A 71,530-nucleotide genomic window follows, 5' to 3' on the forward strand; every position below is an offset into this window, starting at 1 on the left:
CCTCGCGAAACACTCCCGCGTGCACGGCACGAGACACGCTGCTGCCGCCGTCGCTGCTGCCGGGCGACGAAACCGACTCGGTCGTCAGCGGGGATGCGCTCGAGTAGCCCGGCGTCGTGGCAGCTTCTCGGAGCAGCGCCGGGGGAGCCCTGTTCTCCTGCTGCTCCTGGTGCGTCGACGAGCGGCGCCTGGTGAGCTCGAGTAGCTCCTGCAGCTCGCGGATGTACTCGACGGCCGAGCGCAGGGTCTCGACCTTGCTGAGCTTCTTCTGGCCCGTCTGCGGCACGTGCTGGCGGAGCGCGTTGAAGCCGTGGTTCACGAGGCGCACGCGGTTCCGCTCGCGTTCGTTCCTCCGGGCCACGGCGGCCGTGTACGCCGGGGGAGCCGCTGATACGCACGATCCCGCCGCCACCGGTGATGCGGGTGAGCACTGGTGAGCGTGGTGCTGGTGGTGGTGAAGAGCGTGGTGGAAGAGCGCGATTCGATCGGGCTTCATGTCACCTTTCCGTGGTGGGAGTCGCGCGCGTTCTGCCGGCAGCGCGGACCAAAACTCGCTCCAGGAGGGAGCCCGGGAGAGAAGGGGGCGACGGCTGGCCTACCTCCTCCACCTCGTCTTAAATCGTAGCGCTTTTCTTTTCTTTTGCGTCTTGTTTTTCTGTTGCTATTTAAACCTCTCGCTTGTAGTGGCGCGCGTTTTCGCACGCGACTTCCTTCGCTCTAGGTTACCTGCGGCGTACAATGCCTTCCCTCCTCCCCCAGGGTTCTCCTCTGTGTCCTCTCCTTTTCTCGGGCATACGTGAAGAAATGGGCCGCCGGGTTCGGCCAATGGCGGCAGACTTGTGAGGGGCGCTCGTGACCCGGTACAATGGGCTCGCGCACAGCTCGGTACGGCCCACCGCCTCCCTCCTCCGACTACGGCACGCCGCTACGCCGCGGGGCTCGTGGGAACGTGCCAGCGATCTCGTCCGCTTGTCCCGAGGTGGCGGCACGTCCGCGTACATGACTTCTCTCGCGCCGTAAAAGCGTAGCGACATGCCGGATCTAAGGCATCTAAGGCACATCGAGGCTGCCCTGCGTGTTGGCGCTCTCGAGTGCTGGAGGCACTGTCTTGCAAGCGTGGACACGGGCCTCCTCTTGACATTCTGATATTTTTTGAAGCAGATATATGGGAAAAAAAAACGCGTCCGTGGAAGAGGTTGCATTGATGGTGAAATATAATTTGTATTGTATTCAGCGTTCAAAAAAATCTGAGTTACCGTGCCTCAAACCACAATGATGTAATGATGCCTCTTGTACTCAAACCATTGCTGGACGGCTTGGCTCGAGCCGTAGTAGTGTAAAAAGACGTTTTTTGTTTGTTTGTTTCCGCGCAAAAACATAGCGCCGTTTCAACAACCACGGATTAACAAACGAATTCGACAATCGAGAAGTGTGGCGGAGTTACGTCCGAATTATATCGAGGAGGTTGTAAATGTACGACGACGATAAATGTAAGAACGGACACATATGGATAAGTGCACCTGCGACCGTCAATACATTCCGGGGCCGCAAACGCGCGTGCATATATGTGCTCTCCGAACTCTGCCATGTAGACAATTAGCGCACAATTGGTTGGCGTGTCTACTCCTGACGACAGCAGGTCAATTTCGAAAACCCTTACTGTCAATAGGCTGTCGAAATGGGACTCATTGAAGAATAATGCCACCACCGATGTGGCACAGTGTTAGAACAGACGGAAGTTGCAGTAGTAAGCTAGTTAGGACAGTCACTAAGCCCTGTAACAAGTGGAACCCGTGCGAGGGGTAGGGCGAACAAGCAAGTCCGCGAAATAAACCCCTTCTAGACAGTGACAGAAAGAGAGAGAGAGAGAGAGAGAGAGAGAGAGAGAGAGAGAGAGAGAGAGAGAGAGAGAGAGAGAGAGAGAGAGAGAGAGAGAGAGAGAGAGAGAGAGAACGCGGTAGTGCAGCGAGGTGCTCTCTCTGAAGGTCCCGGTTTGAGTAACGCAGCGCTGCTTCCCACCGGTCGAGGGAGTGACGAGAGGGAATATTTGGAGGGCCACTGCGGTTGTTGGTTGATGAGGAGGTTAAACTTTCCCGGCGGAAAGGAAGCGTAGCGGGTAACGACGGACAGAGACAAAGTGTATTAACGAGACAAATAAGGAAATACACCACCGAAACCCATAAAATCCGCACAAGTAGATTATCTATGAAAAAGTCCACCCTATGAAAGTTCGGGCTCACGTGCGAAAGTCTATAACAATGTGTTCTGTTGGGCGAGTTGGTAGTTAATTTAAAAAATCGCTACACCACGAACAGAAAACAAGGACGCAGAAATACGACGGGACAAGCGCTGACTTCCAAATGAATTTGTTATTAGAAAACTTGCAACTTTTACTCTTCCTTTTAACAAGAGTAAAAAATAAAAGATGAAAAATAAAATCAACAGAAAAAAAAAACAGACTTAGAACCCCTGATAGCGCACCGCCACATCAACACGCGTTCACGCACTTGGAAGAATCTACATAAATACGAATTCATGTCATACCCGATGTACAGCATATGTTGGAAAGAAAATCTATCTCTTTTTGGGACAACGGGATCGACGACCTGCTCGCACATTTACAACCTAGCCTTTTAATTTTGTTTGCATCATTATATCTCGCGTAGTTTGGCTAGGTTTGGTTGTTTGGCGTGAGCAGGGCGTCGATTACGTTGTCCCCAAAAAGCGATAGATTTTCTTTTCAACATATGCTGTACATCGGGTATGACATGAATTCGTATTTGTGTAGATTCTTCCAAGTGCGTGAATGCGTGTTGATGTGGCGGTGCGCTATCAGGGGTTCTAAGTATGTTTTCTTTTTCTGTTGTGTTTTTTTTTCATCTTATTTTTTTATGGTTCTTAACAGGAAGAGTGCGTATAAAAGGGAAAAGTTTTCTCATAACAAATTCAATTGAAAATCAGCGCTTGTGCCTTCGCCTTTCTCAATCCTTGTTTCTGTTCATGCTGTAGCTATTATTTTTTAAGTGCGGAAGTCGCTGGCTTCGGTCATCTGAAGCCGATGCGCTAGCCGTACGCGCTGTCGTGGCGTGGCCGTTAATGCTGTCGGCGCTGTTTCCCGAACGCTCGCCGGTCAAAGAAGAGGGCTGCGTTGCGGACGCTGCGAGGACTTGCCAGAATCGAAGGTTTGGAGGAAGATGCTGCTTGGCGTTGAGTCCACTGCGAACCGCCCACCTCCCGCCTCCGACTTGCCACCCCTGTTCCACTTCCTTGCTTCCTCTTCCTCGCTTCGTTTTCCCACGTGCTCTTGAACTAACCTCGGCAGGCGAAATTTGTCTTTATCACTTCTCTTGCACCCCCAAAAATGCCTCCTCATATCCACATATTGTGACGTTCGCATATAACACTGCAGTCCAAGAAACAACGAGTTTCACTCCTTCCGAGTTAATACACGGCCGAAGCTAGACCATGCTGCACGCAATGCTGAAGCCAGATGGAACTCAAGCGTGTACAGAGTTATATCAAAGCGGAGAACCGGTCCCGTATTTCCAAACGCTTCGCTGCACAGAGCACCCACGTGACATGTGTGATGTCACTGCACGCTTTTGAGCGCCTGCTAACACGAGCCTTCCGTTCGGGCTCTGTGGCATCAGTGGAAAATACTGAGTGCTTGAGCTGCCGCCTTGGGTTCGAACCCATTTTTCTTTTTATTGCTTAGCTTTCTTTCTATTTTTTTTTCTAAACACAAATTTGTTGCTTTTGTTAATAACAGTAATTTGGTATGTTTGGGCGCGGCCAATGACGTCATTTAACTACCGTTTCTCATTCCGCGAACAGACATGTCACGTGGTGCTCTCTGCAGCTAAGCGTTTGAAAATACGCATCCCCGGCATCCCCGGTACGGTGCTGGCAGGCGACCGGCGCCACTGCGCGTGCGCGGAGACGCCAAAACTGGTTATACGCATGCGTAGTACCGGGTCCCGTACCCGGATAACCTACCTACCAGGAGATCAAGTTTTGGTATGGAGCAGCTGTACGACTCCGAGGACGTGCAGAAAAACTGCTGCGAAGTTATGTCGTTACGTCAACTACCAAGCCATTCCCGAAGGAACTCTTCGCTCACCTCAGGTGGTTCTCGTGGCCGGAATGAAACCGTACCCCTCGCTTTGACAGGAATTCTAGACCAACGTCTTCTATGAACAGCACTTTGTGACAGCGCTCTCCCTTTCCTTTCTGAGCTGTTAGCAGTGAAGCGGTTGTGCAAGACGTAAGTTCGTCGTTGCAGGAAAAAAAAAACCTAAGAAAAAGCGGAGCACTCCTGAGCGTCTGCGTCGCGGCGACCACCGAGCGTTCCCGGCACGAGCAGTGACTTTAGCAAAAAAAAAAAAAAAAAAAGAACTACGGCGCTGTCGTCAACCGCTACCGCGCGTGTAATGCTTGGCATGAGGAACATGACGATATCGATGTATATAACGATGACTACTACTAGCACAGTGAAAAGCAACGACGGCAATGTATAAATAAACAATTACAAACTTGTATAAATGCGTGGTGATGCTCACGTATAAAGGCATCTGTGCTTCAGTGCTCACGTCTAACGAATCCTGCAGCTTCGCTATGGTTCAGGCCTTGCGCGACTGAATGCAAGCTTCGCCAATTGAGCTGGCGTAAGTCTACAATGCAGAGGATGGCTTTGATTCCACCACTCGCCGCGAAGAATATGACGACCTCTTGGATGCATATGACGAGGATTACTAGCACCGCATAAGTGCGTTTACATTAATGCGACAGTAGCGTAGCGCGCTGGTTCGTCGAATCGGGCAAATGCGGCACTTTTGCGATTACATGCATGCGCATTGGAGACTAGCGCCGCCCTGTGTCATATCTGACACTTGTGGGGTTGCATTTCCGGCGTTACCAGTTTCCGATAGCCGGCAAGTTGCATGTGTGCGTTTCGGCGTCTATCGCACCTGCGGCTCGTTTACCGATCCACCCAATCAACTACGACGACCGCTGGGCTAAATTTGTAAATTTCGCGCGTCGTTGGCAAGAAATGAATAAAGCAGGAACTCGTGAAGCGTTTTCTACCCTCGAAATGGTCCGCGCACACTCCGGCCGCGCCTCCCCCGCTCGGTCCACGAAGCGACTCGAACCGGCGCAGACCACGGTAGCAACAGCTTGCCGCCACTCTCCCAAATCAATCTGATCGCGGAAAAGAAATTCCACATGCGAGAAAGTAAATTTTAGTATGGTAAAAATTGTGTTGGGGATTGTTATGAGCGCTGATTTTAAAAGCGGTGATCAGATCTCTGCAGCGATTACGCTGACCGGCCGCGGAGGTTCGATGCATAGAGTTAATACTACTGATGGTTCGATGGCCCGAACCGGCACCGCGACGTGCGGTGCGACGAGCTGCCGAAGGATGGCGCTACCTGCACGGAAGAATCAAAACGGGCCACAGTAGATTTCTTGGTCACCGATCGCTCAAGTGGCAGTTGTCGAGCAAATAAAGTTCAGCATGCTAGAAAGAGAATGACAGTGGGATGAAAAGTTGTGCAGGGATTGTCATTCGCAATTGTACATATAGCGCCGATCAAATATCCGCCACCATGCTGAGCCTAGAGTTCCCAACACCCGAACAGACCAGAGCTACGCAAGCCAAGTTTGCGGGCTGTTGGAGACGCCCCTCTTCTAAAACTCACCGAGCGCGAGCGCGTTGCGTTTTGGTTCCCCTAACTTCTTGGGGGCCCCCAACGCCAGGTTCCCGTAACTGGGAGGTGGATGCCATTTTTTCTCGTCGTAAGTTGGGATTCCGAAGGAGAAAAAGCCCGAGAAGCACTTGCGGGCGGCGCTGCGGGTGCCTTCCCACAATTCATCACTTCCGCAAATGCGACGCGACTGCCGCTACATGCGCTCGGGAAGTCGTATTTGCGTTCTCGATCTACCCTGGTTTAGTGCATCGGATGCGACGCGTCCTCCAAGCGAATTTGCGATGCGATGCGGTATGGTAATGCGACAAATCAAATGCGATACGCTGCTGTCGCGTCCGTGTAAACGCGCTTTATGCAAATAAACAACGACACTGAAACTCAACCATGCATCCGGCAAAGCTCACCTACAACAGCTTTGTCATTCTTGTCTTGCGCGTGAGAGCAAGCATCCACGAATTTTTTGCTTTTATATTTTACCGCTTCATTTTTTTGTATTTTGAATTTTGGTTAATAACCGACGAGATGATGCTATCACAAGAAGATAGCGCAGTTCAAGACTAATACTGCCGAGACTCGGGTACCGCCGTCGCTCGATCTGACTGGCTGTGTGGGTGACAGCTGCATGGTTCTTGCTCTTCTACGCGCAGCTTCGCCTATATTAAAGAAGCTCCTTCAACAAGGAAACGCCTCTTTATTGCGATGGCCCGTTATCCGCACTGCTGTCAGAGTGCTATAGGATGTATTTCAGAGGTGAGTGTGGTGAACTATACAAGGGGCTGATTGATTAACAATATATTTCTTTAAAAGGGAAAAAAAGAGGGTGGAAAGAAGCTGGCTACGCTAATTCCAAAATTCCACTGAGCCTCCAACACCACCGAGCCACACGCATTCCTTTCACAACCTTTTCGAGCGAGCTTGCCTGCATCCGCCCACGTTCCAGGACGAAGATATTTAATCAATTTGACCACAGAGAAAGAAATACTGGATATTTTTGTTTCTCTATGATTCGACTCACAGGACGCGAGCATGAGCGGGATCCTCTCCTCGGGCGCAGTGGCAGCGTTCGAACGCGCCCGATGTATAGTTCAGCTCGGCACAGCATTATATGGATGCTCCAGGGTTGTGACGCGTGGTGGTTTCCTTGCTATTATCGCGTGAAGATATAAAGATCTGCTTTCATACGTCTTCGCTGTTTAGAAGCACTTAAGCCACCTAAATCCAGCCGCTCGGGGTGTCCAGCGGCGAAATAAAGCCGGAAATGTCGCATTTGAGGACGGAAAGCATTGCGTGGACTCAGAGCCGTCGCAATACGGAGCTGCAGCTTCAACAAGTGTTCACAACGCTTTTTGAATAGTTCCGAGAATACTCGTTGACATCCCTGCATTAGCCGCAATCGAGCGTTAAGTACTCGCTAGGTCACAAGCAGCAGAATCCACGGGCATGCTGGCGATTATCGGAACAGCTGAGCTCCTCTCTCTTTACGTCTAGAATGTTTCGCTGTGCGGTGGCCACTTTGCAGTGAGGCCGCCCCCGGACGGCCTCACTGCAAAGGCAAGTTGTGCTTTGTGCGAAGGCAAGTTGTTGCATAGTCTAGAAACAAGCCTCCGTCGCGGACGGCCTCACTGCAAAGGCAAGTTGTGCTTTGTGCGAAGGCAAGTTGTTGCATAGTCTAGAAACAAGATGCCTCCGTCGCACGGCCTCACTGCAAAGGCAAGTTGTGCTTTTTGCGAAGGCAAGTTGTTGCATAGTCTAGAAACAAGATGCCTCCGTCGCGGACGGCCTCACTGCAAAGGCAAGTTGTGCTTTGTGCGAAGGCAAGTTGTTGCATAGTCTAGAAACAAGATGCCTCCGCCGCGGTGGCTCAGTGGCTAAGGCGTTGCGCTGCTGAGCACGAGGTCGCGGGTTCGATTCCCGGCCGCGGCGGCCGCTTTCCTGATGGAGGCGAAAAGCAAGAACGCCCGTGTGTACGAGATCTCGGCGCACGTTAAAGATCTCCAGGTGGTCAAAATTAATCCGGAGCCCTCCACTACGGCGCGCCTCATCGCCTGCGTTGCGTCGGAGCGTTAAACCCTATAATCAATAAATAGAAACAAGATACTCCGATCATTCCTAGAAACCAACGCAAGCCAGCTGCCGACACTGCCCAGTTCTTTCGGCCACCAGACGACTGCCGAAGCGATGGTTATATATACACGCGAACAATAAACACCACGAGGAAACTTCATTCGCCTCCAAGCAGAATGCGCGGGTAAGTTCGAGCAAATAGCCCGCGGAGGGCTTCGCCTATCGCGTCGATAACGCCGGCACCGAGCAGCTGTATACCCTCCGGCTCTGTCCTTCGGGGACCTGTTATTTTTTATTTATTTTTATTTATGACATACTGCAGACCCCACAAGGGGTCCAAGCGTTGCGTTGGGACGGATGAGGAACTTGGAATACCAAATGAACGTCCGGGCCCGGTGCCGGGGCTGACGTCGCGCCGGACAGTAGAGTTCCCGTCGCCGTCGAGGCGAAAAGACAGACCGAGCTAATGCGGAGAAAATAAAGCAGCAACACGCAATAATTCAGCTTCACTGAGCCGAATGGAAGAAATAACTGGTTACCGCACTGAAGCACAACAAAACAATTTTTTGGAAACTTAAGCCTGCTTACGTGCTTCGAATATGAAAGCCTAGCGATCATCAAGAACTTTACTGCCACGCCGTGTGTGCGTCTCTTTCTTCGCTTTCGTTGTTTCGTCTTTTGACGGCAATCAGCCCGACAGGTATACACTGGGCGCGATCCACGCGGCACAGCGAGAGCTCTCCTCCGCGTGCACCTGCTCTACTCACGTGCCCTCACGCGCACCTTCGACGGTGCACGCTTCACGCTAATTTTTCTTGAATTCTGGAAGGGTGCCCAAAGCGAGCCCCCACAACCGCTTTACTTTCGTGATGCGTGTGTGTGTGTGTGTGTGTGTGTGCACACACACGCATCCCGTGATTCACATTTTGAGTGTACCGTCAGAAACGCTTTGGGTGCAAACAGCGATCGAGAGAAAGTCTACGCTACACTTTTTTGTAGAAAGTCCACGCAAAACCTTCTGTAGAAAGTTTACATAAATGTTTCAATTCAAACACGGTGGCCAATGGGTGACAAAAAATTCGTAGGTTGTTGCTAGGAAGAGTTACAAGTTGGGCTAGTTGGAAGACATGTGAAACCAGCGTGAACTTAAACAAATTAAGACAAAGGAAGCAGAACACATCGGCTGTCCTTGTGTTCTATTTCCTTTGTCTTTGTTTAAGTTCGCGTTCGTTTCATCTAAGAATATGTTGCTAGGAAGTCTATCGACAGAGTGCAGACAGACCACTCAACCTCGCCAGCTCTTGTATGCATTTTTCAACAAGCATTCAATTCAATGTTGGTAACAATTTTTACGGAGGTGCCTTCCGAACTTTTATGTCCGAACTCTTGACAGTTGTCTTCCTTCTTGAACTGTGAATGTTGGTAAACTGCTCAGAGTGGCCTTGTGAGTGCATAAAATTTGTATGATTACGATGCAACAAAGAGAAAAAAATCGCGAATTGCGCTTTGGTTAGCACACTTGTCTCCTGCTGCTGCCACCCGGATTCGAAGTACACACGAACCCAAATGTGCTCGTATTTATTTATTTTTCCTTACAGAGGTGGCGTTTTGCTACCATTCGTGTTGAGTGGCAACGACTACTACGGTCATTTTTCGCGTTTGGTGAGGCGCCTTAAAATAACCGGCCTCGACCATTTTTATTCGTCTCTACCCCAGAAGATTTCGCAGCGTGACTCATCGTATATTGGAAGGACCCGATGAAGCAGCCGTCGAGCAAGATGTAGAGGGCGGCTCGACTTTAACGTGGCGTGCGCGCTATCCCCTTTTCGAGAGTGCGAATGAAGCGTGAACTGGGACAGGCGTGCTTTTGGGCAATTGGACTAGGAAACTATTCCGCAATGGTTGGAGCCCGTATGAGCCATTCTGGACGCGTTAGCGCCAGGCAACATTAAGGAATTAAATTCATCCCTCCGTGCAATCATGAAGCGCTTGGTTGCAGGAATGTCAGTGCCACTCTGAAACTTGCAACGCAAGTATATCCTCTGGTTGCGGTACGGAAAAGCGCGCAGCTGCTTGAGGAGCTGCGCAGGACCTCGATAGAATATCCACTGCTCGCCTTCGTCAATTCGATAAAGACCGTCACCATGTCCACAAGTAGCGTCCAATCGGGAGTTTTCGCCGCCGTCCCGACGCAAGAAATCCACCGTATTGCTTTCTCGCCGAGTCCACTCGATGACTAAAAAAAAGAAAAGCGGCTATAGGTAGCTGCGAAAAATTCCACGATTTCATATTGATGCCAGTCGCATGACACCGTAGCAAAAGGCAATCGTCGTTGGTATAGCAATGTTCCAGCCCTGACCACTTGGGCTGCCACGCATAACTTTGCAAGCGACGCGCAACAGAAGTACTGAAAATAATTGTCCTTTCAGCTATCCCGCCGCCAAAGCAGAGGGAGAGAAACATTTAAAGTGGCCGTGAAGAAAAATTGCAAATATGGTTAATCAAAAAGACTAATTTGTCCCGGTAACAATGGTAATCACCTTATGGCAAAATTTACACAACTAATGAAGACCACTTTACGACGACTTTTCTGGGACGTGACAGAGTCTTGCTTGGGCAACTGACAGCCGTCGACGTAAACCGCCGCTGAAACACACGACTGGGACACGGTAGTGGGCATCTAGTTCCGTTCAACCACATCACTTGAACGCTAACGTGGAGACGCACTCATAAAAATGTTTCAGTGGTGGCCCATACGACGCTACTCCTGCCAATTACAGGTCACTCCGCCGCGAAATTTGAAAGTTTTTCCTTAATTCTTGGGGTTTTTTTCCTTTTGTTAAAACGTTTTTAGTACCTTGAAAGGAACTCACTGAGGTACAGAAGCCTGGTTCTTTTAAATTAAACAAGGTTGTATTTTGTCTTCATGGCCACTTAAATTTTTAAGTAAGCGTGATCGTCGCACTTTCCGACTTTTTTCGAAAAGAACTGCGGGCAGCAATTAACGATGGCCCAGTTCGAAGGTCGATGCTATATGATTGAGCGATTGCGCAGCAGAACCGAAGAAGACGTCACAAGCAGAGCGACCTTGTCTTAACGCGAAAGCGTTGTTCACATCGGCTGGCGAGAGCCCGCACCCAACTGATGTCCGCAAAGGGCGTCCACAAAAAACATGCCCCAGCATCACTGGCCATGAACGCTATGAATTCCCATTGGCGGCGAAGCGCGAATAAAAAGCGCTTGCTTGCAGAAAACCGCAAGTATAGCTGCAGTGAGGTCGGTGTCGAGCTTATACGCTTAGTGCCGACATTGGTAGAAGTCTCGTTGTCGGGCTTAGCCAAAATAAACCATTTCACTTTCCCATCATATCAGCAGATGCTTGAAACATTATTTATAGCACAGTAATACGACCGTTAAAGTGCCCCAAACTCAGAACTTTAATTTACCCATTCAGGAGCGATACAGTTCGTATCTGTATCATGTATAAGGTATCATGTAATGGACGTAATTAACGCAGTGGTATCAGGTAATGGACGTAACTACAAAGGGCTGAGCGATGCTGCAACCACGTCTACAGCGTCCGAAACAACGACCGGAGTAGCGACGGGCGCGAAATTGTATCTTTCAGCTAACGCGACAGTGAGAGAGAGAGAGAGAGAGACTCTTTATTACAGAGAAAGCAGATAGATTTGCAGCATGAATTCGCTGACATGCCACTCTGCGGGGAAGGGGGGAGAAGGAAACAAAGGAAGTAGATGGAAGAACAAGAGCGCGACAGTGGCTCTTTGCTGTTCTCTGCCTTGTGTGTATTCACGGTCCTTCAATGGGCTGGATACCCACGTACCACGATCACACTTGATGCCAGTGTGATCGTGGTGCGTTGCACAGCTCATTTTGGCGTGCACTGTACGAATGTTTTAACACGGACATTCAAATTTTTGAACATTGGAACATACGAACATGTGCGGTACGAACACGGCCACTCATGCAGTGATTGATGATGAGGAATCTGGCGCGAGTAGTGGGGCAGAAGAAAACCGTTTCGGAGTGTTTGAGAGCTCGTGAAAGAGCGTACAAGAATTACCGGAAACTGATAGGTGTTACAGAGTTATTGATACGGCAACCTGTCTAACGGCTAACAGGTGCCTGAGCAACCGACCGATTTACATGTGGCATGCACCACGTCAAAACCCAAGCCTAACAGAGTACACGGCGTTTTCAACTGAATCAGAAATCGACCTACTCACAGCAGAACTTTAAACGACAACTGCAACGAAATTTTCGGCTGCTTAAATGCGCTATTTTCCGGTAGTATAACCTTAAAAGTTTCTAACTGCAAAATTTGGAGGCCCAAATGTGTTTCGCTGCATCGTAAACGAAGATCACAAACGCTCTTTTCAAACCGAAACTATGGTCCCTAGAAATAAACCATACCGAAACTATAGTGCCTAGAATATACTGGCCAGTATATTCTAGGCACTATACCGAAACTGGAAAAAAAGGGCGGCCATTACGGACGGATGGAAGTGACGTTACACTCGGGAATCGAGTGGGCGCAGCGGGCGGATTTTTCCACAGCTCCCTGTGAGAAGACGGCGCGCATTCGATGTGTTTAGGGCCGTCTGTTGCTTCAGACATTTAAAGCATGCGCGAAAAGGGGTTGGGAAGTTCGTGCAACCATTATTACTTCGTTCTGAGCTTCTGAGACGCTCCTATAGTCGTCCGGTAAAACGAAAACACAGGCATCGCGAGACGTCGTGGTGAAGCTGGGTGCACAAAAGGCAGTGTTGAGCGCTGGACGGGCGCCGGCACAGCCAATATGCCCTGTGCCGATCAAACCATCCTGTGTTTGTGAGAGAAAAGAGAACGAAAAGCTACCGTGGCAGAAAAGTGTCGAAACATGCCGGCTAGGGTGTAAGAATTTGGTTTCAGCGCATTTTGTGAAAGTTCAAATCCAGAATGTTATTATTTTTGTTTACACAGGCAGTTTTGTTCCTGTTAGCTGGGTGCCCACGCCAAATCTTTAGATAACGATGCCATGCAACGACGAAAGCACTGCAGGGTCTACACTCGTGAAGCAGTGACCTCCCCCGAGAAATGTTGCCAACAGCGGCTAGTATTTGTTTTTTGACGAAGTTGTTTGAACAGAACCGATTCCGTGTAGTGCGCCGCGTGCTGTACTGTGACAACAGTGCAGCAGTGACAACAGTGACAACAGCGTATAACAGTGACAACAGCGTATCACCAGTATCACCTCGGGTCGGCGCAGAGCTCTTCGATGCCGTCGGCGTACTCGCGCTCTCGAAAAGTCGACCGGCTGATGGTGCAGTGGGCCGCACAGCTAGCTGCCGTACTCGTTCACGCCCCGACCGGCCTCGACAACAGTGTATCGTCTCGCGCCGGCCGTTCTGCTCGTAGAGACGCCCCGCTGCGAGCTTGCAGCGTGCCGCACAGCCGCCGTAGTCGTTCGCGCGCCGATGCACCGACCAGCCGAGCCAACAGCGTATCGCCTCACGTAGGCCGTACACGCTTTTCGCGTGCTCGTCGAGTGGACCGAGAGCCTGCTGCCGCCGTCGCGACCACCAAATCGGCCGTTGTGCTACTGCCGTATTCGCTCTAGACCGGCCCCGGCACTTTTCGAATTTGCTCTTTATGTATCGGCAACCCAGAGTTTCTTCAGCTTCTCGCATTACGGAAACGCGTGAAAGCAATTATTCATGCAAGAGGCACAAATTACACTGCTCACTCGCGTGAGGCCGCACGTAAAAGGGCTACTGAGGAGAGGCGACGGGCGCACGGGAGTCCTGACTGGCACGTCACATCCGGAAGTACGCCGCAGTGGCGACAAGTTGCGGTGACACTCCGCTAGGTGCTGCGTCGGCTGAAGTGTCATGTTTTCGAACGGTTTTAATAAAAGAACTGCGCGTTTGTGGAGTTTAAAATTAAGTCGCAAGGGACTTTAGAGGTGCATACCATACATTGAAGCAGAATTTAGGGCAGGTAAATTTTCGTTGCAGTTGGCCTTTAAGCCATTCCACTGGCCACCGCCGCCCTTCTATCAAGTGAAAACACAATTCCTCCAAAGTCGTCATATATACTGACAATGCAGAGGTTATCACCACTATGCACTCCCCAGACCCTCATGAATACATTTCCGTTGCAATTAGACGAGCCATCGACGACCTCGCAGAAACGCATGACACCACAATTCCCATAGTATAAACCCCCGGTCACCAGTTCGACCCAGGTAACAAGACGGACCATTGCATGGCATCTGTGTCACTTCGTACCTCCCAGAACTCTCATACGACGCCCGCCCCGCTTACCGAACCTGTCTTCAACAACATGGTCTTTGACAGCCGTATGCTAAAAATGCGGCGACGCCGTCACCTCAAGGAAATGGCCCCAAAGGCAGACACACCGGTGCCCCAGGACATTCCGCCAGGACATGACGTCCGCGACCGATGGACCTGGTACCGACGTTTCGGCAGATGCAGACTTGACGCCCCCCCCCCCCTGTTCCTCCTCTCACCCTTCACTTCCCCCTGTGCAGTGCCGACCGACCCACCTTACACCGCCTTTTCTGGAACTGTGCCGGATTGTCAGAACGGCGTACCTGCCTTCCGCCTCATGTCACGTCCCTTCAAGCACGGATAACGCCTTTTAGTGAAGTGAAACTAACCTTAATGGTCCTGTGGAAGGTTGCCGGATGCACCGGTGTGGTAAAAATGGCCTAAATCAAGTGGTCCGTGTGCGGGGCAGATAATTCCCCTCACTTCCTCCCCTTACCCACACGAGGCGTTGGACCTCTCCCTTCTCGATAAGTTCATTCATTCATTCATTCATTCATTCATTCATTCATTCATTGAGTCTGGTACGGTGCCGGGTTAGCGACCCTGGCTGCATCTTGGCTGACCCGGGTGCAAACTCCACACAAACCCGATTTATTTTCTCTTTACAGCCGCGGCCATTTTCGTAGCATCCTTGTCCACGACGACAACGACGGCCACACTACGGTCACGTTTTGCGTGTGATCAGACACCTGAGGTTTTCTCCTTAATAAAGGAGAAACGAAGTGGTTTTACTACTGCCTTTTATTAATAAAGGAGAACAGGCGAGAGACAAGCACCCCGAGTGGGACCGCACGTGCACGGCGGCGGCGGAGTCTCAGCGCGCGCCCCGTTGTAGGCTAGGGCGAAGTCAGCACGGACTCTGTCTTGGAGGCGGTGCCGCTGCTGCTGCGGCGGCTCACGGACTCCGGCAGCTCGACCTTGTCCATGGAGGTGAGCACGTCGCTGAGCGTCACCTTGAGCGCGTCCGCGTCGATGGCCCGGTCGTAGGCGTGCTCGCACACGGCGCGCGCGTTGCGCAGGGCGTCGGCCGCCAGCATCGACAGGAAGGTGCTCGTGAAGCCCTCGGTGCGCTTCGCCAGGTGCCTGCACGGGGAGGGACGGCGCGGATGATATTAAGAGCACGGGCACCGGTACTCTTATTATTAAGAGCGCGGCTCTCGGAACACGGCGCCCGATGATGGCACGGCCCAGTGTTACGGCAAAGCAGCGTCAATACTCCGCACAACTTAAGAACGGCAATAGCATTTGCAGCGTGCCACTCCGCGCAAGCAATACACTTATATCAACGCGCGCTCACGTTTTACAGCGAAGCTGTTTGTCTAACCCCGCCAGCTCTCGCGCCTGTGTGGAACGAAAACGCGTGGACTGCGTTCGCTACTCTGCGGCGTGAGTTCACCATACTCTGAAACTCATGAAGAATTAACAAAAGCTCTTAGGCCATCCATATTTTCATTTCTTACATTGCACCCGGAAAACTGTCTTTTCAGCAATGCAGTTTTGTTTAGAGGTGAGGCTGCCTTTAGCAGGATCGGTGTAAGCTCGGTATTTGGAAGCTCGCTTTCCCACATCGAGTGCTGCGCAATGAACCATGGCCATCTACGGAGGATGTAAGGTTACAGTCCCTCTGTATACTCCCTCCACCACTACCGTACCTTTCCCGAGTCGCGGTATACTGCTCGCAACGCGCGGCGTCTATCTCTATCCCCCCCCCCCCTCTCGCACCACCATTGCGCAATGTCGCGCTCATCGGCGGCCACGTGTGCGGCGCTGTGAATAAACAGATTTAGTTAGGCGTTCCGGGCGTTAGCGTTAGAGTTCTAGTTCACTGTAGTTAGAGTACTGTTGGGCGTACAGCGGAGCGTACGCTCTTCGCGACGCACCCGTGGATAGTTTTAGTACAGCGCTTTTGTAGCGAGCTCTAGCGCTGGCGGCGCCACCTTTTGAACACAACGAGAAGTACACAAAATTGCCATGCTTCACTTGGCTATTCACTTCCACTTATTTCTAGAGTCTAAAAACAAACCCTTCATTTCTGGCCGGTATGCCTGTGGCACTGAAACGTTGTCGCCTAATGAGAAACACGCGCCACGGTCCGCGTTTGCACTCGGCGAACGGGCTCTCTCGTCCCCTGCCGCCGGAATCGCCGTAGCAGCTGCCCTTTCGCAAGCTGCGTTCTCGTGCGCCGAGATCTCGCGAGAGCGAGCGGAGCGTACCGCAAGCGCCCCCGAATAAGTACGCCCCAGGACGTTACGTGCGTAGCAACGCATCGTCGTGGCGCGTGCGCAGTCGAGCTCCGCATCTACGGGGCGTACGCTCCGGAGCGTACGCCTAACTAAACCTGTCTGTTGGCGCAGCCGCGCTTTAATAAAACATCATTGTCGCTATCTAACCATAGTGTGCGCCCTTAGTCTGTGAAGTAGTCACTGGACCACTGCCTTTATAGTAAATCAGCATAAAGATAGCTAAACCGACACATGTGAAACCCAGACGTCCAGCTTTTCTGGACTTTTCTTTCCCCAGGGTGGCAGGGCTCTGATCTTTGGAAATCATCGCACACATCACAATCACAAAAAGCCTATTTAGGTCCACTGCAGCACGAAGGCCTCTCCCATTGGTCGTCACCCACTCCGGTCCTGTGCTGCGCCCGAGTCCATTCTCTCTCCATATATCTCTCCATCGAGTTAATGGCCTTCCTCTTCTTCTAGCCTCCTCTGTCGGTGCGCATTCTGTTGTCATAGTGGCGCCACCTGTTGTCCGTTCGCCGTACCACATGGCCAGCCCAAGTACACTTCTTTTTCTTAACCTGAACTCTAAGATCATCTATCCGAGTTTGTTCCCTCATCCAGGTTGCTCGTTTTCTGTCCCTAAGCGTTAGTCCTAACATTATTTGCTCCATGGCACGTTTGTCGGACCTAAGCTTGCTTTCTAATTGTTAATAAGTCGCCAAGTTCCCGGCATAGCGCTGACTTAATGCGTGTCATGGTCTGTTTTTTGTCACGTAGTTAGTTTGTCGCCGCGGCAGTAGTTCTAAGCAGATAAGGGCCAAAAAATTACGGAAACGACTCGCGTCACGTTAAAAGAAAGTGGCAGCCGAGTCGTGGCGTTCACATCGCTGCAAATGTCAAAAGACAATATTCTTTTGCCGCCCGTGCCACGTAAACTGCTCTCGCCTCTTATCGCCCACGCTCTTCACATCCAGTTTCCCTCCTCCCTCGATAAACAGAGTGAAGGCTTGCTTAAGTCAACTCAATTTTGCCGCGTTCACTGCTCGCGCCATCTACTGGAACCTTTTGTTGCTTGTGAACTCGGAACGCATGCCACAAACAGGGCGGCGCAGAGCGCTCAGTGTATTTTGAGATGAAAACATTTTTTTCAAGGCTACCTTTTATTTGCTATCGCAAAAATCAAGCAGCCACGTATTTTTTGTTAAACTAACAACGCAAGTATCTCATATATTGATGCCTTGACTCAAATATGCTCATGTTTTCTTTTCGCTCCCCAACTAACACGGACAATCAACTCTGGAGCGTCCAACTGGCCCAAAACGCTGCCAGGGCCCAGGGTCTTACGGCCGACGCCTAGGAACTCCAGTTTGCAAAGGTACTGAAAAAGCTAATCAGATGGCCGGAGAAGCCGCCGCCCGGGCTCATGCCAACCTCAAACCAAATCAAACGCTCATGGTCCCGACAGCACCGAAATTGAAGGACTGCTCCACAGGAAGGAGGCAACTACCACAGCTCTCTGACACGCTCGCAAGACACCAAGCAACCGTAATAAGACCTAATAAAACAAGCTGGAACAGGCACCTTGGACATTTCAGCGAGACTGAGCAAGACGTGGGGAGATCCTGACACACCGCCCCCTACTTGCTCCACATGTGACGTCATACTAGACCAAGATCCCATCCTATGGAACTGCACGACCATACACAACGCTATAAACACCACACAAAGAATGGCTGGCTGTAACAAGCACCACCGAAGAACAAAGGCAACTGGCGGCGTACATCAGGCAGCGGCTTGAAGACGTCACCAGGGGTCCGACTAAGCAGGCCTGCGTGCATATATTTAATAAAAGCTTCTCTCTCTCTCTCTCTCTCAACGAAGTTATATTAGCTCTCTTTGCTCAGCAATGTTGACAACTATGAACACTGCCACCAGATTACCGATTTATTAATGCCTTACCTGTTTAACGTCCCGTTCAAGAATTAGTCTACTTCCGCCTCGCGATTTCGAACGGATTCGATCTGCCTCGTACGCGTTGCGGCGCCGCTCGTTCTTGCCGCCATGCATTGGGTGGCTTCGGATTTCACCACCTCACAATCACAATTACAGCTAACGCAAGCGTTTACAGGTACCCTCGGACAATGTCAGGGAATCGCACCAACAGTTTAGCACTCAATGTCACCACAGGAGAACTGTAGCAGGGGTCTTTTCGCCGGGCAGCTGAATCGACGGCCAGACAGACAGACGCTATCATAGACATTCAGACCAAAATTTGCACGTTGAAGTAGCCCAAGAAGGGTTATCGTCTCTAAAATAACCGCATCGACGCGCTCATTGTGCCGCCCCTGTAGGGACAGTTGGAGGCAGGAATTAGATGCAGGGGAAACTTCCGTAGTCGTTCTTGAGTTGGACCTGAGTATAGTGTCAATCGTTCTCTGCTAAACGTGTTGCGCCAGCGATACGATTATTAACACTGCGTAACCCAACAAACCGCCTAACACGCCTGAACCGGATTTCAGGATTATTTGGAACATCGCATTATTCGGAAATACAAAACTGTGCGGCCATCTGTATACGCGCCGCTCAAGATTCACGTATGGTGGGCGCTGCGTGATCGCCGCAAAAAAGCGTTTGCTCTTGAACCTAGTCATGAGATCACAAGCTTTCATTGTCTTCTATATGAAAGCGGCACAAATTGAAAACACACAACCTGTATTCATTTGTTATGAATACATCCCAGTGTTCATTTGTTATGGCACTCACAATTACAGCTCACGTAACCGTTTACAGGTACCCTCGGGCAATGCCAGGTAATCGTACCAACAGTTTAGCACTCAATGTCACAACAAGAGAACTGTAACAGGGCTCTTTTACAGCCCAGCTTATATGGCTGGGGTACCAGAAGTTCTGTATCTCACACAAAACTCCCGGGGGTTACCGCGTCTTTGAAGCGTTAGGCGTTCCATAGCACACGCGTAAACTCGGCAGTATCAAAACGTGACCGTCCACATCAGCACACCGCGCAAGAAGTAAGGGAGCGAAAGAACGCCGCCAAGCGAACAACCAGACAGGTGGTGAAATCCGAAGCCACCCAATGCATGGCGGCAAGAACGAGCGGCGGCGCAACGCGTACGAGGCAGATCAAATCCGTTCCAAATCGCGAGGCGGAAGCAGACTACGAAGCAAATCGTTTCAAGCGGGAAAGGAGGAGGCGGTACTTTTCAGGCACTGAATGCTTTCGTATTCAGAACCATTAAGCAGTGCTTTGGTGTCCTCGAAGCGGAGGTTAGTTGCGACGAAGCTCGCTCTGTGGTTGTAGCCGCTGATATACGTGTGGATGTGTCGGGACCGAAAATGATGTTGTTTGCGCGTTTCGTGGTTGGAGATACTTGGATAGCTATGTCACACCGATCCCCCCAACCGAGCAGCCAGCGGCGTCCAGCTTTCGACCAGAGGCCCAACTCGTGGTGTTAACCAGGGATACGACGGCCCGAGCAGCACGCGATTTCCTGGACTGAGGGACCACTCCCCATTGCTTAATAATGCTCTCTCTCTCTCTCTCTCTCTCTCTCTCTCTCTCTCTCTCTCTCTCTCTCTCTCTCTCTCTCTCTCTCTCTCTCTCTCTCTCTCTCTCTCTCTCTCTCTCTCTCTCTCTCTCTCTCTCTCTCTCCCCCCCAACACTGTCTCCCACTGCTCAGGTACAGGGGACGGGCTCAGGGGTGGAAGGTCCGGGTTTTTCGTGCAGTCGAATACTATGGTGGGCCAAAGTTGCAGATTTCTGGCAATATTTCTAGTTCGCTGACTATTATGTTGGGAAGAGAGCGTTTGGAAGAATCTGCACGTGCAGTAGGAACTTTCCAGACCCTCCAACTTTGCAGGGGGGAATTACCTTGAAAATGTTCTAACCGACAATTCATGTTATGAATACGAGAGACTCCCAGAAAACTCTCATATATCAGTGCAGTGAACGCCCAACGGCAGACTGGCAAATATGCAGGCGCTATCAGACACGAACGAAGGGAGACGCGAAACGACGTGGATGGCCGCGTGTCGTAGATCAGCAGATTTAGTGGGCGACGAAAAGTTGGAACTGATTGATGTTTGATAAGTGTTCGTGCGCCATCATCAAACTTGCCGTCCTAGTGTTTAAAAACACCCTACAATACGTAGGGTGTTTCTAAACACCATGCTTGCAAGTTTGCTTCATTGACGATACGTAGCCGTCCATGGAGCATTTTTACGACTGTGACCGTAGACAATCACTGATGCTATTGCTACACGATGGCAGGACAACTGAGTCGAACCATGGCAAATGAGTCTAATGTTTAATGGGTGGTTATGAGAACACCAGCCCAGAATTACACGCCAGTCTCCACTCCCCGCCTTCAAGGGGCTATGCCTGGTGGTGTGTGCCAGCGCCCGCTCCTGCCTCTTCTCATCGCAATAGCTTTGATATGGCTGACACTTTTCCATAGAAGTTGCTAGCCGAGAAGAAAAAATGAAGGAAGTTCACACTAACGCGTAAGACCTGAAGGTAGCGAAGCTGAACGCACCTTCACGACCATCACCGTGGTCCACGATTGGCTCGGATTGGCTTCTTCTTCGCTGCCGCAGTGCCCTTCATTCAGTCCGTCTTTGTTGCCACAACGTCGAAGAAGAAGCAGAACGAACGAACAGAACGCACACATTTAAACTAGGGGGCCGTACGTGCAACGTGTACACCATCACGTGTTCTGTGTCGAGCAGGTGGCGTGATTCCTCTCCCCACACTAACAGCCGTGTGAATAGGCGGTTTGACTCAGGCGTACTAACTCACGGTCAGCCGAGTGGGTAAGACCACTAACTCCGTTGATCTACCAGACACCGGTTCGAATCCTGCCGGTGCCAGTAAGTTTTTTCTTTATACTGAGTTTTGTGAAATGCCGGCATCAACGAATTGCTTAGCAGCTTCGCTGTTTATAGACAGCTGCCCTACAGCACCAAGGCAATTGGGGCGGTGAAGCAAACGCTGCTAAATATGAGGAACATGATACCACTGATCGCAGTAAAACTCCAGGAACATTTATCTGGGGGCATTTTTTGAATAGTAATTGAATTTACAAAAAGAACGCTCCGCATTTAAACCCGATCATCGGGGTATACTTCCACCTGTAATTCTGCCAAGCCAAAGAGGGCTCCGCAATTGAGGACGATCCCCGGAGATTATTCCGCCTGCAATTTACTATGTGGTTTACCAGCGCTACGCGAAACTCGACGCTCTGGCTTGATTGTTTTGAAAGACCGGACCTCATGTACCGCTCCGCGAATCGCTCAAACTATCTCCGGATGAGTTGTGGCGAAGACACCGCGCAACAGTACTACAACTTCGAAGCCGCGTTTCTGGTCTATCCATCAAGCCGATCTACGTTTGTCTGTGGAACGCCTGTAGACAGACTGCGTGAGAGAGTGCGAGCATGTTTTCAAACGGTGGTTACGGAAACGCGCCTGTAAACGAGCTCAGGAGCACTTCAAGTTCATTGTGCTCCTGGCCTAGTTTTGCTTTAATGGTTATCACTCTATCAAGACAAAGTAGAACTACGTTCAGTTTGAAAGAACTAGCTTTGGTAAGTCACTCAGCTCCACTTGAGAAATGAAAGACGTTTTTCGAGCCGAAAAGAACGAAGAAAACACAGAAAATTTTTCTTATTTCTGCAATGACGTAATACAGGTTAACACTACAACATTGTTATCATAAAATCCCCGAGATGAAGAAAGTGTTGGCTCCACCTCTGGGATGTCCCCGGAATATGGTCGACTAACACCTGCCCCTCACGTCGAGTTGTTGAATCCGCTCTCGAGCTACAGACGGTTAGCCTCGTGGTTAGCTCAGTTGATATGGAAACTGCCTAGAAATGCGGTGGTTCCGAGTTTCGAATCCTGGACATGGGAAATTTTTTCTTCAGCTCAGAAGTATCTGAGAAAACTGCATGTTTTTTGTTTGTAGCCGTATACGGCTGAATTTCGTTGGATGTCAAATTGGCCTTCGCAGTGTGTTCCCACCTAATTCCCACCTATCTAAACAAGCACCCAGCTGTTGCAGAATTACTGGAACACACGTCTTGGCTCGCGCTAAAGAAAAATATTAAGCATTACTTAATGGTGGGAATTCTGTAGCGCTACTCCGTGTAGTTTGTATAGCGCTACTCTGTGTAGTTTGTTATAATTTTTGCTGTGCGCCTGTTGTGGTTGCTGCTATATTACTTTTGATAAATGGACAATTTTGGCTTTTCCTGTATTTTATTGGAATTAAGTGTGGAATTGTGTAGCGTTACGCTGTGTATTTTCTAATTATTTGTGTTGTGCGCCTATTGTAATTGCTACTATATTATTTTAAAAAAATGTATAATCTTGTTTTCTCTACATCACCTTTGTATAGCTAGTTGTCATGTCTTGTTTGTACCGTTGCTGTGCAATGTTGCAATGTTACATGTCCGGGGTTGATGGCCGCCGTCAGACAGAGTTAATCTGCCTTTTGCCTCTCCTCCCGAGACATGGTTTGTTTAAATAAATGAAAATGAGAAAATGAAATGTTAACTGCGCATTCAAGTAATCCGATGAACCGGAACTAGAAGTCCCTCCACAAACGCACAGTCATGTTTCTTGGCAGTGGCTTCAGTAAGCAGCCTTCAATCGCATAAACAAGATTCTGCGACGTCGTGCAGACGTCGCCAAGGAGCGGCTGGGGTCGCCACTGCTTGATCTGTTGTCCTCACATCTTCGCATTTGTTCGGAGTTTCCAATAAAGTTGCATTACAGTTATCGGCACAAAGCAGTCGTTGTGGTTATACTTTGTATTTTCTGTGTAATTTGTGTTCGTGGCCCCTTCGAAGCCTAAAATGGCCGACATGCAGCCTCAATATGTATTACCGACGTCAATGCCCGACTATATACACCAGCGTACACGAGACACGGCGTTGCATTTTCGTGCGACTGGCTCGTCCGCGGACTGCCCGGGACGTGATCCGGCGTTCGATTTTGCCATATATTCCTATAGGACTTCTAGTCCTAAAGCAGTCCCCGGACTGCCCGCGAATCGTCCAGCTCTGTCGAATCGAGAACGCCTACATGTGTCCTGCTGCATAGGCGGTTATTGTTCCGCGTGCACACCATACCTGTAGTCCTCGTCGGTGAGCGCGGGGCTGCGCACGAGCTGCTTGAGCAGGCGCAGCCGGTCGGCCTCGTGCGGCAGCGGCGCGAAGAGGATGCGCTCGAACTGCGACCGCACGTCGTCGTCCAGCAGCCACGGGTTGTTGATCACGCCCAGCACCAGCACGCCGCCCTTCGTCGAGGCCGCGGGAAGCCGGCCCACGCGCTCCAGCCAGGCGCACTTGAGGGCCCGCAGCCGCTCCTGCAGTCACCGCCGCCGCCATGTGGATAAGGTATCACATTAAAGGAGGGGCAAGTTCAAAATTGAACGGCGGGTGATGGTTGATCAGGCGCTAACGTGATTCATAATACAAGACCACTGCCGGCCGCAGCCAACGCTTGAAACTTATCCCTGGCTGGGGTGATTATTGCGGATGCTTTGCGTGCGTACGACACATTGGGGCACGCGTTCTTTGGATTCGCAACTAACGCATTTAATCCTGTCTTGGATTCCTCTCTCGCCCTCCATCTTCTCTCCAAGACTGGTTCGCGTCACCGGAAGGGGCGGACAGGGCGGCCTGGTGGCGAGTTCTGTTCGTCCACACTCGTCTGGAGCTATTGCCTGCGTAGCTAACTTTCTATTTTTTTTCCCAGAACACCGGACTCGATTAATTAATTAATTGATTGATTGATTGATTGATTGATTGATTGATTGATTGATTGATTGATTGACTGATTGATTGATTGATTGATTGATTGACTGATTGATTGATTGATTGATTGATTGATTGATTGATTGATTGATTGATTGATTGATTGATTGATTGATTGATTGATTGATTGATTGATTGATTGATTGATTGTGGGGTTTAGCGCGCCGACGCAACGCAGGCGATGATGCGCGCCGTAGTGGACGGCTCCAGGATTAATTTAGACCAACTGGGGATCTTTAACGTGCGCGGAATCTCATACGCAGGGGCGTTTCTGCTTTTCGCCTCCATGAAAAAAGCGGCCGCCGCGGCCGGGAAGTGAATCTGCGTCGTCGTGAAGAACACCGCACTTGGGATGTCTTCAATAAAGTTCGTCAACAACAACATCTGGGCAGTCAAAACCCAATTTCCATTGCAAATACACGACTGATCTGCGTCCATATGTCTGGCCGGTGCGTCAAGGACGACCAGCGCGCACACTTTAAATTATCGGTGGCAACCTGACGCCCGCGGGCTGCATGCGGCCCGCGCGGCCGTTTTATGCGACCCCAACACGACGTCAGAACTTCCACCCCTTTGCCTGTCACTTCCTATCTGAAGGCCGACAGGCAAGTTTTGACCTCAAATGGTGTTAGACGGTAGACAAGAACACAGAACTGATCGCTTCCAGTTGGCATGGTCCCCCGTCTTCACTTAGCCAGAATATAATCATTATTGACCACACATTGTCAATTTTTCTCTTTGCCCTCAAATTTCCCCTCGTCCTCCCACCCGATTTGCCGTCCGGCCCCCCGCCGTATCGGCTTCATGCAACTTGGCCCTCTATCTCAAAAGGTTGCTCAAGCCTGCTTTAAATGAATAATATGCCCAGCCTTGTCGGCGATTTCAACTGTTCCTCACCTGCGCTAATATTCGCAAGGGAATGCAAGGGCCGTCGCAGAAGTATGCGGCTGATTTTGGCTCTATTTGGAGCTTGGGGTCATGTGATTTTTTGACACCGCTTGAAATCAGTAACATCCAGACCACACCACCTAAAAAAAAAAAAAGCTCCCGAGGAATTACTTTAGTAGCAGTATAGTATATATCTCTTCCTTATATCTTCTGGCAGTGCTACCTTCAACCACCTTTAAGTGCAACGTACGCGGTAAAGTTTTGTTTCATTCGTGAAAGATACGCCACCCATGGCAGTATTTCTCGTGTTTAAGAGTAGCCTTGACGGGCGCGTATACTCTTTTTTACTTTGTCACCTACTGTTCCTTCTGTACAACACCGTTCCTCTTTTATATGGTGACGCAACATTGTAAGTCATTCTGAAGCCGTCGATTGTGCACTGTGTTCACAAAAGTCGAAATGAATCGAAAAATTACACGCAGTTAAAAACACAGAGTCAAAGCAATAGTTCCGAAATTGCCTGACATTATCCGCTTACCAGAGGTTCGCAGTTACGATCAGGGGCTGTTGACTGTTGTTTTGATGATGATTAAATTACCTTTCAATTTTTTTTTGCAGCGGTATTCGGGCTAGGCAGCACCAGATAAACATTACCCAGGTCTAGTGGAAATCTCGTCATATTAATTTGTGGACAATGATAAGTGTTAATGGTCTTTCTAATGAACCTTAACATTAAAAAGAAATAATAGCTCTCATTGAGTTTCGGGCCAAGTGTGTGCACAATGCAGACCTTTCCAAGCGCGGTCAAGAATCGTTAAACAGCGAACTCCAATAAAATAACCCGCAGAGCTGACGTCACAGTTCTTGCAAAGTCGTCGTGTATGAGGATTTCGTTTTCTTTATCATATTCACGCGTTTCTTAGGCATAGGCTATATATCGCCTGTATACGGTAGAGGCTATATATGGTTAAAGCGCTATCCACAGACATAAAAATCAAAACTTTAAGCGAAATGAATTTTGCGTCAACTGTTCGACGTACATCCATCTGTGAGTAGAGTAAACTCGACGTGGACGCAATAAGGGAGTAGACAGACCACAACGCTCTACTTCCTTCTTGCGTCCGTGTCGAGTTCAAGATGTTGAAGAGCCATCACGAACTAGCCCCATTTTCGATCCTTTTACAGGGAACCCATTTGCTTGGAAGACCACATTGGGTAACAGCTTCTGACGCACTTGCAAGCGCGTTCACGAGCGATACAGTCGACTCCGTGAGTAAAATTATGGGAAGGAAATAATTTATTTGCTTTAAACTGGTTTGTAAGGACTTTCTGCGAACTCTCCGCGCCTGCACCTTGCGACTACAGCCGGGCCACATACACGTTAATGAACATCTAGAGTCCCTTCGTGCCTGTGCAGTCTGTGCACGCTAGCTTGGTGTAATCCAAACGTGATTCGGCAAACCTGGTCCCTGGGCGACTTGGGGAGGCTGCACAGGGCGTCGAGGTCGTCAAAGCAGAGGACGCATGGGATCCGACGCAGGGCGTCGTCGAACAGCGTGTGCAGCAGCACGACGTCGCCGCGGAGCCGGCACCTGCGGCCGAAACAATGGTGGTGTTATGAATGGGCCGAGGACCACGCAGGCAGAGTCGAACACTGGTTATCACGTCGAAGACTATATTTAAGAGGATCAAGGAGAAGAACAAGACAGTAGACGGTGGGATGTTATATACAGGACGGGTTCCGGTCACAGTCAACAGTTCGGAAATATAGTCTCGCAGTTCGGAAGGTTCGAGCAACTCCCGCTAAGCAAGTCAGCTTACGTTGCGTCGCGATGTGACATAAGCGGCTCAAACGGCAGGAGCGGCAGCACCCAGCAGCCGGAATGGACCGTCAGCAATTGGCGCACCAGCGCCGCGATGACGGTGCCCAGGTGCACTCCCGGGCCTTGGCGGAGGGTAGCGACGGTGCAGCTCTTAAGGTGGCCCAGGCGTCTCACGGGTTAGTCTTCCAGGGCCGCGCCCCGTTCCGCCGCTTGGCTTCCAGCCGTTTCCGTTCCAGCCCTCGCGATCATTGTTGTTGCTGTTGTTGTTGTTCCTTAACATTATTGGCACAAACCCAATCAGGGGATCGGCCAAACATCAGTCCTTAATTCGAATGAGATTACTGCCTAGGTGGATGATTCGAGGAAAATTAGAGAAATTTTGAAGCTTGTTTCTTCTTGTGGTGGTGGTAGTGGTGCCAAAAGAGATGGCTCATACCCACTCAGGGGGATTGGCCAGGAAAGGGGCGCTCACAGAGAGAAATTACAAAGTAATTAAAGAAAGACATTTAAGGAGTTAAATAAAATATTAGGGAAATATATACAGAAAAAGAAAAAACTGCTCAAACATGAAACGTAGCATCAGGAAGTGTTGAAACCAAGATAAAATAAAATAAAAAAATAAAGGAAAGAAAACATGAAAAGTATGTAGAGAAATAAAACAAGAAGGGAAGCTGGCGAAGGAGAGGCAGTGGGCGGGAAGGCACTGATAGCAGCGATCATACACGCAGGGATTATTTTGAGAGAAGCCCGGCATGGCCTGGGGCTAGCACGGGAGACGGCCAGATTCCGAAAAGAACAAGTGCACGGCGGAGCAAAGATCTGCGTGGCTAAAGCCCAGTGCCTTCACCCCGAACGATAAGATCAGAGGAACTGACAGTGGGAAGGCGAATTTGTTAAAGCTGTTTTCTAAGTATCTGTTGAGGAATCGACGCGCGGCCCCTCTTCCTCGTCATCGTCACTGTCGTTCTGGCTGGCTCAGTTGCGCGGCCAATCACTCACATGGCCATTCATCACAAGTGGAGACAAAAGATGTCTAGCCAGAGGAGGTCGTTCGGCAAGAAGGTGATGCACCAGAGGCAAATATGAACAAAAAGAAATGAAATGGCGGCTTAACGCACACAAGCTACACCTCTGCCATGGGCCGCGCTCTATTGTAGGGAATTAGCCTAGACTAACAGCAGAGTTACTTGATACGGGAGTTGCGAAACTTCACATAGGCCCCATGCATCAAAACGCGGCCCCACGATTGGTCCAGTCTTTTGAATTTTGCGTACAGTGGCTCCATCTATTGGTGACAAACGTGTTTCGCCGCTTGACGACCTGGACGAAAAAAAAGGATTTGGGTGCTTACGCAAACTTGTGCCAGAGGAGCCTAATGTGTTCAACCGTGCAAGTATGTTATACGCATTCGAAGCAAAAGTAGTAAAAAAATGCGACCGTGTGGTCAACGAGATGCGTCGGCACTCGCGCATTTTCGTCTGCTACGTGACATGTGTGGTATTCCGGCGGCCAAAAAACAGTTTAAAATTCGCTTCGACGGTTTTAGGCAAGCTTCAAAGGATTTTTTAGAGCCACTTGGTCAGCTACTACATTAGTGTTCGCATACAGTGTGCTGTAGGCTGAGCGACAACTGCAAATTTAGTAGTTCAAGTCGGGCCTATCATGTTGTGCCCGAGTACCCGCACAAGCGCAGTTGCGCAGACGCAGAAACAATCGCAACATAAAAACCGGAGTTAAAGCCATGAATAACTACGAAAGTACAAAAATAAGGAAATATGCACCCTTAAAATAAAGTGTAACGTTAAATTGTCAGCTTGAATAATTAGTGAATAATAAATTTGGATCGTGCGTGTGGTGGTCACGGTGGCGCCACAGTACGCGCGATCCAAAGTTAGGGGGAGCGGTGGCGTTTCAGATGCCGGCAGTTTTTTTAGGTGGAGTTTTGCAACTGCCTGCCTCGAAGGGCTCTGGACGAGCAGGACATATTAACGTGCGCCGAAGTCCTGGCGGACGGGCTTGGTCGCTCCGTGGCCGCCATGGCCGGGATCTCACCGTGCCCCTGGGCTCAGCAGCACAACGCCTTAGCCAATGAACCACTGTGGCGGTTTGACCACAAACACTGCGCCCAGTTCAAACAGTACCATCTTCGAACTGGGCTCGACGTACCTGGTGAAGGCACAAAATCACGAGTTCACCTTTCTCAGAGCGGGCATGAAACCTGACGAAGCGTTAACGTATATAGGCGCCACCGACTCGGTAGGACGGAAACAAAGGCAATCACGGAGACTCGCAACGACTGCTTCAAGAGCGCCTTTTGATGGCACTTCAGGTGCCGAGAGAAGCAGCCAATCAGCGCACAGTAGCGGATACGCATCGGTGAGAAGGTTGGTAATGATCGTCAAGTATCAATGCGCATTCAGTTTTCGCTCCACTGTCCACATTGGAACATTGGCCCCTGCAAGTTGCTACCTACGAGTTAAATACGCAGTTGTGTTGTCGCCCCGAAGTCACCTCAAAATATACCTTAACGCCTTTGATTTCTAGATGAGACTGCATCTCATTAACTCGCCTTGTCCCTGCATCCGGCGTCGTCGGCGTTGCCGTCGTCGGCGTCCGCACCTCCCCCATTCTCCTCGCCGCGCGAGCTGCGCTCTCCGCCGCTCACCCCCTCTCCTCTCCGATGCCCCTCTCTCGCGAGGGGCATTGGATTGGATTCGAATGGATTGGCTTGGATTGGATTGGATTAAAGTGGATTGTGTTGGATTGTGTTGCGTCATAGCCACGGCAGACGCACTGGCGCCGGCGCATGTGCAGTACTCTCTCTTCCGCGGTCTCCTGTCCTTCGCGCGCTGCGCATATTAACCGGTGTGCCGCTCTCTGGCGGCCTTTCGGTCGACGGTTGCTCTTCGCTTGCGCTTGAACCCTACCTCAGCGTCGCATCACACCAGGGTTCCCGCGAGAGGAGGTGGGCGTAATTTTTTTTCATTTTGATGAATAGAGAATCACTTTCCTAGATGACGAACACTCCACAACCCAGGAATTGTGAATAATAAGTATTTATGCATAAAGACTTACTATTCCGCTTCGTGGGATTGTTACGACGCCTAAATGAACACGTGAGCCCAATGTGTGCCTTAAGGTCGAAACAACTGGTAGATATATGGTTGCCGCTTCCAGAACCGCAGGTTGCCGGCTTCGGCACTAGGTTGTTCTCCCAACTCAATGATCTACTTTTTAACACCTCTGTCGAAAATGTCGCCGCGCGAGCCGAAATGCGAAGTAGGCTAGATACCGCTAAAGATATTTCATGCATGAAACTCGGTGAAAAAAAGTGTGTTTGATTCATCTCATAGAAATCAGTAAAACCAGAAAGTGAAATGGGCAGCGAAATCTGCAGCTGAGCGGGACTTGCGAGCCGGCGGATGTCTTGTGCGTGGGCTTGGCGAGCGACGCCCTGCCATCGGGTCGCTTCGGCAAAGGTGTACTGGTGTCATTTCAGTGACGAATATGACGTCAGTGAAATTTCGGGGTATCCCGGCATAAAACAGTTTTCTGTCAAACATAAAACCCTAAAACGAACAACTCTAAGTATAACGTACTCTTTAGCACTAAAGGTTGCTTCCCCACAAGAAGACCCTGTGTAGGGGTGCACCCTTTACAGGCTGCTTGCTTCGTTGCACTGAATTTTCGTGACGGATGCATCAGCAAAATCTTGGTGTATCCTGGAATAAAACCCTTTCGTGTTGAAAATCGGCCGCGTATCTGCTCACCTCACTGCAAATGTCGTCCAAAGACGCTAGTCATCTGCCTTCTGCGCCACGTAAATGCCTCTCCCGCTCCCACCTATATCACGCTCTTTAACCCCCTTTGGATCTTCCCGCGATAAACACTGTGGATGTTTGTTGATGCCAATTCAATTTTCCTGAGTTCCACTTGCTCGCGTCATCTGTTGGAATCGCGTGTGAGTGTTGATCATAGAACACTGCCACAAGGTCTGTGCTTGCGCGAGCTCTTTTTGTATTTTTGGGCAAAAATATTGTTTTGAACGCCAATTTTTTATTTAATACCGCAAAAATCAAGTAAACATTTATTTTCAATGAAAAAACCATTGATTATACCAATTCTTCATTGATGTTTTGCCTCAAATACGCCTTATCTTCTCTTTTTTGGTCTTGACGACTATGAAGAATATGTCCATATTCAATGTTTTCGAGAAGGTTTGGGCTGTGCAATCTTTTCGTTGAAGAATTATTTTGTCCTTTAGCCTGATGGCTGAATCGAGGCACATAGAGACAGACAGACCGACAGACAGACAGACAGACAGACAGACAGACAGACAGACAGACAGACAGACAGACAGACAGACAGACAGACAGACAGACAGACAGACAGACAGACAGACCACAATCTTGGGGTTTTGGTAGCCCAAGAAAGATTATCGTCTTTAAAAAAACAACTAGGCATTCCGGCCTTGCGAAAGTGGATGATCAGGGAATGTTCTTGGCACTTGAGATGGCAAAGAATGTAGGCTAAAGGTACGGGGACGTTTTTTCCCTCTTGAGCATTGACGGCAGTCACTGAGCATTTACGGCAGTCAACGCAAAAACTATTATATGACTTTACTGGTTTCTGAAATGGCGCCTATTCATGGTAACTGATCCACTCCAAATGCATATGCAAGTAACGGGACGTGCAAACTCCATGGCGTCTTGAACAAGCGTCTTGAGGGCGCGCTACTTTTATGACCACCCCGCTCATTTCGCAATGGCGCGCGCTCTGCCGCCTTGTAAGGCGCACCTACTTTATTCACCGCGTCATACATTCACAGAAGCACACAGCTCCGACGAGAGCCGCCTATGCGTTTGCTTTTATGGTCGGCTCTTTCACTGTCCCATCTAAGGGGAAAGTTTCAGCTCCGCCTCGAGCCGCGATATGGGTTTTCTTTGGCCGTACCATAAGCCTCGTCGTTATAAAAAAATGGCCGCGCATCTGCTCCGTTCTTTGCAAATGTCGACGCAAGACAATCGTTGACTGGCACCTCTGGCAAGTCAGTGCATCCTCTTTCCCGCTCACCTCTCATGCTGTTCCTCTCCAGTCTCGTTCGTTCCAAGATAACACGCAAGAGATTTGCTCAAGTCAAATTAAATTTACCGAATTCCACTGCTCCAAGTTGAGTGCCTCTATGCCAGCGCTACCGTACGGCGGAGATGCGTATGAATCGAGGCACCCGACTAGAACGTTTATAGAACCACGTTGCGCTACTCCATGAGCGTTCCAAGCGGAACGCGGAACCTTTCGTTGCTGTTGCCGTTTATTTTTGCGAATTCCGCCAGGTAGAGCGGGCCACAGCAGGCGACGGCTTTCTGCAGTTGATGTAGTATTTTATTGGACAAGCATCCATGTATATTTTAATAAAGGAACCTGCAAATATTACTCATGTTTTGATTTTTTGCCTTACTTTTGCGTAATGTTTTGTTCTTGTTCAAAAGTTTTGACAAGTTTGAACGCTAACACAGTGCTTAAACGTTTAGATTTGGCTGTGAGTGTATAAGACTATTGCGTAGCGTCTGTTTCAGTTTGGCCGACTGGCTGAATCTAGGTACAGATAGACATACAGACAACAGACAGAAATTCTCCCGTTCAAGAAGCCCAAGAAAGGCAATCGTCCTTAATAAACTGCGTTAGAACGGGGATTGGGGTAATTGGTGCATACTAACTGAACTCAAACAGTGCTAAAAGGTGGGACGATGAACGCCATGTGTTTTCCTACCTCGTCCCGTATGTTAACGCTGTTTTGAGTTCAGTCATTGTAAGATGTTTTTCCCGCACTTCATTTCTGCGCTCGCGCGGAAGCCATAAGACCCGGGATTCCGGCCTAGAAGCTATGATAGGCGGCGCGCCAGAGTTGTAAGAGGGGCGGTGCTCCCAGGTACTTGACTGGGTGATTTTCCAGTTGACATTTGCGAATAAGCTGGGTGCTGTAGGCCAGTGGCCATGCCAAAACCCAAGGCACTTGGACCAACTGACCATACTGCCGGTAGACCTACTAAGAGCTTTGACATTTTTAACGGCGGATGTGACACTTTCAAGGTCTTTACAAAACACAGCGACGTCACCTGCATACGCCAGCAGCGCATTGGAAAAGCTCACACTCTGAAGTCCGCTTGTTTTCAAAATTTTTTAGCATAATGTCTTGATGGAAAGACAGAATAGGAGAGGGACGAGGGGGCAACCCTGACGCACCGATCGCTCCACGCGTATGGAGACTCCCAATGTCTCATTAGCTACTAACCTCGTGAAGCCCGGTACGCCAAAGCTGCACTCTCCCTTCTAACTGAACCTAAGCATAATCTAAAATGCAAAATAAAATTTCATGCGACACACAATCAAACGCTTTCTCAAGGGCTAATTGGAGTACTGCCATGCCGCCACGTGCTGCATCGCAGCACTCGTGGCACTGCACGTCTTTTTTTTTAATGTTGCACTGCTTAGCATTGTTCCTTCTGTGCGTATGCGAAAGTCCGGCAGCACATCCGGATGGTGGCACTGTCCGTTTTTCATGTTCCACGGCTTAGCGTTGTTGCTTTTTTGTCGTATGCTGAAGTCTGGGAACATACCCGGCTGGTGGCGCTGTACGCGTGTCGGTTTGTCCTGCATTGTAATGTTGCTGCTGTGTGTATGTAAAATCCGGCAATTTAAAAAAAGAGCGGGAAGAGGGGCGGCTGCACTCGCCTGTGGAGCAGCACCGGTGTGGACACGTAGTAGACGGTGGCGTCGGCGCAGCGCGCCACGATAGCGCTCGTCAGGCACGTCTTGCCCGTGGCCGATGGGCCGTAGAGCAGCACCTTGCGCACGGGCTTGCGGTCCGGAGAACGGGAGCGGTGGCGGCCCGAACGATTGGGCACCAGCCCCGCCAGACGAAGCACCTGCGCGCGCGTCACTTCAACCTTCTCCCATCGCCTATCCGAGGAGAGAGTGTTGGCAAGGGATGGTGACGCCACACGTAAGCCTAAAAAGCGTTGAAACTTGTGCTGGCTGGTACGTGATCCAGGGGTTGAAAACAGCGCGAAGGAAGGGACTCTCATTTCTCGTGTCCGGCCCTCGCGCTCTTTCGTCACTTCGATGCTGAAGCCCCTTTAGCGACTCCGCAGAAGACTTCACCTGTCTAGTTGTTATCGGTGTTCTGCAGCTTCGTATAACGCAAAAAGAAAACGGACAACCATACAAAGCCGATAGGGGCACTTTCGCTTGCGCCTGTTACGCATTTCTGCGGTCGTCGGTGTCTTTTTAACAGTAAATCTGTTTACCCAGCTTTGCACGTTTCGAGAAAAAAAAAAAAAAAACTCGAAGCCTGAAGAAAGAAATTTGGTTTGGAAGGTCCCGGAAATACAACCGAGGTCTTTACAACGCGAAACTGCCAGCCTAACCACTGGACCACGCCATAGGCCGGAGGGGTATACATGGTTACCAGCGGCGGCGAACAATAACATGTGCAGCGAATTGGAAAGAAAAAATACGCTTCCCCTGGTCGGAAACGAACTTGGGACCCTTGCGTTATGAAACCCGGGTGTGCACGATTTTAGTTGGGTTCGTAGCGCGGGAGTTGGCTTTCACTTGGCCGCGGGTTCTAGCGCGGGTTAACGCGGTCCACTTTGGGAGAGATGCGAATGATGATGATGATGAAAAAACTTTATTATAGTCGTCTCTGTTAAGACGGAGTCACTGCTTGGGTGTGGCAGTGTCGCCGTCCCTTCAGACGGTGGTTAAGAACCCATGAGCCCTGGCGGCGTCTTCCGCCAGCTGGACGACTGCTGTTTGGACGTCGGGTTGGGAGCTAAGCAGCGCGGCCTCCCATTGCTCGTGCCTCGGAATGCGTACACCTGGTGTCTCCGGTTTACTGGGACACGCCCAAACCACGTGTTGGAGCGTGGCGGCTGCGGCGCCGCACCACTTGCACTTATCTGTGTATGTTTCTGGAAAGTTGCGGTGGCACAGGGTGGGGTGTGGGAAGGTGTTCGATTGTACCCTGCGCCATGCAACCGATTGCCTTCTGTTCAGTGTACGATGAGCGGCTGGAACTGTGCGTCGGCCCAATCTATAATGCTGGGTAATTTCTTGATATGCAGCCAGCCTGTCTTCCCCCCCCCCCGCCCCCCCGTCGATGACGGCACGTTTTCTTCGAAGTCGGCCTAATAGCTGAATCCTCGGGCCGCTTCGTGCGCCATCTCGTTTCCCGGGAGAGACGAGTGTGCTGGTGTCCATATCAAACGGATATGTCGTGAGGGCAGGATTGGTTTGCTTTGAATTATCTTGGCTGCAGCTTTGGATATTCTTCCTCGTGTATAGTTTCGTAGTGCGGTCTTGGAGTCGGAGATATGGTCATGGCCGACGTGCCCGCAACGGCCAAAGCTATTGCTACCTCTTCCCCAATTTCGGGATTAGCCTCTGTGACGGAGCATGATACGACCGTATTGCTCTGCTGGTTTACTACAACAGCCACTGCCGCTCTTCGACTGGGGTAGTCCGCCGTGTCAACGTAGAAGACCTCCGAGTTGGAGTGGAAATTCTGCATCTTGTAGTGCGATTACATCGGGCGTTGGCTGTGAATTATGATACAGGAAATTTAGTTATTGGTGTTATACTCCCCTTTTGGTTCCGTACCTCCTACAGTTCCACTGCCATATGCGGTAGCCGTTATTACGTCGTCGTTACCATGGCAAGCTGTTAACGGCTTCAGTTTCGTTGCTTTGAATAATAATAATAATACTTTATTGATGACACGAGTAAATACAAAACAAGGAACGGGCCTGCCAAAGCCGCAGTGGGCTTGAACGGCAGTGCCTGGCAGACAGCGACAGAGCCATCAATAACAGATAATTCGCTTGAACAGTAGTAAGAAGAAAAGAGAGTGAGAACGCACCACGAAAAACACAAAACACATGACAGGGTTCCGGTCACAGACTAATGCGTCTAAGACCTTTTTTCAGGCTACCTTTCGTTTTAACATCATTTAAGCACCGCGGAAGTGAATTGAATATTTCAGGGACATAATATTTACGGAGTCTTCGACCGTATCTCGTATTACAACGGGGTGTAACATAGGGATTCTTTGGTCTCAGACAACGAGCAGGCACATACGGAATTTTATACTGGCTTGTCCAAAAATGTTTCAAGACAACCGTTTCCAACAGCAGAGAATTGAAATCAGGTAATGACAAGGTTTTGAAAACATCAGAGTGAGGGGGAAGATCATATGCAACATTCTTTAGAATACCTCGAAGAATAGAATTGACCCGGTTTACCAAATGTTGAGCGCCATGACCATAAATAGATATTCCATACCGGATTACACTGTAACACAGGGCATGTACTACGAGCTTTCGGACAGACAATGGCATGTAAAATTTAATATTATATAAAACACAAGACACTGCTCGAAGTTTCTGACAAATATGTGCAAAATGAGAATTCCAAGATAAATCGCAGTCGAAAAAGACACCAAGGTATTTAATTGAACGAGTGTATTGCACAGGGTTACACGAACAGGGATTGCAGCATGATGCGTGCAAATATAAAGGGGACGATAAAGTTACTTGCTTCAAAGGGTTATGGAAACAGATAAGTTGGGTTTTGGAAGCATTGATATCGACTACGTTATTCTGAAACCAGTCCATCACTTTTATTGCTGCTGTTTGTAAAAAAGAGATGACGTCGGTATAACTTCGAGCGTATGAAACAAGGACCGTGTCATCAGCATACTGATATAATGTGACGTTCACAACATTCACAACATTAGATAAATTGTTGAAGTATAAATTAAATAGTAACGGACTTAAAATTGAACCTTGAGGGACGCCAGCTTTAATTTCAGTTAAGTTGCTACGGAACTTTCCAATAGACACAAGTTGGTGCCTATGACGCAAGAAATTTTCCAAAAGCCGCAAAAACGCACCACGAAAGCCTAGCATTGCAAGTTTCGTTAGTAATATACTATGACTGACGCTGTCAAATGCTTTGCGTACATCGAGGAACAGTGCACACGCAATCTGATTGTGTTCGAATGCAGAGTTCAGGGTATCGGAAAAATCTTCAAGCAGCATCTGTGTGCCCCGATTCGGCACAAAGCCATACTGGCTAGGAGATAGCACGTTGTGCTTGTTTAAAAAGCTGCTCATTGTCAAGTGCAGATGTTTTTCAAGTATCTGCCCAATGCATGACAGGATTGAAATAGGCCGGTAATTTTCTATTTTGTTGCGCGCGCCACTTTTAAAAAGGGGAATTACCAGTGCATTTTTCAGATTATCCGGAATGATTCCAGTGATAATAATATTGTTTATAATGAGTAGTAGCACATCTTTTATTGCTTCGAAAGTTCGCCGCAGCTCTAATATTGAAATACCGTCAATTCCTGGGGACTTATTAGGTTTCAGACTGAAAAGGAGCAATTTCAGGTCGTGTTCCGAAAGCAGAGGGAGAAAGGCGGATTCTGGGATGCTTGTTTGCAAGGTGCAAATATTCAGATGAGGTCTCGCTATACCAGACACTTTTGAAAAAAAAAACGAGTTAAAGTCATTTGCGATGGTATGACCATTTGAAGAAAAACGAAACAACAATTTATCAGGGCGATTAACGTTTACATCAGCACCTCTGATATTGTTAATTAGGGACCATGTTTTTCTGATGTCGAAACGAGCATCCGTGAATTTTGCTCGTATGTTATTACGTTTTGCAAGACGAATCATAGCATTGACCTTATTTCGAGCCTCTTTGAACCGAAGCCGCAAAGCAGTACAATTAGGACTTCGCTTTGATTGCCTCCATAACAAGTCTTTCGCTTTTATTGCCGCAAGTATTTCTGTCGACATCCATTTTCGGTCCAAATTACGTTGTTTTATTTTACACACCCGCGTAGCCGCAAGTCGGAAATTATTGAACAGCGTTACAAAGTTGTCATAAGCGTCACCTGGAGGAACAGTCATTATAAAGTTATGCCAGTCGTGATTCATTACTAAATTGTCGAAGGCTATGGGGTCAACAATTGGTAAATGTTCGTGGCGGCCTTCACTGCATGGGCACGAGAGTAGGGAGAAGTCCCTGGGGAGCCGTGCGGAACACGCGTAAGGCTATATTCCAGGGATGCTAGCTTCCCGCCAATCGTCTTTTTGAACTTGGCGAGTGCTCCGGCCAGAGTGGTTACCATGTTGGCCAGCTTGTCAAATCGCTCGTCGAAGTTCTTTTCAGACTTGCTTTCCCGTAATTTTAGGTCGTTGTGTACTATTGGTTGTTGACGGGACGTCTTGTCCTCGGTTCGTCGTTTCGGTGGGGAAGGGGTCAGTTCTGAAGAATGTGTGACTTGAACTGCGGGCGTCGTGGCCGGAGTTGATGTAGTGCTTGTGCCACGTTTGAGTTGTGCTATTTCTGCCTTGAGCTGTCTGTTTTCAGCCAAGACTTGATCGAGTCTGGCGCTTATGCTAGCTAATTCGTCGTGTGCGATACCGGTTGATGTTTCGGAGGGGTCTTGGTAAGTGTGTCTCTGCGAACTGCCCTTCAGAGAGGCCAACGCTGCCCAGCTCACCTGCGACTTTCCCTCCGGTGTTCTTCTGATGCTCTGCCGATCCTGCCGTACAGTGGAGCCGTGCCTCGGACCACGATTCTTCGATTCAGAGCGAGGTTGTCACTGGGCTTGTATACGGTTGACTCCTACCGAAGCTGCGCTTGCGGGAGGCCAGGCGTCGGGCAACCTGGGGAAAGAAGCGGAGCGGTCCCGTCGGCGCCCTTGCCAAGACTGACGAGCGGCTTGTTCTTCCCTCCGCTGACGCTATTTGAGAATAAACGCAGTGTGGGGCTCTGCGCGCAGCGTTTGTCGCCCGTGGGATGGTCTTTGCCACAAAGGGCGCACCTGATGACACATTCGTCCATAGGATTGGTGAGTCCGCAGGCACTGCAGTAGGAATGGTCCAGATAAGGACACACATCAATTCGGTGACCCAGCTTGCCGCAGGTTGAGCAAACCTCATGCTTTTTCTTGTGAATGTAGCACGTGTACTCGGCTCCCCTGTAGTAGACGAAGTACGGCACTCTATTGCTTGAAAAGGCAATAATCGCCGAATTTGTTCGGCCCATGCGTCTCGCATGCAATGCGGCGGGGTTTCTTGAGTAAACTATGCTTCGAGCTATATCCTCTGCCGAGTCGCATGCAGGGTTATTGTGGATCACGCTTTTACGGAGTCTTCTGGGGTCGTGACGTACGCTTTGGCGGAGAACGAGGTTTCCCCTACTGTGAGCTCTTCGATTCGCTCATAACGTTCCGCTCGATCTAAGAGTGCAGTACTTACCACGAGGATTTTCTGCTCGTGGCTAACTCTGAGTAGGTCTTCGGTTGCTTCGGCCGGTTCCAGGCCGGCGGCTTGTAGTACGTTGTCTCTCAACGTAGCGTCACTTACACGACCTACATTCATGCCTTCCCGCGGGCGGATGACGACCTTGATGTCGTCTCTGGGTATACTGGGACGGGGGCGCTTACTCGTACGGAGGCCTGGACATCGTTGCCCTTGGCGGTCTTCCCCTTGTTGAACGTCGCTGTGTCGTTGACGGTGGTGGAGAGGTGGTGTGGACTCTTTGCGTCACGCTGAAACTGCTGCAGGGCTTGGCCGAACTTTCGGCGACGGCATGGCAGCCATCCCACAGTGTCACCGTGCTCTTGAGCTGTTATCGGTTCCCCTTCAACAACGGTCACCATCCGCACCGCTGTTCCGATGACTTGCCGCGACATGTTCGGAGTTTGAGCGATGACTGTGCGCTCGGGCGATGCGTCGTTACTCTGTGCCGCAGCTGCGCCTGCTGCTCCCCGTGGCTCCGCCATGCCGGAAACAGCGAACTCACCGCCGCCTCGCTTAGGCTTAGCGAAGCTGGGGTTCGGGCCTGGCTTGAAGCGTCGATAGCGTGGTCGCGGGTGGGTCTGGAAGCGTTAGGCGTACCTCCCCGGGTGCCAAAACACCCCAGGAATATCTTACACTTGTCAGGTAGGCGATAACTCGCGAGTATTCGGCGTTAGTTTATGAAAACCAGGGAGCCGATGTGGAGATAGACTGTTCGCGTGCGTACGTAACGATCCGGGCCGACCAGTCGTTTAAATCTGTCAGCAGCGAGTTTGGAAATAAATGTGAGGTGCGACAGCTGGGTCTCCGACGAACGGAGAGTGGCCGCCAGCTCTGCTGTTTCTTCAGCCTTGCACCGCTAGTGCTAGCTGCGCCATTGTTACTAAGCTATGGACTGCCAAAGGCGTTCAGGCAGCAGGAAAACGCCTGTTTTTGTGCGGTTACTTTGTATGTGACGCTGTGCTTTAGACCTCAAAACACGTTTAAAACTGTCACCTCTTAATTTGTGGAATGTTCAATTTTTAAAGGGCAATATGAAAGGAAACACTCCCAAAGATAACGCAGAAGAATTTTATGTGTCGGGCCTCTACGCTTCGACTGCTCCAGCGGGCGGTGTTTTTCCTCCGAATATTCCGGATACAGGTTGAAGCTTGTCGTAATGGACCTTTTCCACAACATTTATCTGCGCATGCGCTCGCAGGTTCCGCCATTGTGGCTCGCTCTTATCGCAATTGCCGCTCCTGGCAGATACCCTTGGTACGCCGGACGGACTCCAAACAGAGTGTAATTGGCATTCGGTGGCCACTTCCAAAGCGGTAAGTCAATGCACGGCCAATGATTGCCGTTGTAGAATGCGTCGTGAACACGCACCGTGAACACGCACTCAAAGATCGACCTTTGTTCTATAAAATTAAAAAACAAAACCCCTTTCTTAAGAGATTGATTGATTTGTGGGGTTTAATGCGTTGTCGCAACGCGGGCGATGAGGCGCGCCGTAGTGGAAAGCTCCGGATTAATTTTGACCACCTGGGGACCTTTAACGGCCGCGGAAATCTCGTACACACGGGCGTTTTTGCTTTTCGCTTCTATCAGAAAATCGGCCGTCGTGGCCAGGAATCGAACCCGCGACCTCGTGCTCTGCGGCGCAACGCCTTAGCCACTGAGCCACATTTCTTAAGAGAAAGATGTTTAAAACGCGAAGTATTCTCCCTTGCAACCTGATTCAAAGTCCAAATCCAACTGCTTCGATCGTGTCACAATAGCGCGATCGGGGGGATGTCGACTTTGGCTTCATAACGCGAGGGACGCAGGTTCGATTCCCACCACGAGAAGCGGTTTTGTTTTATTTTGAGGCGCTTCATGTGCCTTTTAAGACGAAGTGTAAAGTTGTTTTCGCTGCAGTGTGCTTTGCGCGACGAACGCCACCATCAGTGAGGCATAGAAAGTTTCGCTTTAAAATCTAAGCGCGATGTGCGTGAAAAACAAGCTTCTTAGCTATCACCACGGGCGCGCCCGGCGATCAGCAATATTTGAGAACAGTTTCACCGGCAACTGTGCTCGAAAGAGCAACCACTTGTGATTTTCATATTCGCCGTTCCTAGCAATGTTCTTTTAGTGGAAAAGGTCCACTAAGTCCAGAAATGTTTTTTTTTTTCTTACTGAGCACTAGCCTTCATTGCGAGGAGAAAGGACCGGCTTGTCAAGGCCTCTGACTGGTCGTGCCTGTTATGGCCCTTCGAGGGGTGCACTACTCCGGTGCACTACTGGTTCGAAGCATTCCGAAAATTCTGCAGAAATTCAGAGAATTATCTACTAATGCGTTGTAATCTTATGCCGCCTGCCTTGAGTGGGAGTTTTCTCCGTCCAGATTTTTTTGTTTTTTCTAAATCCAGTCCGAACAATTATCTCCAATTACGCTATTCTAACGATTGCAGGTGAACGTTTTGCGAAATCCTCATTATTGTGGAAATGCAGGGTTTTTACACGGTTGGCCATTTTCCGCAATTATTTCATATTTTTATTCTTTTTTCAGTTTTCCAAAATTTCGTTAGACCAATTATGTCTATTTACGCTATTATAACGACTACAGGTGGAACTGTCCCGAAATCTGCATTATTTTGAAAATGGCATGCGGTATACCTTTCGACATTTTCTGTATTTTCTAAATATTTTTTTCTATTTTTTTAGTTTTTCAAAATTTCGATGGTATAACTATTTCCATTTCCGTTATTTCAACGATTACACATGGAACTTTCGGGAAATCTGCATTATTGTGGAAATGTAGGGCGTTACATGGTTCGCCATTTTTCGCAATTATATCATTTGTTTAATTTTTTTCTAGTTTTTCAGCATTTTGTGCGACCAGTTATCTCCTTTGACGCCATTGTAGTGATTACAGGTGGAACTTCCGCGATATCTGCATTTTTGTGGAAATTCAGGGCGTTACACGGTCCTTGGAGTCCTTGCTGTGGGTGTACTTGGCAAAGAATGCTACGCATTAAAACGTCCCGTTGCTATAAACGCTTGGGGTCTTGTAAACATGGCGTGCTTTGCAAGGAGTTGTGGGATTTACGAGGAAACGCGCATTCGTTTTACAGCCGACTTACACGTTATATCAAGTACCCTACAGTTTGCGATGGCTTTATACGTGCGAAAACACGTGCGAAAACAGCAGGTCTTGGATGGTCAAGACAGTTTCCTTCTAAAACACCCAAGCTGTGCAACCAGCACAGTACGTGAATAGTGCGCAGTGTCGGTTGAAGTGTTTCTCCAAAGACGCCGTGCAGTACTTTTTCAACTTTTTTTCCAAATCCTAAATGCTTTGATAACGAATCCAAGAAACACGCCCAGTATTTAGAATAGGAGGGCAAATTACTGCTCTATGCCCATCCGATAACTTGGAAAACTGCTCCAAAAAGTTTTCCCCCTTTCCCGCGTCTTGGAGTTCTTTGGGCACTCGAAATACATTACAGGAATGCAGCGGGTAATGGCCACTTCCTTTCTGTGGCAGCAATAAATGTACTCGATAGACACACTATAACATATCCACAAGCCAAAGCAGAAAGGGAAGGGGGATAGTTCTGCTGCGACGAGCAAATTTCGCAGCGTAGCTCCGTGCTGTTGATGTTGACGACGACAGCTTTGGCGACCCTTCCAGACACGAGGGAAAGAGCGAAAGCGTTTATCGGAAGTGTTGCAGATTGCCCTAAACTTTTGTTCCCATCTTGTCGCTGGTCTGTTTCGTGACAAGACTGAGACGTACACCATGAGTGGAGCAAATGTGACCCGCATGTAATTTTTGCCCCTGTTTAATTGGGCAGCGTAGTGTTCTCTGCATCAACGAGGATGATAATGGTTGATAACAGCCTTGTGCATAAAACAACCCATATCTGACGCACCGAACCACAATGCATTGATGAATTAGATAAATCTTTCTTTAAAATTCGCGTATCAGTTATGGGACAAGTTACAATTGTCATAGAAATTTAGAAAAGAGAAATTCCATTGCCACCGGAACGTCCTATCGCAACACCTGAAGTCCTGATTATAAAACCTGAGTTCGTAAATCATGGGGTCGTATAGCACTGCGTGAACATAAGAAAAAAATGGTGCCTCTCGAGAAATTATGGTTCTTGGTTGACGTGATAACATTGTGTGAATTCTTTCTGTCGGGATGACCGTGGACGCAAGAGCGCCGGGTCTGACTACAGCTTGATTGAATGTCTTCGAACAACCGCGTGAAAAACACAGGCACTAGGTCAGGAAAATGACAGGACGACGCTGTCTTCTCCTAGTGTCTGTGTTTTTCCGATGTTGTTCGAAGATGTTCAACCGATACCAGCTCGCCCAATAGTCGATCATTCTGCATTACTACAGCTTGCCGGCAAAAGCTGCTTCATTGCAAAGAAAATTTATTCTGGCCATTCCGAAACCACTACACAACCGGTTTTGCCATTAATGATAAAAAAATTACGCCCACCTCCCCTCGCGGGAACCCTGGTGTGATGCGACGCTGAGGGTGGTTCAAGCGCAAGCGGAGAGCAACCGTCGACCGAAAGGCCGCCGGAGAGCGGCACACCGGTTATATGCGCAGCGCGCCCGAAGGAGAGGAGACCGCAGAGAGAGAGAGTACTGCACATGCGCAGCACCGCGCGCAGCGCCGCCCACCGGCGGAGTGAGAGCGGGCTGGGCCGCACACCCGCAGATGTTGAGAGAGAGTGTTTGCTCTCACCTGGGCAAGCGCCGGCGCCAGTGCGTCTGCCGTGGCTATGACGCAACACAATCCAACACAATCCACCTTAATCCAGTCCAAATCCAATCCAAGTCAAGCCAAGCCAAGCCAAGCCAATCGAATCCAATCTAATGCCCCTCGCGAGAGAGTGTTCGCTATCGGAGAGGAGAGGGGGAGAGTGGGAAGGCTGCGGACAACAACGGACGCACGCAGGAAAGACAGGGCCGCCGTCAAGAGATGCTCTCCGCGTCGCATCTAAAAACAAATTACCCAACATCCATTTTGTGCGGCCTCCGGCTTTCGTTTTCTCGTGCTTGTGTGACGATGCTCCTTAACCCAGCAGGGATGTCTTTTTTTAGATGCAACTGCATCTCATTCACTCGCCTTGTCCCTGCATCTGGCGTCGTCGGCGTTGTCGTCGTCGGCGTCCGCCCCTCCCCCATTCTCGCCGCGCCAGCTGCGCTCTCCGCCGCTCACCCCCTCTCCTCTCCGATAGCGAACACTTTCTCGCGAGGGGCATTACATTGGATTCTGATTGATTGGCTTGGCTTGGCTTGGCTTGTATTGTATTGGATTGGATTTGGATTGGATTAAAGTGAATTGTGTTGGATTGTGTTGAGTCATAGCCGCGGCAGACGCACTGGCGCCGGCGCGTCCCCTCACCGTTATGTGCGCTATAAAACGCGGTGCCTGCGCCGCTCCGCTCCATCGTTCCAGCACCGTTCCTTCTCTGTCCAACGCTGCAACGTGAACCTATTATGTGTCGCATCTACACAGGGGTTCCCGCGAGGGGAGGTGGGAGTTTTTTTTAGAGTGCACTGGTCCCAGACAAGCATGCAGAAACCCTTGCTTGAACAGAATGCTTCATAGAATTAAAAGTGTTTAAAGCGGAAGAAACGCGGCCACAAGAATAAACGAGCACGAATGACAAGACACACTGTCTTTAGAACTAGCTTCTTCTAGTGTGCCGGTTGTTTGGGCTTTTAAACCCTTTTTAAACCCTTTTTAACCGAACCAACTCGCCCACATGGAGCTCTTGCTAGTGCTTCGCAGACACGTTGAGCCTTCCGAGATAAAGTTATCGGGGTGCCAAGAATGGCTGAAAAGTACGTCAGCCAGAATAAGGCTTTGTTGGCAAAATTTCGGGTGCCGTGCGAATACTAATGCAACTCTATTCATTCCAGGTGCGAGAGCCCATTGGTCCACCTTTGGCACGAGTCCCACGAGGCCGGTGTCGCTGCACGGTCTTCCGGAGGACTTCCCCAGGATGAGCACGCCTTCCAGGTGGCACATCATCTCGCTGCAAGTGCGCGCACGTTAGGTCGAAGGGAGAACGCCCGTGTGGAACGAATTTACGAGTGCATTTATGTAAGATGCTAGTGACAAAGAAATTGCAGCAGTTCAGACCTCAGAAATTAAGGAAAATAACCCGAATTGGGCAAGTCAAGGATAATATGTTGCAGGAATGAGTGGTAGGCGTTTGGCTGTTTTGAGATCAACCGAACCGGCATTTTTGGCGAAACTGAACCCGAACTGTTATATTAGAGCGCAGCTCTTCAGCGTCCGCTCGTGTGGTTTTGCGTCACCGTCGGCCTCGGGCAACAGTATAGCCCGCTACACGCGTAAGAGTAAAATTATGAGCATAACGAATCTCTTGGGAAAAGACGCTGAGAAACAGAAGAATACACAGCCGCCTCAGAGAAGTTCTGTATTGCATTCGATCAAGTATTTCTTAACATATCTTGAGAAATTTCTTTGAGATGGCTCATATTTACAATCAACGGAAAACAGGTTAAAAAACCGAGGGCACCTGAAGCTGCATCCTTTGTTTGCCATAGTTTGTGCGAATTTCGGGAACGGTCTTTTTTGAGTACGCGGGTAGTGTCTATATTTCTCGTGTTTCGTGAGGGGCAGGATTTAAACGGTCTCGCTGTATGTACGGTGCCATGCGAAAAAATCGCATGGACAAGAACAAGGGCTGGTCAAAAGGAGACGACGACATAGCCAAGACGTGCATGTGGGGTAAGCTCCAAACCCGCCTAGAACACTATCATCATCAGCGTCGGTCATTCACTCCCCCTCAGGAGCCGGCCAATCGAAACCTGCCAGTGACAGCGGCCGGTGGCGGAGGCGATCGCGTGGTGGAGAACAGAGAGAACATGGGAAAGAGGGACCGGAATGATGGCGGCCGGCTGCCCTGACCCGGGCCACGTCCAAGAGGTCCTTCACAACGGAACACCTGACGCCTTCTCCTGCAAGCGAGTAGTCTCGTCGACATCGGCAGAAGGCAGCGACGTTCCAAGAGAGCTGCGCTGGCTCTTCAGCGGCGGGAGCTGGGAGCGCGTTGCCCAACCATCAGCAACGATATGTCGTGCCATGACTGTGCTCCCGAGAACTGAGGTGCGGCGGACCACTGACGGTGACAAGCGCGTACTTTCTCTCCTTTTTCCTGAACTCTTTAGCATTTTCTATACCGCATTATCACAGTCCCCTTCTGTTCTTTCGTTCTCCAGCCTTCCTTAGTTTTTTTACTCTTTTGTGTGTAGTTTGATGTGGGTTTAGGGTATCATAAACTAGTCTGGTTTCCAAAGTTTCTTCTTCCATTTATTACTGTTCCCCGAACATGACAACGGCAACAGACGGAAAAGGTATGTTTGGATTTTAGGAGGAGTTGACGAAACGTTAACACAGGGTGAACACTTTTCATTTAAAAGCTCGCATAGACGAATCTCAACCAAGTAATTGGTTATCAAAGTTAGTAATTCTAGACCAGATTTGTAAACTGTAGTTTGGTAAGAAGATTGAAGTGCCACACGGTGCCTAATGCCTTACGGAAGTCTAAAAACGCACAATCTCTTTGCCCATCCTCATCACCATTGGAAGCTAGCTTGTGAAAAAACTCTACACGTTGCGTGGTACAAGAAAAACCTTTGCTCCTCATTTATCTACACATTATTATCTATCTGTAAGTAGGGTCAATATTTACTTCTATAAAATATGTCGGAAAATTTTACATTACATGAGTGAAATGGCTCTGTAATATGTTACATCTTTTTTTCTGAGCCACCCTTATCAACAGCAACAATAAGGGAACTTTTACAATCATCGAGTAAAATGCCTATAAAAGTAACTTTGAGTCGAGCATATTTACTTTAAATTGGCGCAGCACATCGCTTCATAACCCGAGGAGAAATACCACCAGCACCAACTGCTTTGGGTTCGTCTTGGCCTTCGAGAAGAGAACGTATCCCGTGAGCATTCGGTTCTACCGGTGGAATCAGCGGAAACGTGCGTGGGGGCGGCCGGGAAGGGACGTCATGCTTTGACAAGAACGCGTCTTCCTCCTTGGAAACGTCTTTCTCGTCGACTACAACCGTACTATTGAAGTTTAGATCGCTGACTACAACGTGATCATACCAACACTCATTGATATAATGACAGAACTACTTTGGATAAGTTTTTATTTTATTACTGAGGTTCTCGATTTTTTTTGCCTTTTCCACGATTCATTTTACTGCTCCGTCAATGCTCGTGACCCTTCCACGTGGCCACTGCTTCCAGATTTCTTTAATTTACGGAAAACCCGTCGCCTTTTCCTGATCGCTCTCAAAATACTGTACGCCAGTCATGGCTTCCTGCGTTTATTAAGCTTGCCTGTTTGTTAATAAGGGATAACAACTTATCCTTAAAATTTGGCTGCAAATCGTCCACACTATCTTTTTTAGCTAGGCACTCAAGCACTGTCAAATGGCCCTCTAGTTTTCACACTAAACTATTGTACACCGTTTTAGCCAAAAAGGTAGCAGCATAAGCGGAAAAAGGTTGTTGGGAGGCCTTTACACCTTTTTCTTGAATCTCAACACCCTTTTCCTAGCTCTACACCCTTTTTTGTGAAAAAAGGGTATTGATCAACATCAACAACCTTTGTTTTTCTTAAGGTGTTGAAAGGGTGTGGAAAACGTGTTCAGCTGTTCATTGAATAAGTCCATGTTTGGATACATAATAGCACTGTAAAGAACAAGACTTCCCCTCATATACTTCTCTACTCGCAAGAAATTTTCAAACGCCAGAAAAAAAACAATAATTGCTCGTGTGCGATGATCGCTCGTTTCCATATGCGGTGCACCTCATGCCCCAAGTTTAGCTTTGGCACGTGAAAAACCAATTTGAACCTTCAAAATTAAAAATACTATGGTCGTGTGGCGCAAAGGATGTTTACTGACTGCAACACGCTTGGCTTTCTGTAGGGTGTTGAAACAGTGTGAAATAGATGTTCAGTTGCAAAAAAAGAACAGCGGAGCTGGGGATCGACCTAGTTTCATCCGGTGTTGCTACGTTTTGTTATGTTTGCTGAGCTTTGTAATGTTCTTGATAACCTAGGATGACCGCTGAGGAGTGAGGTCAAGTTTAACCGGATTTTACAAGGCTGTTCCTATGTGTACCACCCCCCAACCCCTGCCAGGGGATCCAAGGGGGAAACAAGCTAGGTCAACCCCCAGATATGTTGTTTCTGCAGCCTTGCACCACTATTGCAAGCTTCGCCATTTTTTTTGCCTTTTAGAATACAAAAAAAAGACCAGTACTTTTGAAATGGTATAGTGCGCATATAGTGGGCATATATATAGTGCGCATACGCATACGCCACTTGTGCCCACACTCCAACAAGCTCGAACGCCGACTTCACTGTTATAATACCCTATCTCGATGGTGCACCCTGTACAGGTGCCGCTGTTATTTTTCTTTGTATTTTTTTGCTAAAGCCACCGAAACTAGCTCAAGCTTAAACAGCTTGACTGGCTATACTATATGCCAATTTATATTGTGTTAAACACCGTGAGGTACAAAACACCCACCGCTTGTAGAAAATGTTCAGTCCACCCGTGTAAACAGGTACGAAATGCCTCTAAAGTTGGACGCCTCTTCCCCTTTTTTCTTAGTTGGCGGTCTTTTCTTACACCCTTTTTCTTAGTTTCGAACACCCTAATTTGTAGCTTTGCACCGTTCTGGGAAAAAGGGTGTTGAAATAATGAACACCCTTTTTGAAGGGTGTTGAGGTGGCGGGGAAGATTTGTTTCATATTTAATAAAATTCTATAAGCTTTGGAGAAAAAAAACTACCTCGTGATTAAAAAGTTCTTGCAAATCCACGTGTTGATTTGTATATTTTCACAATAAAATTCATTGTTCCAAAATTAGCGCTAAAATATCTGTTTTTTGCGACAAATCCACCGACTCGATCGGGGGGCTTTCTTTTGCTGGAGATAAAAGCAAGAGGAGCACATATATTACGTACTAAGTAAGTCTGTTGGTTGCGGTTGGTTTTTTTACCTTGAAGTGTTTGTTCGCATGCCTTTTGCTTTGTGTTGTTGTATCAAGCAAATAGTAAATAAAAAAAGTAAGTATTCACTTCCTGTACCGCTTCTATCCCGTTGGAATTCTTGCTCAATTCATTTGTGTTCCCAGTCTAACTTGTGCGTATTCACTGTTTGTGTTGAATGCTGCGGGCTCCGTCGATTCACATTGCCACGCGTGTCTGATGTCCTGGTCACACCCTTACTTTACGGTGGTCACGCGAACACCCTTTTTTCATCCGTACACCTTTTTTTTTGTCAAAACAACTTTTAAAGTTGTTCGCCGTGGGACAAGATTCTTACACCCTTTTCGGCCAAAAAGGGTGCAAGAAAGTTTAGTGTGTATGCTTGAATAGTCACCCCTGGTGAGTAAAATCTTCCTTGTTGCACAACCAAGGTTCTGCTTTCGTTCGGTCAGTGATACGCGAAATGGCATAGACCATGTTTACGAACTTGGTAGAATATGAGTGCATGAGGTCCAGAAAGTTCCCAATTGAACAACAGCGCTTAAACGGGACAAGAGATTGACAGGACAGGGCGCACACACAAGCCCGCACTACAACGCTTTTCCTAGAAGGTTATTATTTCTAGTTCGGCAGGTAACAAACTGAGTAAGACCAAAGTTGTCGAATATATTATCTCATTTTTAGGTTTACTCGGCACCCAGTACCTCTTACACATATTCTGTCACGCCATTACAAGCCCAGCAGATTAAAACCACCGGCTTGAAGCCTCCGAGATAATTGCATTCAGCGATTGAAGTGCCTTGTTGTCTGAGTTTGGTGGTCGGTAAAATACACCTACGGCGAATGAACAATTATCTAGGGTAACCATTCACGAAACAAATCTGACATCACACGGTATGTCTAACACGGCCGGTGTCAAAAACACTCCGCGCCAGCAAGTATGCGCCGCCCCTGCAGGGATCAGTCTATCTGTGTACGGTACGGTATAAATTAGTTCGGAAACACTTCACGGTCGCTAATATCACGGTGCAGCCACGATTCCGCCGCGATAACTGCGTCAACTCTAACTGACTCGATTACGCCTGCCAGTTCTTCCGTCTGATTTGTTACACATCTACAGTTTATTAAAACGGAGACCACGCTGCGTCGGGCTTGTGTTTTCATTCTCTTTTTTTTTTCAGTCATGCGTCTTTTTTTTCTGCGGCGGAGCAGTTCCTTTTTCCGAATTTTTTCTCCAGGCAGGTGATTTTGGTGCGCAGGTCGAAGGGGGTGGATTGTCTTGCTCCAACAGCACACTGAAGAGGGGAAAACGGGTGAATGGATGAGATAGAAGGCGGCCCTCAAATAATAATAAAAATAAACTAGCATGCACTTGCACTTTGTGATATAGTGCGAATCTAGTGTTGTGCAGAAGGCGCCTAGCTTCTATTTGTCAGTTTTTATCTATTGCTCTATCGTTGGCGTGTTAAGTGTTCTTTGTATCTATACTTTCCTGCCCACCTGTTACGGGCTCAGTGGGGACTCGAAGTATTGTAAATAAATAAATAAGGGGAATCAATCAGGGGCGCTCACTAGTCGGTCCCGCTGAAGAGGCTTTTCTCGTCTTCGTCCTCGTCCGAGTCCGAGTCGGATTCGTCCGGCTTTCCCGGTGCCACGCCGACGCCGTTGCCGGCTTCGGCCGAAGTGCGGCTCTTCCCTGGCGCGGCGTAGTTCTTTAGCTCGCGAATGCGAGCCATGCAGCTCGAGCAGCGGGCCCTCACCTGCGCACGTCGCCGACATCCTTTTCAGCGATGCAAAGCATCCGCTATGAGACGGCTGCTGGTACACTTTGTTTAGTAAAATGCAGCTTGCATTATGGGGAAGGAAGTTTTGAAAGGCGAAGCCGTCGGCAAGTAAATTGCCTGTCACACCCTACCCCTGTGGGCAGGTGGTGTCATGGCAATAATCTATTAGCTAATGGGGAGGTAGTTCTGAAAGGCCAAGACGTCGCCATGTAAATCGCCTGTCACACCCGACCCCTGTGGGCAGGTGGTGTCATGGCAATCATCTATTACCCCAGCTAGGATCACTGACGCCATAATCACGGCGTAACCACGGGAGAGTCAAGCTGCGCCTGAGAGTGCTCGAGCAAAACAATATTTTAAGGCGAGAGCCTTACATCCCTGTGTTTGATAACGCGTTGTGAGGTTTATAAAATCGTTGTGAGGTACAAAGATTAACGGGCAAGCTTACAACTTTCTAAAATTGTGAAGGCGACAGCCTCGTTGCACCATCTGCAGATCTGATGTTTAACTTGTGTTGAACTTTGTGGCAGAGCCGTCACAACTTGACTAGCACCCTGGACAGCGCCCTCCTAAACTTGTTCTACTCGCTCGTCATCGCCAGGAGACTACTGTTCGCCCCGCCGGTACCTTCACCTCTAAATTCGGCTCAATGTGTGGCACGTGCACGGCAGCGGGCGGTTGCATAATAAAAAGAAATGGGCCATCTCCCCGCGAGGGGGACTCGAGTAAATGCGTCGCATAGGGGGTGGGTGTATTGCGTTAACGTTTAGTGTGTCGGGAGTTGGTGGTAGTGAATGCGTTGTATCAGCAGCTTCTTGACGTAGTTTGAATGAGTCAAGGATATAAGGCGCGTTCGTAGCCTCCCATTCTCTGTCGGCTTTGTGGCGCAGTGGGTAGAGCACCATGTACATTGCGTTCCGCCCGCAGGGTCGAGGGATCGAAACCAGGCGCCGGGTAGTATTTTTTTATATAGTGTAGGGGGAGGGGTGCGGACAACGACGGTGCGGACTACGACTACGGACGTCAACGCGGCTCTCTGCATTTAAAAAAACAAAAAGAAGGCGGGCGGTTGCGGTATCAGAATATCATGATAGTTGAGGCCCACCCCGGCAGCGTGTTTCCAAACGCTTCGCTGCACAGAGCACCCACGTGACATGTGTGACCTCACTGCACGCGCTATTCTTTTAAGCTCCTGTGGCCCCAATGTCGAGTAGTGAGTACAGGCGCTGACGCCTTGGGTTCGAGACCCGCCAGGTCTATCTCTTAGCTGTATTTTTATTGCTTAGCTTTCTTTTCTAAATTTCTTTTTTTAAGCAGAAATCTACGTGCTGTTTTCGTTAATAATAGTGATTTGGTATGTTTAAGGTGCTTTAGGTTTGGGGCACTGCCATTGACGGCATTTAATTACCGTTCTGCTTCCGCGAACAGACATGTCACGTGGGTGCTCGTTGCAGCGAAGCGTTTGGAAATACGCGCCCCGGCACACTACTCCTCCGCAGGCAAGGACTGCGCCCTCCCGATTGCCTGCGCACTCGTAGACAAAGCCTTGGGGGGAGAGCCTGACTCCAGCCATGTTTTGTCCTACCGAGAAATTACCCAGCATTATGGGCTGGAACGAAGAATCTATTTACTGCCGTGCCCTCAGTTAACTAGAAATAAGGATCCACATTTCGTTATTACAAACCTACTCGTTCCCTCACCGGAGCCATGTAGCCGAATGTGTTCAGGAGCAGGAGAGCACTGTGGACAGAACTACTAAAAGTCATGGCATCGCTCATATACGTCCAGATTATTCGACTTTATGGAAAGCGCGAGCACATTTTTTTCGGAAAATGTCAGTGCGTAAACGAAAGTACCAGGGCTATTTTAATTAGGCACACGTGTTGGGCTTGTTTTTTTTTCGACAGCGAACGAGACAAAAAAACTAGCTAAACACGGTGTCAAAGAGATACGATATAAAAGTAACAACTAAAACAAGTGATGGCAGCTATACTCGGTGACAACTTAAGAATGGCACCAGAAGTTGCCGCAGTGCCTTATCACCGTAGCCGGATTTTTCTCTGCGCGGCGCAAGTAGGGCGTTACTGGGAATATTTTGAACATGGCGTGAGCCGTTCCCGTGATTTTTTTTGACTTACTGTGCTTATAAACTACTCCAGTGACGACAAACAAACTGCGTGAGACAAGGCAGACGATATCACGCATTCATAGCAAACCCCTTTCAAAACGCGCGCGCACTGACGTCACGGGTCCGGCGCTTTGGCGGAGTGATACACTACATGAGGTGGGGCCGTTCTTGAGTTGTAACCGAGTATAGCGTTGATTCATCCACAAAGAAAAAAATGGTTGCTGCTAAGCTCAGCTAACCTTAGGTATGCAAAGCAAAGACTTGGCTTAGTCTGGTTGTGTTTTCGTTTCGCTTGGTTTGATGTAGCTGTATTGCCGACCACGGCTTAAGGTCGTTCCGTACCGCGCAACGCTCACAGAAGGAGGCCCGGTCTCGCTTTTATTCTCGTAGAACGCGGCATTTGTTTCAAGGCGAACGCGGCGCAAGATGAGTCACATAGCCCGAGTCGACCCAGCGGCACATGCGTGGAAGGCGGCGGTTTTGGTCGGCGGCTGATCAGCTGAGCGGCCGCTCCCGTAGCGGCCGCCGTCGCTAAGTCGCAAAACGACTTAATACGGGGCCTTGTGCGCAGCGCCGACAGCGGGCAGCGGTCCCGGCGAATCCCGCGATGCGCTGCGAGGGGTGTGTCGCCGGAGGTCAGAAAGTGAACTCGCGCATCCGCGGCGAAACCGCTGGACGAAAGTAGTAAAGTTTTGCTTTAAAAACAAAAAGGTGAAGAAAGGGACGCGCGGTGTCGCAGGAGATGGTGTCCCAGCAGAGCAGACGCGGGAAAATTGGATTGGATTGAGAAAACCACCATTGCTTTCACAGTGGAAGGTGTTAGAGGGGAGGAGGAGAGTCAGGGCTGGCAGAAGACTATCTTCATTCGACGACGGTTGCACCGAAGCAAGCAGATACGAGGATAATTTGTTTTAACTTGCGGAAGCAGTGAAAGTCTAGTGGACGGCCCACCCTATTGACAATCGCTAGAAACTGAGGAACTCGGTGCTAAGAAATTCATTCTCCCATAATTTCATCTTGTGCGCGCGCAAAACCGAGTAACGTTTCCTATATGAAGTTCCGGCTACACAGAGCCGACCTGCATTGAGCGGGTGCTCACCTCCCGCAGCGTGTCCAGGTAGGCTCCTCCCGCGAGGGTGTACATAGCGACGGCTTTGCTCAGGTTTCCCTCGAACACCTCGGCGCGCACGGCGCCCAGAACCTGATCCTGGGCCCTCTTCAGCATGCCCTCCAGCTCCGCCATCGCTTTCGGCTGGCTCGGTTGCGCCATTTCAGTGCCGGACCCCGACTTCTTCTTTGCCACTTGCCTGTCCGCCAGGCCTGGCAGAGGCTTTTCTCAGCAGCCGCCTGCAGACCCAGCAGTGACCCCACTTAACTGCTGAATTTTCCTTTCTGGGTGATTCGGGCGACAGACAGACGGGTCACAATTATAAGTTAGACAGAGTAGAGTTTAGCCTTTTTACGCCTTTTAGCCTTTTTAGCCCAGCGGAGTAGTAGCATTTGGTTTACACATGTCGACGCATGCAACAAAAGCCGACGAGAAGGAAGACGACCTTGTTTCGCCCGGATGGAAGTGTCACTGCTGCATGTGGTAAACCTCTCCCTACAGCATTCATTGGTCCCATCTGATTGGCGCTTGGCAAAGATCGTTCCCCTCCTTAAAAAACAAGGTCTGGGATACGCGTTAGACAATGTCAGACCCACAGCCCCCACCTCAAATTAGTAGTGTTTTCGGCATTGAATTGGAAACGTATTAGAGAACGACGTGAACCCGAAACAGATACACTCTTAGCCAAAAGGGAGCAACAGGGGAGTGTCATTGCTCCCTTTAGGGACTAACTGCGTTGCCACAACCATTAGTCCCCTACGGGTAAATGCGAGGGAACGAACGGTTACTCCCCCAAACGTTCGTCCTTAAAGGGACACTGAAGTGATTTGTAAACAATGCGGGATTACGAGCGCAAACTGTAGTCCGGGTCCCTGGGCCCTGTTTCGACCTCTCTGTGCGAATTTACGCGAATTTATTTAGTAGAAAAATCAATTCGAAAATGCTGTCCTCCTCTCTTTACGCTCGCCCATTTTCTGTGGCGTTTTCGTGTGACGTCAGCAGGAGAGGAGCTGACAATTGGCTGCGCTACTGCACGGCTCGCCGACCTTCCGCGACCGAGTCAGTCGGCCCACCGTTTAGTCCGCCGGCCGCCGACGGGTCGTCGCAATTCGTTCGATCAGTTGAAACTAAGCCACAACACGAATGGAAGAATGCGCCTTTCTTTACTTCGTTAGTTTGTACACTGTATCTAGCTCCAAGTCAAGGTCGCTTCACACAAGCGCTGCACAAGCGCACAAGCGACGCTCCGCTGACTGGTACGCCAGTAGGACAATATAAGGCCTCTTGAAGGGGGAGAAGAGTGAGCGAAGTCAATATAGGTACTAAGGAAATAAAATCAACTGATATTTTTACCGTACAGCGTAAAACTAGGGTGCGGGAAGCACTTTTTTGCGCTGGGCGAACAAGGAGAGTGGTCAGGAGCACGACTACGCATCTGCGAACGCTTTCCCGTCTACGAAATGCAATTGCTAGACGTGAGCTATTGTGGAAACTCGGGGGACGCTTACTGCACGAGCGCAATACAACAAATAGTCACCTAAGCTGCTTGAAATACTAAAACTAAATAAAAGTGTAAACTGGTTATACATTATATACCTGATATTTTCCATAGCCGCCAGAGGCCCCCTGTGGCCTAGTCGTCTGGTGCGCTAGGTATGTCACCGCAAGTGGTTTGCCAGTCATAAGTTCGAATCGCCGCGGGTACATGCTTTTTTTTATGAGTTAACTTTTTCGTTTTTCGCCGATGTTTTCTATACTGAGTTCACGTTTTTTTTGGGCCACAACGTTCATTGCTCCACGAACTAGTCCACAGAACTCGCGCAGGCTGGCACTGCCGCGCTAGCGAGTTCTCGTTGGCGTGCTGTTGCCATAAGCACCGACTACTTGCGGGCAGTGTGCACAGGCCAGAATCAACAGACCCGTGGCCTGGTGCGAACACGCTTTTTACAATACAGGCATGAGCGAGGCAAGCTCCAAATATGGGGGAAAAGCGCATGCATTTGAGCGTCTGCGGGCACGCGGAGGGCGTTCATGCACTGCGTAGGCCTCAGATAGTGAATGCTACGATTCCAAGCCGTCCTGGGAGGCTTATCTTATGCATTTTACAGCCGACAACATGGCAGAAGCGCGGTACTATGATAACTGGGATATTGAGAATCCCCTTCCAACGACGCCATCGAATGTCAAACATGTTGTTTTACAGACCGAAACCGAAACCGAAACTTGTTTGATTGCTAACCTTGGGCATCGTCCAATCACGGCGCCCCCTCCTCCCAACGTCACAGCTTAGTTTGTGCGGCCGCCGCAAACCGCGCATGGTAGTTTTTCTTGTTTCGCGCTTTGTAAAATAATTACCGATTTGTCAACCGGATAAACGATGAAAAGTGTGCTAATTTGAGCCCGTCTACACAGTGCAAGCAAAAACGGGAGCTTGACAAATTCACTTCAGTGTCCCTTTAACGGACGAACGGTTGCTCCGTTCAGTTACCCTCCCGGAGACGAGCTGGGATCGGCAAAAAAAAAAAAAAAAAAAAAAAACCCGCTGACGAGGAGTCCAACCACTGCTCCCACAGCACCAACCCAACGCGCTAACCGACTTGGCGGGATGTAAAGGATCCCTTTTTGCGCAGCGTTTGCCAAGTGAGATTAGACAGGGTTTTGCCTGAGTTGTCTGTTACGACACTGCGTTTGCCACGAGGTATCCGTGGCTATCTAAAAGAACTTCTGGACTCGTTACGTTTTCTATGCGCCCGGTTTTGAGTATTTGAGCGTAGTCACTGTATAACGATCTCTGCGACACTGTTTTTCCTATTCCTATGTACAGAATTGCTCACTCGACTGGAACAGGTCGAGATGTGTTAAAACTGGTTAACAAAATACCAGTTGCACCGGGATTTTTTCTTTTTTTTTCAACTACATTTTTCTTTCAACTATACACCGGGACACTTCTCGTGAAAACATGGATGCAAGAAAAGGGCCTTTTTATGCCATGGGGTGAACAGCCTTGGTAGTGCAACAAACCGGAAACCATTTAACATGTTTTCATTGTCTGTTAGGACGGGGTCTTCTTCTGGGATGTCCTGAAAAGTACGCTTAAAAAAGATATTCCCATCGATGCCCATGCATGGTATTTGGTATTTGTCCGTTGAACATGATGATAATGGTGTTCCTGTAGATCTAATAATGTTACTAGGTCTGCACAGTATATGGAAATGCCGAATGGAAGTACGCCACTCGGACATTGGTGCGCGCCCAGTAAATGAGTATTTCCGAGAGGTCATATTTTCTTTTCTTGGCGTGCACAAGGCACGCCAATGTGTTCCAGACTGGTTGTCACAAGTGGAGAAGTTAACAAAAATGAAAATATTTTAGCAGTCAGCACTGTATCCTAGAGTGGAACAGTGATTTTATGTCTAGGTGCAACGGGTTTGTTTTGTTGTTGTGAATTATGTTTGTAGCAGCGGTATTTGTCTGGAAATAAAGAAAAAGAAAGACTAGACCACGAGACCACATGGAGAGTGGCGCAGAAAATGGGTAGTCGAGTGCAAAATGTTTGGTACTCTGAACTGGCGTCGAAATTCTTAGCGATGCAACTGCTTGGAATTTACGCGCTGCTAAATCTAAACATTATTGCTGAGCTTCAACTGCAATTAAACGCTCACAAGCATAGTTTTTCCTCGCCAAAGAAAAGAAGCGCAGTCGCCGTCGTCGCGGCAGGAGCCTGAGTGTTCTAACGACGCACCCACTTCGGCAAAAACTAACAAGTTCCTAATATTCGCAACTTACCCCAAATGTATTTAGTCTCGTATGCGCGAGTTCATGGTTGTCTGTGAGAGAGAACTACTAGGGCAATAGGCCTCATGTTAATGCGTGGATGAAACAAATTGCGGTACTGCTGACTTCAACTAGCATTGGTAGATGGGACTGGAAAATGCAGCCGGGCCTGACGGCTGTTGAGGCATAGTCATTGCTTTTGTACGACAGGCATTTATGTCCCGCTAATGAAAGCTAACATCAAAGGGCTTACCGGTAGTGTGCGCTTACGATTTGCCGTTGTTGTCGTTCTTGACGTTTGTCGGCCGGTATAAACATGTGTATTCACTACACTCAGTGAGTAAGGTTAGCGATTTTTACTAACAGCTGCCTCATCCTGTAACGGGCGCGGAGTCTTTCATTGGCCTGGAATATCGCTAACGAGATCGAGGTGCATGACACTTCGTAATAACGTGAACAAGAGGCGATTCTCTATCCGCCTCTTCACTTAGACAAGGCGCTTTTTTTGCTATTTTTAAATCTAAAATTTGTTCCTGTGGCTCTATATACAATATTCTGTGTTGGCAGCTATGTTTGTTTGCAAATCATGAAACTGAACAGACATATGCGGCAGATCGCATAGCAGCGACGGCATTACAGGGGGAGTAACTGCTTGACTTTTCGTCCTCCTGTTTCTGTCTTGATCGGGGGGAACGAACATTTACTCCGCGAATTATGCACATGGCACTCACGCTCCTACAGTTACTCATCTTGGGGAGCAACGGTCGCTCGCGAGGAATAACGGTTGTAGTTGGCCGTTTTTTGTTCTTTTTGGCTAAGAGTGTAGGATTCAGGCCTGCCTGCTCAATATGGTCAGCCCACATTGATTTAAAGAACCGTATTCAACTGGAACTCCCGCTTAAAGAAGTTGGCGGGTTGGTTACCCTGGATATTGCCAAAGCTTGCGATAGCATTGAATACCAAATTCTGTTTGACACAATCCTGCGTTATTCTTTTCTAGACTACATTGTTTCCTGGATTTGCACTTTTTTGTCGAATAGAAAATTCTTTTGTTCACAGCAAGGCCTGTCCTCTCCTATATACAGCCAAACTCGAGGCATTCCCCAGGGCTCTGTCTCCCGTGTTGCTTAATATTTTAATGAGTTCGGTTCCGGTAAATCCACACATTCAGATGAGCATTTACACGCATGATATTGCTTTTTTCACTTCAGCCAGAGATATGGACATGTTTTATCAGCGTATGCAGTTCTATTTAGGCGCCTTAGGGGCTTGGCTGGATGGCCTCCGCTTGAACCTAAATGTGAGCAAATGTGCTCGGCTTCCATTCCCAGTAAGTGGTCGTCCAGTCTTCATTTCTCTTGGTTACCGGCAACAGGACATTCCTCAGGTAAATTCCTTAAAATATCTCGGAATATTGTACGACTAAACTCTCGATTTCCGTCCACACATAGATTATATTACTATTAAAGGGGCTCGGGCTGTGTCATTCTTGAGAGGGCTAAGTCGCAAGAGATTGGGCATGCGTCGTGACACAATACTAATAATTTACAATATGTACGTCCGACCAATTCTACAATTTCGATGTGTTCTACTCTCTGGAAGTCTTCACTACAAACTTCGTCCGTCAATAATGCTCGAAAGACAAGCTCTAAGGTTATGTCTGGGTCTTCCCCGTTATGTACCAATTACAGTTGTGCTCTGCTGTTTATTACAGTTGTGCTCTGCAAGCCCGAATTCCGCAATTACACTTCCCCATGCATGCCCTCATCATAGATGTATTTTTACGAGTTATGGAATCTCCCATATCCAGGCCGCAAACAGCCTTCGTTACATGGCCTTCGTTGTTCTTCGGTAGTCCATGGCCACGGTTCAAACAACCACAGTGGGTCTTCGTACAACCTCTGCTTGGCCCATTGAATGTGGCCCTTTTGTCGGCTTCCGTACTTAACAGAGTTTCGCCCTTAGATATTTCTTTAGATGACATTTTCCCTCTAGCGCTAAATTACTCCCCCTGAGCATTTTCACAGACCTCCTGTAGGATCATCTGAACGGTCTCCCTTTCCACGCCATTATTGCAACCGATGTTTCCGTCCGGAAGGAGAAGGCAGGCGTGGCTTTTTTTTTCTCCCGGTCTAGATAGGGCCTTTTCCCTCCAGTTGCCTAACTTAACTATTTCGTTCCACACACAATTTCTCACAATAGTCTTGGCACTTCGTAAGCTTAGTTACTCGAAACAGCAGGTAATAATTCGCACGGATTCATTTTCTGTTTGTTCTGCACTTACTTCCTCAACTTCATCCCTCCTACGTCAAGCCCTCGCTTCTTTATCACCTTCCTCCCTCAGTGAACGTCGTTTGGTTTGGGTACCTGGGCATGCAGGTATCGGGCTTAATGAATAGGCTGATGTCCTGGCGGGAATGACATTGGGCGGTCCAGTAGTGGAGGGGCTGCCGCCCATTTCCCTCATAACTTCGGCTCGCTTTCGTTGACTGCTTGCTTCGAAGTATGCCTGATTCTCTTTACGAAGGCTCGGAGCTCGAGCACCTCCGGTACTCATGGAAGTGCAGCATACGCCAGTCGAGAGCTTTTAAAAGTCACCCTTACTAGATTTGACTGTATCGTGCCAAATTTAAGTTATTACTTGCACCGCTCTAATCTGGCCGCATCGCCGCTATGCGCATTCTCCAATGAACCAGAAACGATTGATTATTCTTCTCCTGCCAACAGTTCTCCTCTCTAAGGCGAAGGTATTTAGAGTGCACATGCAACCGGCTAAACCTCCCACTGTCTGCTACACTGATTTTGTCATTCGTGGCGAAAGAACTGGAGTTCTGCCACGGGATCTTTGCCGTGCGTTACTTTCATTCATTCCAGAATCAGGCCGTCTGCCGTGTTAGATATCATTTGGCCCTGCTGGATTCCCTTGTCAAGCCTATGCGCGCCTAGCTCACTGCTTTGTCTGTACCACATTCTCTCCTCGTTATTCTTACTTCCTAATTTTCATTTAACGGTCTTTTTTTACCTTTTCTACTTCTTTCTCTAGTCTCCTCCCTTTTATTTCTCTAGTCATCTTCTGCTAATCCATTCTAGTATTTAGATATTTTTCTTCCCTTCATGAGCTACGCAGTTTCTTTAGGTAAGGCGCCCATGTTCTGGCCAATCCCCATGGGTGGTTATCAGCCTGGTACACTGGTACACCACCGAGGAACATGGTCATCAAGGGGCCCACCATCATCACCGTCAGCACTGCAGCAGGGAGCGGCAAAGAGCGCAGCCACGAAGGCGCCAAGACGCCCCCGCGGCCGCCGGCGCTGGCTGGCACCCGGCGCCGGCTCAGCGTCTGTCAGCTCATGGAGTCGGTCATCCTGCTCAACGGCAACCGAGGCACGACCGCCGCCAACTCTGCCGACTCTGCCGACTCTGCCGACGCGCTTCGTCTGGAGGGCTGCAAGTCTGCGGAGTGCAGGCTGCTCAACTTCGTGCGCAGCTACCCCAAGGAAGGGCGCACCATGCTTCTGTACGGGGCATCCGGGTCCGCCTTCATATACCTGGCCAAGCAGATCGCCAAGGAGAACCCGCGCTGGGACGTGCACTACGTGCGCATGAAGCAGTTCCTCGGGCGCTGCTCCGGCCGCGACTGCCAGCGGGAGCTCGAGTCCCTCTTCACCCGCGGCAAGGGCTGCGTCAAGCTGATCTTCTTCTACCTGCTGGACACCATCTACGCCAGCACGCTGGCGCCGGAGGAGATGGAGTACGCGAACCAGTTCCGCGGCGAGCTGCCCATCTACCTCAAGCGGGCGGTCACCATCCAGGGGCTGGCCGTCGTAGCGTCTGCCAAGAAGCCCTGGCTCTTCCCCAAGGAGCTGCAGGAGCTGTTCCAGAAGTGGGCCTACGTGGGACTGCCGGGCGCCGCCGAGCGCATACGGCTCATCAAGGCCCACATCGGCCAGATCCCGTGCGCGGTGCGCGACTTCAACTTCCAGCAGCTGGCGCGCATGACCGAAGAGTACACCTTCTCCGAGGTGGGAAACCTGGTCGAAGAGGCACACCTGGGGCCCTTCAAGAGGATCGAGGCGGCCACGCACTTCCGCCGCGTCGACGACCACTGGCAGCCCTGCTCGTCGGCGCAGCGGGGGGCGGTCGAGCTCTCGTGGCACACCATGAAGCCGACCGACATCAAGGAGCCCATGAACTACGACGACCTGCTCGACGGCTTCGTCAAGGTCGAGCGCCGACGGACCGACAAGGAGCTCGGCGAGCTGCTCGCCCTGCAGAACGACCACCCGGAATCCCAAGAGGACTAGCAAATGCCGATAATTTTGTGCTTATAGAGGTGTTTTCGCTATGTTGCTGGCACGAAGCGGCTGCGCGTGCCTTGTGTGATAGTGGCGCATGGCGTGATAGTGGCGCATGGCGTAATGTTCGCGTGAGATTAATTTGCAAACTCCGCGCCTCGCTTTGTTTCGGCAGACTGTGGCGCGTGGTACGATCGTAAGCCAGTTAGCAATCTCTTTTTGATTCTTCACAGACGATGGCTGTAGCTAAACGAGTACCGACGATGCTAGCGCAGGGACACATGCTACAATAGCGTAGAATGAATTATTTTTGCTGCCGCGGGAAGTAAATTAAATGTTGTGGTCCATATGTAGAGAAAGCTACGTTTGAATATATAATTGCCTATAACGTTTATTCAGTCGAAATAAATAATGCGTAGCACCTTTATTAAACCTCAGCCTACTGTTTCCGGCTACAATACTCCAAAGCTAGCAAGTCACAACAAAATGGTCGTACAGAGCACACCCTATTCCTATTATTTATTATGCGAAACACTGTTACCAGAAGAAATACAGAGGGATAAAAAGTCAGGCTGTCGGGGCCCAAGCGAAAAAATTCCAGTCGACCACGACATCGAGGAGGGCTGTCGATTCAAGGCTATCTGATTGCGATTATCCTTTCTCCACCCTAAAGCGGCCATTTTCGTACGAAGAAAAATCCTAAATGCCCATTCGCTGCAAAATATCACCGCGCCCATTCCGATGTACAATTGGAGCGTACGTATACGTGAATATTTCCTGTAGCGCTTATGACCTCCCAGGTACGTTCGGCATTGCAACTTTCTTGGCAATCCCTGCTTGATCAGGGTCTGCAGCAACAACTGAGTGTATTTCTTGGATTGTATTTCCGGTTGAGTCAAAGCGTACAGGGGGGATTAAAGGATATGTGAACAGTGACGACCAAGCCTACGATGCCTGCTGCAACATCTGGCTGCAAAGTAAGTAAACTGTGCGGCACAACTCTTCGAGAAAGTCTGAGAGCGCCGCCTACTTTTATTGGAAATGTCTGATCAGGAAGCGATGCCGGTCATTTATTTTCAGGCGACCTTTCACGCTGCGTCGTCACTGAGCAGGGTGATGGGTTGAAGGGCATCATGCTAGCTGCAATCAGCTTGCTGCGCGCTTGGCTCCGGATCAAATCAAATCAAATCAAATCAAGGTTTATTGCAACACTGGCACAGCATCGACAATGCTGACGATCACTCTGGCAAGAAGCTGTAGATTCATAATAGAAGGTCGCACGTCTGCGCGTGAGCACATTTAACACGGTTTGCATTGCTGGTGGCCCTCACCCACTTCCTTGTGTGTATGTCCCTGCCTAGCCTCTTACGCCCAAACAAAATATTAACTAGCAAAAAAAAAAAGGAAACTATGGCATAGTTATTGCATGGTTATATCAATCCCACGCCTAATGCGTTGGAAACGGAGGCGCTGCTGATCAAGTTACTTCCAGCAGTAGTATGGAAGACGTTTAGGGGAAAGTAAGGTGCTGGTGTTGAACACCTTTGTGCCGGGGAGAAAGAGAGGAAAAAAGGGCCGCGTATCACCTCACTTCGCGGCAAATGCCGGCCAAAGGCGAAAGTCTTCTGCCACCTGGCACACGTAAATACCTCTCTTGTCTCCTCCACCCACCCGTCACGCTCTCCCCTCCGGTTTTGCTCCTCCCGCGATAAGCACGGAGGAAATTAGCAAAAGTAAATCCAATGTGTTGTGAGCGCATATGTGCGGTGAAACTAAGTCTAGATCGATGTGTTGGGTTCGCACGAGGTCGCTGGTTTGATTCCCGGCCGCGGCGGCCGCTTTTCTGATGGAGGCAAAAAGCAAAAACGCCCGTGTGTTCGAGATTTCGGCGCACGTTAAAGATCCCCAGGTGGTCAAAGCCCTCAACTACGGCGCGCCTCATCGCCTCCGTTGCGTCGACGCGTTAAACCCTACAATCAATCAATTGATGTGTTGGGTTCTTAGATGAACTAAAGTCTACGTAAACTTGCACGCTTTTAAGGTTGAGAAATGGCTACATTAACATGAGCGCTTTTTGCAGCGATCTACGCATGGCTCCACCCGATCTTAGCGCGAATATAACTATTGGTATTAATATTCATTTCTTCTGACATGCACTAACGGCCACGTAAACTTTCTGGACCTTAAAAGGTTAGGTTTACGGGCTACATTGACATTAGCGCCTTTTGCGGCGCTCTCCGCCGGTCTCCCCCCGGTGTGAGTAGGAATAATACTGTTAGTATTCATTTGTGCCATTTTAAATTATCTTCACTGTTTCAATGACTACGGTTTCCTCACCAGCCTTAACGGTGGGATACCTCGATACGTGAGCTTTGAAAAGAAAGGCACTTACGTACCAGTTCGATTACCGTGTTGCCGGGAAAACGTCGCGGCAGTTACACTTTCTGTAACGGTAAGCGTTGAACCTTCGATTTTCGTGAGTGACCGCACGGGAGCCGAACAGCCGAAGCGGAACTCCCGCGTTGGTAATGCGCATATTATCAAGAGCCAAAGTAATTCAACCACCCAACTGCCCCAGCTAAAAATCTTCCCCTCCTCCCCTCCTCTCACCTCCTCATTTTACTACCTGCATGGAATAAACGCTGGCACCGATATTTTTAAAAAATGTGGCAAAGTGCTAACGTGCGTTTCTCAAAGGTTAAGCATTCTTTTCTGAGAACCTAAAAAATCGTGTAATGGCTTGTGCAGAAACCAAAAACGTGCGATTGTAGTTCCCTCAAATAGAGGTGGATGAGCCCTTTTCAGCACAGACGCATTTCTGACACGCCGGAAGCAGTTAGCATTTGGGGAGGTGTAGACGGACGTGCAAAATTAAACAGACATTTTTATTCAGCCCTTCGTCTAACGACGACGATGGTTAACACGCAGCTTTCTTCGTGCGAAATAGAATCGTGCCAAATAAAATAGAAATAGAAGGGTCAAAGTCAGCGACTGTGCGACCAAAAGACAAAGGCCGTGTCTAGAGTGCCGTCCGACGGTATTATTAGCACTCCACTATATCAACATCCACCGTCGTTTTGTGGTAAAATTGCCGCGCCTGGCAGTACATCGCTCTAGATAACGTAAAGCTAGGCAACCTAACCTAAACATAACATAAGATAACCTAACGCACACAAAGAAATCATTTAAAACACCAAAACTAAGCTAAGGTGCAGAAATTACGCTTCAAATAAATAATGAAAAAAAAAAACACAACCGTGGCAAAAGCCGGTCTCGAACCACCGACTTTGGGATCAAGAAGCTAAGACGGATCCTGTACACTACAACGACAGCCTCTTTAGGGCCGCTGCTAGCCTAGTGTTAAATACTCGAATGTTGTCGGACGGCACTCTAGCCATGCCTGCAACGATCACCTAGAGTGCCGTCGGACGGCACTCTAGACACTGCGAAAGACAAAACTCGTGCCGGTAAAATTCCAAGCTCATCTAGTCAAAGTTTAAATCCAGAAGGAAAGCAATGATTCCCTCGCTAGAAACGTTTCCGATAAACCATCGTTTTCGTTATGCGGAGGAGTGCATGATTTTTCAAGCGTAGATAGCAGCTGTGGTAAAACGCTACCGCAGCATTCACTTGTAAAACTGGGTGGAAGTTTTTGGCACCCCCTGTCTTTCGTCCTCAAGCAATAGAGTAAGTGTTTTTTTTTTTTTTTGAAAAACCATTTACCAGCCAGCCAGCCACCATTGTAAGTCTTATTACACGTTTAAAGCAATGTTTTCCACGACAAACATTAACGTTCTAGTTTTATGCGGTATTGATTTTGTAAACGATTCCTGATCGCTCTAGTAAATATCTTTTAAGTGCGAATGCACTTCTTAAGCAAGCCTGAAGCGTCCGCCGCCGTCCGCATAGCAACAGCTGCGGGTGCGCGCGCTCCTCGTCTTCCTTGGCAACGGGGGGAGATGGGCGCGCGCTGCCTGGCCGCTGACATGGCACATACCCACGTGGGGGATTGGCCAGGAATCGGGCGTGAGAAGGGCTAATGCACCCGCTTAAAGGAGTACTGACACGAAATTTCAAAGCTGAGATCCGCTCTAGCAATCAAGAACAACGACAACACAAATAGGTGTCTGTGAATAAATGCATCTTTCTTTCTTTGTAGTTGTGTGTGTGTGTGTGATCTCTCTTTCGCGAACATTACCGAACCGCGCAAATTCAACTCGTGCCTTCGCACTTTCACATTCTTCCCCTCGGGGAAATGCGGGGAATTTTTTTGTGATATCAAACACATTTTGCGGTAATTAATGAAGTTACGAAGCGTCGTCCATCAGAATTCTTGTTTTGGGATAAATCTTAGACGGTACCCGCCAACTTCGTCTTTCGCTCGTGCACGACGCCGTTTTGTCATTAAATCTAAAGGCCGGCGCAGCAGCATTCTTGGATCGGATGCATACACCGGCTTTGTAGGAGCATTTCGCAGCAATATATTCCTCGATACATCAAACTTCACGCAGGCAAAAAAATTTGCACGAAGGAGCAGACTTGTATTTCCAGCTTGACGTCCAGCTTGGCGCATTGAACTTCGTCTGCTATTTGTAATTGCTGAGTATGGGCGTAAATCAGACACATGACATGCCTCGTAAAAGTCGCCTCTGCTTTCAAGATTTACCAATCTAAAAACATATCTTGGGGTTATCAACGCTTTGGAAGCCGCACCGGAGCAGAGCGACAAGAAGCCATGCAGAACTACGCTGCGCTGACCGCCATCGGCCTCCCACTGACGAGCGGTTCGCCACGGGCGGCGCTGTTCGCTTGAAGCGACGGTGGAGCCTTACAACGGCCGCCCGGTCCCTATAGACAATTTTATTTTCTTCGTCCTGGAAGCTATCAGTGGGCTGGGCTAGCGGCCCTACAATTGGCGCAGTCGACAGGAAGACGTAACTGCGCATGCGCAACACAGCCCAGAACATGGTCTGATCTCATTATAGAATACCGAAAGAAAAGGTTTATAGATTGTGAAAGATTGCTGCTATAGACGCTGCAATAATCAACTTTACCACAAAGTGCTTTAGTAAAGCAAACGGCCTCGTTAAAGCAAAGGAGACCGGACGGAAATGTTTCTATAGGTGCAAAATACATAACCAAAGAGAGGAATGCCGCGCCTACTCCTCCAGTTTGTCCTCGGCGTGAACCTTATGACACTTCTTATGGTTTCTTGAAACCATAAGAAGTGCCATAAGAACCTTATAAGGAACCATATGAACCCTGTGTTTTCTTGAAAATGCCGCGTCGGTGAACCAACTGCTGGCTATGCCCATCCTTCCTCCTGATTTGTTCCGCGCTCGTTCCCTACATCATGGTTACGCACGTGCGGGCACACGTGCGTCACAATGATGTAGGAACTGCCTCTGTGGAAAAGTTGTAGCAGATTTTATATGACAGAAGGAATAAACTTTTGTTAGAGCAGCCAAAGTTGTTTGGTTGACCGCCACGTGGGGGACCTCATTAGTCTAGGAAGCCCTCTGTCTTGGCGGCCTGTCTCGCGAGGTCTACCAGATGCTAGTGATCAAGGTTGGAGCTGGTCAACCGACCCTCCCTTTGCTCGAATGACAGGTTTGGATTTGGGGCAAGGGATGGTGTGGGGCGGCACTCCCACACCATGTGGTAGACAGTGCATGGCTCTACGCAGAATAACAATTGCATGTGTTGGGGGTGTTTATCGAGGTAAAAATAGGTTAGTTATTTTCCCCCATGTAATACCAAAGCCGGCGACGAGAGACACTAATCAGTCTTTGTCTTCTCGTTTCGCCCAGCTAGCAAGCTATCTCCCACCCCGCGGCTGCGCGCTGTACCGCGCCAGCCGCGCCGGGCCATGGCTCAGCGGAACAAAGGAAGCGACAAGTGTTTTCGCTCATTGACATTTATTACTGAATAAAAAACATACAAAGAGCATACAGTCTAGCTGGTTGACGGCGAAGATCTAGTTCCTTGTCCGGGCACTTTAATTAAGGGAATCGAGAGGTGCGACTCACCGCGACAACAGTCATCTCCGGGGTTCCTCAGCGCGCTTGTGTTTGCCTCGTTGGGACGCCGATGGCAGCCATTGTCGGTCTCCTTTTAGCCCGATCCTCGAAGGAAGGAGGTCGTAAGGCGCGTCCTGTCGCCTCGCTCCCCGAGCTCCAACTTCCCATCGCTTGCATCCCGCGCGCTCTCACCGGCCACATGACACTCCTTCGGCGAGGAGGTAGATCCCCTCGCCGACGTCTCGCCAAGAAGGTCGCCGTGAGGAGCAAGCAGTGCGGTGAGGTCGAACGATACGGAACGCGCTAAGGTCGCGTTCCCACAGTAGGATGTATGGAGTGTAGTAATGCCCCATGTGGAAATGCGTTTGCCTGGAGCTTTCGGTAGATGACCATGTCTTCGCGAGGCATCTTCAAGTGCGGAGGCGGAAAGGCTAATCGTACCACGCGGTAGTGGGCCAGGAGGTCAGTGTACCTTCGTGGGATTATTTCTCGTGTTGGGCTCACGGAAGGACTTGCTGATATCCCAGAAGGAGGCACCCGCTGTGCATGAGATCGGGCTGCGGAATGAGCCGCCTCATTCTCTTCCAGGGATGATTAATCCGGTAAACATATAATAAATCTGTCGGGTAAATCGGGTTGGGTAAATACAATTTTGGGTAAAAAATTAGCTGTGGCTTATCTCGGCTACCTATCATAGCCGAGATAAGCCACTGCTAATTTATTTCATTGTGAGCACTATAGTTGAGATATTTGAGTAAAGATTTTAGCCCAAGATCCGTCGAGAGAACGGCAGAGTGACAGAAAACGAGGAAGCGCGTGGCTGCGATGGCGTTGACTTCGCCCCGTGGTTGACTTTGCCCGGAAGGCGTCAAGTCGAAGCGCAGCTCGTCACGTGGTTGCCGAAGCGGCCTTCGCACGCCGCCTCGACGGGTCCCGTGAGCCCTTTGTACGCGTTGTAAGCCGGAGTTTACGGTCAGCAACGAAACAGTGGTATTAGTAGACAACAGAGGGAGTGACAGGCAGCCAGCCAATGCCGCTTCTAAAGCGAGTAGGCGTGACCGCTGAGATGGTTTGAACCCAAAGCACCGTTAGTACGTTGTACGAGGGTCATGTGAGAGATGCCGCGTTCTGAACTTCTAAAGACGGGGCCAAGCATGCGGATCGGTCCGAGCTTCTTGTTCGTCAGGGAGAGAGAATAAGTGCTCACGATAATTAAAAATAATCCACCAATGAATCGTCCAACATTTGCTTCCAAATAATTCAGGGTAGTCAAATTGGGCATCTGATACTCTCAGCATTAGACGTTACTGGGTTATTGTTTCGCAGAAAAGAATCTGTGTGGTCAAGCCCGTCAGGCAATCCAGCATGGATTGCAAGTCGACCGCAATAGTGGCAGTGACAGGTTCCGGAATAAAAAGATGTTCTGCTGCAACAGTGCTCCTTATAATGAAATAATAACCTTTTTGTGTTTCTCCAACCATTTATGAGAAAGAGTTAAAGTAAATTTCAGGACTGCTACTTATCCATAAAAGCTGATTGATTGTAGGGTTTAACGCGCCGACGCAACGCAGGCGACGAGGCGCGCCGTAGTGGAGGGCTCCGGATTGATTTTGACCACCTGAGGATCTTTAAGGTGCGCCGAAATCTCGTACACATGGGCGTTTTTTGCTTTTTTGCTCTGCATGGACGTGAACATGGCGAAAAGCGGCCGCCGCGCCTTATCCATGAAGACGCCGCAGAGTCTGGTGTCGCCGTGAGGGACGAGGCAGACGTCCGAGCTAGACTGATCTTTCAACGTCTGTGGCGACACAACTGTGCATGGGACGATCCGTTACCGCCAGACGTTGGAGAGCTTTGCAAAGCGTCGATAACAGAGGTGCCTGCTCTGTCTGCTCTGCGACTTCGCAGATGCGTCAGCTACCCAAAATCTCAGGGCTGTGCAAAATTCGAGTTGCATTTTTTTTGCTGACGCAAGCCCTCTAGCCTACGGAGTGGCTGTTTATGTCCGGCAACAACTCTGGGACGACAGCTTTACCACGAAGCTTCTTATGAGTAAAAGCCGTGTAGCGCCACTGAAGGCTGTTTCCTTCCCCCCCCCCCCCTCCAGCTACTAGCATGTCTTCTCGCTTCGAGGCTGTGGAGCTACATACAAGTTCCGGAGTTCGCAGATTATCTTGCTTCATTCTGGACCGATTTAGCGATGGCGCTGCACTGGATTTTGGGGGACTGAAGTCGCTGGGAGACCTTCGTAAGAAATTGAGTCACGGACATTCAATAATTAACAAGAGGGTGTCCCTGGCGGCAATGCATGAGTGCTCACAATTCCGCTGACTTGCTTACACGTGGAGGGTCGGCCCTGGCTCTAACGCGAAAGACGATTTGGTGGACGGGAACACCGTGGTTAAGAATTCCCGAAGAGGACTGGCCTAATACAACTTCACCACTGGTGCCAACGAGTGACCTGTCTCTAGAGCTTGCATGCGTGTGCCCAGCTGGGGTCGTTCGAGGGCCGGAACTTCAGTCTGCCGGCTTGCTTGCCCTCGATCACTATAGTCGCCTCTCCAGGCTACTGAGAGTTACTGCGTGGGTTATGAGGTTCCACCTTAATGCCGCCCCAAGCAAGTCGTCAGTTTCTGGCCCGCTCTAAGCAACGGAAATTAACGAGGCAGAACTGTACTGGTTGCCACTCGTTCAACACACTGCCTTTCCTTCCGAGCTCGCAGCACGTCGTGGAGGCCAGCCACTTTCATCGAGCTCCAGGGTGCTCACTCTACAAACCGATATCGACGAGGACGGTCTACTTCGAGTGGGCGGTCGGTTACACGAACTAGATAGCCCGGAGGAGCTGAAGCATCTAGTCTTGTTACCGGATGATCACCGATTCACCCAACTGTTGATCAATGCAAGCATGTCCGCCTTCTATACGCTGGTGTTCAGACTACACTGGTCGACCTCCGTTCACGATTCTGGATTTTGAAGGGACGTCGGACTGTCCGAAATGTACAGACGTCTTGTCTACCGGGCCGCAGTAGGCGCCTCCGTCCCTAGTCAGCACCTATGGCACCATTGCCAAGGGATCGCCTAGCAGAGACTTCAC

General features: G+C 49.3%; 3 protein-coding genes across 3 annotated transcripts in view; 1 reads left to right on the forward strand and 2 right to left on the reverse strand.

Annotated features, from left to right (window-relative positions):
- The window catches only part of LOC144141995 (uncharacterized), a 7,438-nt gene extending 6,909 nt beyond the window's left edge, over window positions 1–529 (reverse strand). The window contains exon 1 of the mRNA XM_077673426.1: window positions 1–529. This exon is cut by the window's left edge and continues 150 nt beyond it. Within this exon, the coding sequence (XP_077529552.1) occupies window positions 1–496 (496 nt within the window). The 5' untranslated portion in view covers window positions 497–529.
- Window positions 530–14,947: 14,418 nt separating this feature from the next.
- Window positions 14,948–39,761, reverse strand: LOC144143322 (vacuolar protein sorting-associated protein 4B-like). Its single transcript, XM_077675091.1, has 5 exons — window positions 39,423–39,761; window positions 33,632–33,825; window positions 26,539–26,668; window positions 23,502–23,737; window positions 14,948–15,208 (listed from the first exon to the last, which is right to left on the reverse strand). Exons 1-5 carry the CDS (start codon window positions 39,759–39,761, stop codon window positions 14,962–14,964), a joined length of 1,146 nt encoding a protein of 381 aa, XP_077531217.1. The 3' UTR covers window positions 14,948–14,961.
- Window positions 39,762–61,327: 21,566 nt separating this feature from the next.
- Window positions 61,328–62,422, forward strand: LOC144143324 (uncharacterized). Its single transcript, XM_077675092.1, has one exon. The coding sequence runs from the start codon at window positions 61,328–61,330 to the stop codon at window positions 62,420–62,422; it is 1,095 nt and encodes a 364-aa protein (XP_077531218.1).
- The last annotated feature ends 9,108 nt before the right edge of the window (window positions 62,423–71,530 follow it).

This window comes from Haemaphysalis longicornis, unplaced genomic scaffold (assembly GCF_048455015.1).
Source record: "Haemaphysalis longicornis isolate Haplotype H1 unplaced genomic scaffold, Haemaphysalis longicornis Haplotype H1 scaffold_6, whole genome shotgun sequence".
NCBI lineage: Eukaryota > Metazoa > Arthropoda > Arachnida > Ixodida > Ixodidae > Haemaphysalis > Haemaphysalis longicornis.

Bases quoted from the DNA above. Each gene is read 5' to 3' on its own strand.
- LOC144143322 (XM_077675091.1), bottom strand. From the start codon at position 39,761: ATGGCGGAGCCACGGGGAGCAGCAGGCGCAGCTGCGGCACAGAGTAAC. The intron at 26,669-33,631 runs GCGAGTGCAGCC...TTTCGGCCGCAG, and splicing joins ACACCGGTGCTGCTCCACAG to GTGCCGGCTCCGCGGCGACG. The intron at 23,738-26,538 runs GTTTGCCGAATC...CGGTGACTGCAG, and splicing joins CCAAGTCGCCCAGGGACCAG to GAGCGGCTGCGGGCCCTCAA.
- LOC144143324 (XM_077675092.1), top strand. From the start codon at position 61,328: ATGGTCATCAAGGGGCCCACCATCATCACCGTCAGCACTGCAGCAGGG.